Here is a 72,089-nt window from a genome sequence, read left to right on the forward strand (position 1 = left end):
CAAAAGTTTTTTTAAGACCTGTGAAGTGCTCTGGTGCGGCTGTGTGTGTGCCCGGGAGGCTGTCTCAGCCCGGGCTGCCACACACAACGGGGGAGGGCGCTGAAGCCCTTTGAGCCCAATGGGCGTTGCGCGCCTGCATACTGCATTAATGAAATGAAGACATAAGGCAACCCTATGTAATATGAAGGCCGGATATCTGCAGATTTTTTTTCCTTCCGAAGTCGATAAGAAGTACCAAGTATATTACATGACAAAGTAGGTAACTCACAAGCAGGATACATTACGCGGCTTGGGTTTGAGTGGAGGCCTTGCTTCCTGCAGGAAGAGTCGAGATCAAAAGGAGGCCTCGGGGCTCTCAGCCACTCACGAGAGAGGCGCAGCTTCTCTCAATGTTCCTTCGCCATGCATGCAGATCAGGAGCATTGTCATTTCTCGGGAATATCGCGCCATCTGCGTCCTTAGGGGAAAGCAAAGTACTTTACAACTCCTGATAACCACTGAAATGTCTGATAACTGGTGTAATGTTGAACCCAGCGACAAGAAAGGGCAGCTTGAGGGGTCGTCGGGGTTCACATTGGTGGTCTGCAGTTCCTGATCCCTCTGGGCGCGTCCTAGAGGGCTGGAACAGCAAGGGCTTCACCTGGGGAATGAGGTCTGCCCGCCCCTCGTCCTATGCTGGGACTCCAACACTGGCCTGGAAAATACACCAGTCCGTGCACTGACTGACAGCCACTTACACAGCAGAAGTACAGGGACTGACAAACAGCCATGCAGCCCAAAAGAGAAGCGCAAGAACTGACTGGCAGCCATGCAGACGAACAGAAAAGTGCAGAGACGGACTCACAGCCACGCCACCGAATAGAATAGTGCGGGAAGTGACTGAAAGCCACACAGCCGAGTCGAGCTGCGGTGCGAGGCGCAGCGCGGCCTCGTAAGTGTGGAGGGCTTGTGTCAGCCCTGCAGCTCCAGAGAGCTCACTTTGGTATATCTGCTTCTCAAAATGGAGAACCTATAAACACCGGCCCAAAGTGAAGGGCGGCAGGCACGTCCAGTTGGCTTGGGCGTGAGCCCCGGGATCCTGCACTAAGGAGCCCCCACACTCTACCAACAGAGGGCTGTCTGCCTGCAGGGCCCCGTCTCCGCAACAAAAGGTGCCACCGCCACACCCCTGGAGCCGGCCTATGGTAGTATGGCCAGGGACTGCCGGAGGACTCCCACCCTTCCGTTAACCAACATAACATTATTAACAGGACGTGAGAGGGCTTTCTTTGGAAGGTGGGGGATCTTTCAACCCCCCGGCTGTATTCATTAAAATATACAAAAGAAATCAAAAGTTGAAATAAACAATATTTACACAATTAGGCAGAAAATGTTACAATTGATATATACAGGTATTCAGATGGCTAACCGTAACATATTTCTAGTACAAGGTATTTCCTATCCAAAACTAACATATCAATTCATATTATACAGTAGTTAATTTTCTGCATACTATTTGGGCCTACGGCAAGGTCAATAACTGGTGTCAGATCCTTATAACTAAACCACGCCCTCCTGAAGGGGTGCGCATATGCAGGAGGGCCTGTTTACCGTGGGGGCACATCCCCTCCCTGGTTAACCCCGAACGCCTTATTTAACCACACCCTCCTGCCGGAGTGCGCGTGCGCAGGAGGGCCCGTTTACCATGGGGGCACATCCCCTCCCCGGTTAGCCCCGAACGCCCGATTTAACCATACCCTCCTGTCGGAGTGTGCGCGTGAGCAGGAGGACCCGTTTACCATGGGGGCACATCCCCTCCCCGGTTACCCCCGAACACCCTATTTAACCACGCCCTCCATTTGGAGTGTGCATGTGCGCAGGAGGGCCCGTTTACCGTGGGGGCACGTCCCCTCCCCGGATACCCCCATACGCCCTATTAAATCACACCCTTTTATTTTTTTTGCAGAGTTTTATATAGCACGAACTAGACCCGAACCGAATCAGGTATCAGAGCCCTCTACATAGCACCAGTTACGTTACATGAGGACACACTTTCAGTTTTTTAGGCACGGGGAGATTAAGTGATTTGCCCAGAATCACAGGAGGTTTTTGGCGTCGTTACCGAGACTCGAACCCAGATCCCCAGGTCCGAGGTCGAGCGCCTTAGCCGTTAGGCCAACCCCTCTCCCTTCTGTCGAAGTGCGCATGCGCAGAGGGCCCTCTTACCGTGAGGGTACTTTGGTTCCCCGGTTACCTCGTATGCTCCATTAACTCCATTAAAGGGCGCCCTTACATCTCTGCGCCGTTTACTGGCGTCATTGTGCACGTGCGGGGTGGCCAAAGAGCCTAGAGAAAGCGTGACTGTCTCCCCCGCACCCATGTACCCAACAGGCTATACCTGCCCCTGGAGTTATATGAGAGTCCACTTCTCTCTCCCTTTGGGCGACCCCATTCGAGAATGGCGCCTCCCACATAAGGACCTTAAATTAACTGCTCACCAATCATGACCATACCGCCACAGGCCAGCGTAGTTGACCGACTATCTGGCCCCCCCTACCCTCCTACACTGAAAGGTCATGCCCTAACCTTAAATTCTCACACCTAGCCATCATATGTTTAGTTCAACTATCGGGCCCTACTAACTCCTTGCAAGATCCTATCTTGTCCCTATACTCCCTTTCTTAGGCAAGAAAAAATTCTCTGCCATGGTTTCAACCCCAGACGTGTACCAACGGACGCCGTCTTTCAAGAAGCACGACTCCCCCCAGATGCACCCCTAGGCTATGGTCTGCAATTTGCAAGCCTCACTACTGTTGTTACTAGGTATTTGAAGAAATACACCGAGAGGCTCGGAATCAGTGGCGCGCGCATCCGGAAATCCATGTATGGCGTTTACCTCGCAGGAGCCAGTGAGATAATTACTAACAGATGGTGCTGCTGCTGGCTCCCGTGAGGTAAACGCCATACATGCATGAGTACTAATAGGAAACAGTGCAAAACATGCACGAGTTTCATCTAAAGCCTGGAGCGATTCCAAGATGTCCCTCCTAGCAGTGCTTACGCACTGCCTAGGCGAGACCTAAAAATTAATGTGTCCTTGCGCAACATAACCAGTGCTCATGTAATGTGCTCCAATACCTTCGGGTTGAGTGTGTGCTATATAAATCTGCAAAAAACAATGCAAAATATGTATACATTCTCAAAAGAAACCTTCTTAGAATAATCAATTTGGGCAAGTAAATGAAACACCCAAATAATTGTGGGAAGCATGTTAAGGACCATCATAAGGCTGTTAGTGAGACCATTTTAAACGTTTTGATGCCGACATCCCAGTGTATTATATTGCTTTTTTCTTACAATTATTATCAAGCAGTTTAACCATCCTATAGGCATAAGGCAGACAACTGACTCAGCATTGTTCTTCGAAGGTATCACGTTCATTGGGCATCAATGCTGTGGCTTGCTGCAATGCATTCAGGAGCCTAGAAGTGTTACACAATACCTTCAAATGCTTGTTGATTATGCCAATTTGGAAGGATCCACAAACTTCAACCATACTTAGTCTACTCAGTGAGGTTTTGTAAAATGATGTTAGAAGCTGCTTCATTCTAGTGATGTGCCAAAAATCATGATTTCTAAAGATATACATACTTCTACAGTTATGTGCATACATAGACCGAGGGCCTGATTACAAGTGACCCAAGTCAAGTGTGATAATTATACCATCCAATAAAAATCGCACAACGAAATTCCAGCACATTTGACCTGCCACAATTTAATGAAGGGTGAGGTCTTTACTGTGCCAAGTAACTACTCAGCTCAGAATTCCAACCCCTGCACAAACTGGAATTTCCATAGGGGGTGAAAATATCAAAACCACATTGCATGTCACCCAGTTCTGAAGACAAAGTTCAAAGCCTTGAGTTCTCTTTTAAAATCTTGTGAAGCAACCTACAACTGCACAGTTATAAATGGCCAAATCAACACACAAAACATACTGCCGCGGCCCATGCAGGTAAGAAGGGTGGGGCCAGGTGGGGGGAGATTTCGACGGATGATGACAAGGGAAAATTAAATAAATAATTAATGTTCCCTCGTTGTCATCTGTCAAAATCCCCCTCCATCCCCACCAGCCCCATCGCTCTTACCTGCGCAGGTTGCGGATGACAACATGGTAGAAGTTAGGTATCTAAAGGAGCAATGTTTTGAGAAGCAGGACATTTGTTGACACCCCTACTCACAACACTATTTATTTCAGCTTTGTAAATGTAACAGCTTCCCTCCTAAAGTTGGCTACATTCATACCCTTATATTGTATAGAGATGAGTATCTTCTCACACAATTTAAAGAGCATTACACTCAAATTAATTTAAAGGTCAGTTATGTTAACTCTGTTATTCTCTCATTATTAAGAAAGTTAAAAGATAAACAATTTTGTCAGGGTGATACACAGCCATAAGTTATCAGTGAATACTGGTACTTGATCCTATAATGAATATTCACAAGCTCGCACAACATGTGACGGGTACCAAAAATATTCTGTTTAATCCAGCATGATAGATTTAAATAAATGCAAGGGATTTTCCAGCCTTGCGTTAGCAAATCTTAATTCTGGTTGTCAATGCAAATCTTTCCATTTTTAACTTACTGATCTCCATTCAAGTTATCGAGATTTATCAAGACGTTGGTGCGATTGAAGGCTCAATTTGGAAAAATGACCTATGTTTAAGAATTGCCAGTCCAACTCAGAGCATTTGGAGGAAAATATTTGTATCCTGTCTCAGAGACCAGGAATTCAAGAATGATGTTTTTTTTCTTAAAATAAAACATACTGATGCTAATTGGCGCTTAGAGTAATGACTATGCAATTATCAAAGATTTCAGAGAAGTTTCGGTTTCGCTTGATAGGTTGGTTATCCAAAATATCTGTTTTTGTCAATTATTTACTCTCTGCGTTTGTTTTTATGCCCAGTGTTGCCCCAAAAATTAAGAAACAGTCACATAAAGAAGATAATGAATATCCTAAAACATAGTTCCAATCTAATTTAGTACTTTTATTTTGAAAGATCTGCCAAGATTCATCCGTTAAAACTGGATCCCGCATTTAGATGAAAGCATTGAAGGAGTGTATATCCTAGGGGTCATCTTGTGCACAGTTGATGTAGTTTATATTTGGATCTAGAGGATCATGTCTTATTTGCTTGTATACTTTTGTTTCAGGAAAGTGTCAGAATGGTACATCCTTTCATTACATTTTTGCCCAAATATAATCACCCACACTGCAATGCTCTAATGATGAACTGAACTATTTTAAGGTTGATTTAGTTTTTAAGCACATCCTACACAGAATCTTATTGTAAAGTATTATACAGGGGTTATTAATATTTAACTTATCCTAAATTGGTAAGTTTTTTTTAAACCAAAAAATACTGTGCATTAAAAAAAGTTTTTCTTTTCATGCTAGCGATATACCAAAACAAATAATTCTATTGAATCTACCCAGTGCCCTTATGTGTTTAGGAAATTCCCCCAAAAACTGTCCTGTATGCATAAGAGCAGTGGTTCTTAACGTGTGGTCTGGGGACCCTTGGTGGCAACCTTGAAAATAAAATAATAATAACAGAATAATAGACTGCATTTGAATAGAAATGCATATTTTAAAGTCAGTATCCTCAGAGTGATCTGTGGGAGCAGTGAAAATGGTAAGAACGATAAGTGGCCTCAATTATATTTAGATAAAGCTTATAAATTATACATTTGCTTTTTTATATTTCTTTGTGAGATAAATTACATATTTTATGATTTGGGTATTTGTTTGCTGTTTTCTTTCTGCATTTTGTGAGTTATGTTTTGCAGTACTATCATCAAAAATGCTTACAGGCCGAGGTCCCGGGCCTCCAATAAGGTTTCAGTGGGTTTCCCTAGATTATAGTAAGGATTCAGTGTGGGGTCTACAGGGTCCATAATGACTAATCGGAGGTCTAAAGAAGTCAACATTTTAAGACCACTGCAGTACAGGAACCAATCATCACTCTGTCTCCAATTTGGTCCTACTCCTGCTCCTGTATCCAAGTTGTTTCACCAGTATTTTCATTTATTCAGAAATCTTTCCAGACCATTGTATAGCCTATCACAAGAGTTACCTCCATTGCATCGAAGTTTTAACAAGAGGCCATACACTGCATTTACCCACTAAAAGACAAAGGGCCCGATTCACAGATCTAACTTAGGACAAAATCCTAAACTTACTACTTTTGGTATTCATAGAATGCACTTACTACTTTTGGTATTCACAGAATGCACTTACTGCTTTTGGTATTCACAGAATGGATTTACCACTACTAACTTTACGTCCGCACTCGGGCCGGAGATTCCGGCCCATAGGTGGGACTTCCGGCCCGGAGGTGGGACCTCCGGCCCGTAGGTGAGACTTCCAGCCCGGAGGTGGAGATTTCGGCCATTGCTAAATCTCCGCCACCGGCTGGAATACCCACCTCCGGGCCGGAAGTTGCAACTCCGGGCCAGAAGTCCCACCTTCGGGCCGGAATCTCCGGCCTGAGTGCGGACGGAGTGAATACCAAAAGTAGTAAATGCATTCTGTGAATACCAAAACTAGTAAGTGCATTCTGTGAATACCAAAAGTAGTAAGTTTAGGATTTTGTCTTAAGTTAATTCTGTAAATCGGGCCCACTATCAACACCAAGGTCAGAAGATTTGACCTTGTAAATTAGTGTGAACAGGTAGCAACAGTATCAAAGCAAGATTAATCAGCTCTCTCTTTCCAATATATAACATTAGAATAGTAACCTAAGAAAAATATTATTTTGACTGCAAACTCACACTACTTCTGTCTTTGCAGTGTTCTGGAAATGTAAGGATGCTGGAAAATGAAAATGATCACCCTATTTTCTAAACGTTCAATGAGGCTACTGCCGCTAAACTGGCTTGGTGAAATAAGTACTTATTGCTATAAACTGTGTGATAGATGCAAGTCAAAGGCTTGAATTCCATGGCATCAGATGTCATGTGCTTTGTCAAATGACCCCTATCGAAGAAAGCTTCATGCCACAGTTGAGCAAGTGTGAAAGTGTTTACTGAAAACACGATTGGTCTGTGAATCACAGAGATACACAACAAGGGGTTCCCCAATTCATCAGCTATGGAGCTAGGCCCCAAGGCAGCACTCAAACAAACACCCTACTTCACAGAGTCAACCACAGCCCAATATTCCCAGAAATATATCTATCAGGGGGCATATGATGGTTGAGGCGCATTTTCAGCACTATGCTGGCTGCACCTTCCAAAAGGTGCAACCAGCGCAATCCAGGAAAATGCAACGCATAATGGTAAATGCACTGCCCCAACCTGCCTGATCTTTTAGAGGGTTAGAGATCCCCTTGCAGGTGGGTGCAGGTGACTGCACCCACTTGCAAGGGGATATCGGGGTCCATGGTACCACCTTTCCCCCGCCAGAGAACTGCAATCAGGGGGGCGCAATGATAGTGTACCGCCTTTTAGGTGGTGCACTGTCAGTGGCCTCCTGAGAGCTTCTTTGCCTCTGCACCCATGTCTGTAATACAGCCCAGGCACAGAGGGAAAGGGATTCCATCATTTGCATGCGGCGCGCCCCAATGCAAATGAGGGAATGCCCTCTGAAGAGATCACTGGAGCTTTAAGTGTGTGAACATTATTTGTATTACAGAAGGGACTGCACAAGCTTCTGCAGCCCTTTCTGTAATACCAATGTGCCCCGGGGTCACGCAAGGCAGTCCCAAACACCTAATGTGCTCTGGGGCACTTGTATAATACGGCTCCAAGCGTTTACCTGCGCTAACCAGTAAGAATTACAAGATGTCATGAACAAGTGACAAACATGTCAATGGTTACGACTTGTTAAGCTAGTTTTCAACATTTGTGTCTTCGCTGCCCAGACCCAATGCATCCATGGCTCGCAGATAGGCGCTTTCAGAAGGCCAAGTTAGATGAGGAAGAAAACATAGCAGGAGTAGATTACAGTTATGCTAAGATCTGCAATTACAGTGAAATATCTTCCGTACCACAGACCTAAGCAATCATAAGACCTACATCTGCGAATATGTTTATAGTTCCCTTATTTTTTCTTTTACTTTTTTTTCGTCTTGTTTTTCTTTTTTACACATTATTCTATCAAAAATCTGAAGTATTCTTATATTGTTTTTCAGGTATCAGTATGGAGCAGAAAAATCAAACTGTGGCGAAAGAATTCATTTTCCAGGGATATCCAAGTTCCCAAAATGTACAGTTAGCCCTATTCATTGTACTTTTACATGTTTATATATTGACAATTGTATCAAACATCCTGATCATACTTTCAGTAAAGGCTGAGCCATTACTGCACACCCCCATGTACTTCTTCCTTAGCCACTTCTCATTTGTAGAGATCTGTTACACCTCAACTACTGCGCCAAAAATGCTCTTTGATTTGTTGAGAAAGTATAAAACTATCTCTGTTGCTGGGTGCCTTATACAGTTTTATTTTGCAATGTCTTTTGGGGTGACAGAGGATTTTCTGCTCTGCACCATGGCTCTTGATCGCTATCTGGCCATTTGTAGACCACTGCATTACAGTACAATGATGACCCATACTATGTGCAAACAGCTGGCTGCCACATCCTATGCCATCAGCTTCCTCGCTATTTTGATTCCTGTTATCTGGATGTCAATATTGCCCTTCTGTTTCCCTAATGGCATAAACCATTTCTTCTGTGATTTTGCTTCACTTCTGAAACTATCATGCAACGACCCCACTATGATTGGGCAGATGTTTATGATAATTGGTTGTATTGACATCTTCTTCTGTTCTTTCATGATCCTGATATCTTACACCTTCATCATCATAACAATCCTGAAGATCCCATCCACCACAGGGCGTCAGAAGGCCTTCTCCACATGTGGCTCTCACCTCATGGTGGTCATTATCTTCTATGGAACTCTGATGTTCATCTATGTTAGACCAACAAGTACAGAGTCCTTCTCTTTTGACAAAATGGTGTCTGCTTTTTATGTAATACTTGTACCACTCTTAAATCCACTTATCTACAGTTTAAGGAACAAGGAGATGAAGCGGGCAATGCACAGGGCATTGCATCCATTGATAAGGTTATGGAAGAAGTAGTTTATTATGGCAATGATAATATATCATGGCAATGTAGAACTGTAATGAGTTGCCTTTCAATAGGTACGTCTGAATACACTGCTGGAAATGCATGAAAACTTGCTTGACAGAGATAACCTATCAACTTGTCTTACAAAATATGTCATAATAAATATTGAATAAACTGCTACACTCATTCTTATGAGTTGCCCAGTATAATCTGAAGCAAGTCCTCAAATTGATGAAATGATGTAATCTACTTCATTTTCTTACCCATATGAGCCCAGACTAGATTCCGTCGGATTTGTTAATGGTATCATATTTTTCTACGTGTTCTTTAAAAAATAAAAGAAAAACTGCATTGGATCTTTGGGATTCCTGTTCATAATTATATGTTTTAAGCTGCAATTTAAGACAGATTGGGGCAGACTTAGATTTTGATAGACAGGGTACTATATCACAAATGTGATGGAGTACCTTGCACACCAAACCTATTTAGGGACAGGAGGACCCCAGGCCTTCTATCAATAAAGTTCCCATTGGCACAAAAGCATCCTCTTATTGCCTGATGGACATCGGGCAATCGAAGGAATGCACTATCCCCCTTACTTAGGATTGACAGTGGAATGTCCTTTTTAGTTTCACCTGCACAGGACTTGTTCTGTGCTTGTGAAATCTATTCTATTTAATATAAATCTTAAAATAAGCTAACATCCTTTCTTTTTGTGCTTGCCACTTGATTTTCCTCTCTTTCTATTGGCTGTAGCATGCTATTTCCCGTTGTTCCTCTCCTGTGTTTCTCTTATCATTGTCCGGGGGCCCAAGTACTGTTTTGATCCATTTGGTTTTGGAACTTCTTTTCTAATTGATTTTCTCTTTGCACATAGCGTGAACCCCAAAGGTTTCGGAGTGCTTCACAGGCACAGAGAGATTAAGTGGTTTTCACAGAAACACTGGATGTTGTCCCCCCCCCCCCCCGCTTAGACTTGAACCCTGATCACAATGGCACTCACCAGTCCCCCCACCCCCATCCAACTTGCACTAACCAGTCCTCCTGGTACTGAAGTAAGCTCCCACTCTAGTGCTCCCTCTTGTTCCAGAGGCTGGAGCTTGCAGAGACCCCGCTGCAGCCATATCAAAGGTGTTTGTTTGACAAGCACACAGGAAGAGTGAGCTGTGCCCCTCACAGCTGTGTCACTTGTTTTTATTTTGCATCATTGTACAGGCCCTATATTCAACCCTCGCATCCCGTCTGTATTTGCTGCTTTTTGCCCTTCATCTACTGTTTTTTCCGGATATTACTGGAACTTCAGATCTTTTGCTGCTGCCACTACGACCTGTCACAGGCTTGCAGAGCAAGCCTTTGTATTTTGTTCTATTTACATTGTCTGATTTTAACATCCGGTGCTGCAGGTGTGATAGTCATTCAGATGGCTCCGGACTTCACACATTTGTTAATAATGTACAGTCTGCACCCGGCAATGCTCTTTCCAAAGATTTTATTTTAAAGGTAAAGGGCCATGAACGCGTCCTCTCATCCTGACCCTTCCAGGTTTACTTTATCATGAGATGGTCTGACGACCATGTGTTGTGGTAACAACTATCTGTGTCAGGACAAGGCCGGGGAATAACGCAGCCATGTAAAGTTTTTCCACACCAAGTGGGTTATTTTTTAATGGCCACCCTCATGATAACATACGCATACTATTCAGATGGGCTTGCTTTTTAGCAACTAACATTGTGGTAAGAAAATGTTCCCCTTTCAATGTACTGCCAGCTTACTGCTGCAAAAGTGTTACAGTGTCGTGCTGAACGTGGAGATGTAGTACTGCCGTCAAGAATTCTCTACCCTTTTATCTCACCATCGATTATGTTTTTCATTAATGGTGATTTTTCACCACATGTTGTGTTTACTGCCAACACAGTTTCTAAACTAATTTATTCTTTTGACCGTATTTTCATTTGTATTCAAATTGCATAGAAATATATGGCTCTAAGCCTCATGCCTAGTGGAATTAATAGAAATCTGCTTACTGAATTAGTTGTGGGGTGACATCTTTAAAACTCCTGACAAGTGACCTGGGAAGTGATGGAAAAGCAGTAGCAAATAAACAGACAGCCTCTTTTAGCAAATAAACAGACAGCATTTTGTGTATCTTATTTGACTAGGTAGACTATCATGAAACTCACTTTGGCATGCATTTTGCTTTTGGTGTTGATGTGGCAGTGACAGCTGTTGTTCTGAGCGCTGCTCTAGATAAATGCCCAGGCAGGGTTGAATGACCTAAGCCGAAAGATGCGCTGTATGACCTTGAATTTCATACTGTGAATAAAACATCAGATGCAGCTCACCAGCATCACCTGACATACGCTGGCTCATTCCGGGTTTGAAAGATACTCTGAGGCCGTTCTTGCCGGCTTTCTTCTAATTTAGTGCTGCAAAAAACACAGTTGATGGACAGAATGTAGAACAATGTCATACATTCATCCCAGTACAAGGATCTGGGCCTAAATCCATCGTTTTTTTGCACTCCACACCACCCTGGGTTAGACACTGGCTATATGCAAATCAGATCTGACCCTGTGCCTCATGGGAACAGTCCAGTCCGAACTACCAAGCCATGTCTTTCCCAGACCGGAATCAAGCATCCAAGGACCGGTTTCTGGCTATCAGCCTTCATCAGCCTGGATAGCTTGACTCCAGTGGTGTGGAGAGCCTGGGACTCACGTCTGAGCATACCCAGCCCACTCGGGGTGAAAATTCCTCCTTATTAGAATGGGTAAACGTGCTTCGAAAGCTGCATAATGCAGAGCACATTCAGTACTGCCGGCCCTACCTCCCCTACAACTCTTGTACACAGTGTCCATGGCTGCACTGCAGACTCGCACTGCCTTGCAAACCGATGAACTCATCTGTGCTTTGTTTGTATTCACCTCCATGCTTGGATGTATTCATTCACTGCTCCCGCTCATAAACAATACATTTTCCAAGGTGGTTCCTCAGCCCAGCCCCCCACTTTCACAGTTAGACCTTTCGAGTGTTAACCCTCTTAGTCTGCACAGCAACCTCTGCACATTTTCCGTGGTGGTGGAGTGAGGGAAGCTTTCAAAGGATGATGGCAACAACAGCTGCAGAAACACTCTTTACCCACCTCTTCTCCAGGAAAAGCTACCAAACCTCTTTAGTTCACTCTAATCTCATGTTGAGATTGGTAAATTCTGCCTGCCTTGCTGCCTTTCTATCATGCTCAACCAATGTATCCTTCAAGTTAAACAAAATATGGTTTTGTCCTTTCCTTTCTGCATATACATCTCCCCCAGTTTACTCTTTGGCATTTGGCGGATTAAACCATGATTCTTTCTCGGGAACTGATATTGCTTAGCAGAAGGGTGATGAACCTGGTTCTGCTTCTGCCAGGAAAACGTGGGTTATTACTTCTGGTAGTGTCTGGTTCCTAAGAAGCATGAAGGACGAAGACTGTTCCAGACCTCTTGAAGAAGTTACACAATGACATTTGCTCAGGTATTGCATGCGTTGGATCAGAGGATTAGATTATGTCCCTGGACCTACAGGATCCATACTTGCATGTGCTTTCCAGCAGTCACACAGGAGGTATCTCTGCTTTGCGATGAGAATAGACCACTTCCCATTGCTGATATGCTGTTTGGCCTTATCCCTGCCTCTCTGGTCTTTACGAAGGTCGAAGGTAATGTATGTGGTTGTGGTGCATCTTTGCTGGTCAAATATACAAGTATTCCTGTACTACAATATCTAACTTCTGAAGAGGAAACACCTAAAGGCAGTGGTGCCATTACCGGTTTCTATCAGAAAACCCAATCCCATTTCCAGCCGGTAAAGAGGGTTTCCTTTATTGGGATTTTCGGCACATAGCTGCCTAGAAGGCATTGCCTACTCTGCAAAAAGTCTGCGACATTCATGCCATAATCCCAATTTTTCAGAATCAAGATTCCGTTTCAGCCTTCATCGTTTTAAAGCTGCTTGGTCTATTGGCATTATGCATCCTGTTGATGCCTCATGCCCGTATACAGAGCTGGAGAGAGAATGCCTTTTAGACAGGATCTGCATCTGCAATGAGGTGGCTCATGAACATCAGTGCTAGAGGACAGACATCAATGTGATGTGTGGCAGGCTACTCTCTTGCCTCCTTCTGAGCCTCACAGGGTAGGGGATTCCACATCACTGGGCCAGATGAGATGAAAATCAGAAGTCTCTGGTCTCAATTGGAGCAGCATCACTACGTAAATCTTTTCTTGAGGCTTTGGTGGTGGTAGTCACTTCACTAGCTATCCTTGACAATTCCAGGCAATGATCTAGTCGGATCCCTCAATATTATGACAAATTAACTCAACAGGTGTCATCTTGCCGATCAAAAGTGTCATCTGGAACCGGAGGTTGCTTGTGCTGTCTTCTGTCAGGGGGGTAACCTAGATTGGACCTTTTCTCTACCCCTGAATATATTGATTTGTCTGCTTCTTGCACTTTATTGTTTCCCTCACAAGAGTCTCATGGATTGCTTTTCCACTTTAGTGGGATTCTGGCTTTTTATACCTGTTGTCTCATATGCCCATATCGCACAGACTTTAAAATTAAATTTAGATTTTGTTATATTTTATGTGAGTTACAGAACTCTTTATCAACGTTATTTAGAATATTTGGCATGGTCCCACTTCCGTTTTTTGCTCAGTTCCTGTTGCTCTCTTACTGTTGTATGATATTGTGCTCATCCCCATCTACCTTTCAATACTCACACTGTACCTTCATTCTCCCTCCTATGGTCAATTTCATTGTTTCATCTTGAGCACTTCACTAGTTCACACTACCACTTCCCTTTATACCTTGGTTTCCTAATGTGCTACGATTGTGATTGCTGAGAAGATGGCCCTCAGTATTAGGCCACCTTAGTGAAATGTAATTTAAACAAGCCATCATGTCATCACAACATTATAGTGCTGCAGATGACAACGAGGCAGGTTCCCTTCAGCAGCAGAATCTGAGCAGGATGGGCAAGGCTAAATAAAGACAAAAATGATTTCAATCAACATCACTCACAGCTGACACCCTTGTCTAAGATTCACACAGTTAAATTCAATGCATGTATGCACGCATGCGAACACGCACCATGCTTGTGTGCACACACATCCAGCGTATAGCTTAATGCAGTGTTGCTGGTGATGCACAGATTTGTTTCAATTTCTCCATGGCTGTGGCATTTATGTATGGCCCATAACCTGTATCGAGACGTATAATGGGTTAAACTGTAAACTTCAGCATAAGAAGACTTCATTCAAATCCTGCTATTTTATCCGTCTTGATACCTTTAACTCATACAAGAAGGCTGGAACTCCGTTGGAACTCACAATTAAAATGCATTCCCATTATGCATTCCAATAATCTTCCCCTGGCTGCACGTATTTCAAGCATGCTTGTCGACTGCATTTTTTTGTTTGTCCCATGCTTTTAATTTGATCTCCTCATATCAGCACGCATTTCATGTGTGATTGTCACCTTCATGTTTTTTTTCTTTGTCCTCTGCCCTTTACCTAATCTTCCTGCTTTATATTACCACCAGTTACTGAACAATATATTGCCTTTCTCAAAAAACAATTCATAACTCTTTTATTGAGTTTCAGTAACTTATATTGTACCACTGTTCACCAAGCTCAAACTTAAAAAATAACAAAAACGTATTATTAATCACAAAGGCAAAACCTATTGCATTTACCTGTGCTTGTTTCTGTTTGTCATTGCTAGGCAAAAAATAATGTGCCCTCCACTCCCACTCAGGGAGGAAAAAACTCCCTGAATAGTGGATAATTATTTATTTTTTATTCAATAACAAACTCCCACTTTGAGAGTTTGTATTTATACAACAATAACTTTGGTACACTTTGATGAATGGCCATCGAAACTGACTGTGCCTGCTCACCAAACCTGTTGTACGATTACAGGAGTCCCTTTGTAATACAGCAGCACAATTCTCAGATAGCCAGGGTTTGAGTTTCTGCAAGAAATAATGGCTATTTCTTAGAAAACAAAGTTCTTCTCTTATTTTCAGTCCAGACAAACATTATTGACCAATATTTCTTACAATATACATATTTGGACAAATAAGCGTTCAGTTATGCATGATTAGTGGTGGCTGGTGACATTTGAAAGTGGTGAGGCGCACAAGTTCAAGATGAGTGCCCCATAGAGAGCAAGCGTAGCGAACAAGGCTGACTGCCTTAAGGGGAGAATGATGTAGGGAGCTGCTCAGGCTTTGAGATAAGAATCCTGTAGGTACCGCACAGATTTCATTATTTAATTATATACCTTTACAAACTAAATCTACTGAGGAAATGCAAGTTATTGTGATTTGCTGTACTGGACACAATGAGACAACAAGGAATAAACGTTAAGAGGCAGTAAGGCACCCACAACGCACTTCACAGCTCATTCAGGTAATGACAAAATATGATCACATCACCCTATACGGATCCTGCTGGAACTCCATTAGCTCCCTTTGCTGGTCCACTACATCATCAAAACCAGCTACATAATTTACAAACATTGCAAATGGTGCAGCACTTTTTCATGATGTAGTGGGCCAGCAGAGCCAACATGACCTGCAGCATCTCTCTTATCTCAAGGACAAGATTGGGAGTACCACACATTAGAAATACAAGTGTAATAAACAAGCAGAACAAAGTTATCAAAAATGTAATGGGTGCTTTGGTGCAGATAGACATCAATTGCAAAGAAGGCTTTATGAACCAACCCACACAAGTTAATGAGGGAAGTGCTGCTAAAACACATTCAGAAAATGAAAGACTTTGCAAAGTCTCAAATGCTCAATATTGAGTTTCAGAGCAACCTCTGGTTGAAGTCAGGCACCCGTGATTTCAGTGACTTCAATATCTGTAAAGCAGATGAGGAACAACGGAGCAGGTCACAAACTACCAGCATTCAAGAAATGTTAGGATTAACATATATTGTTCACTTTTTGTAGACAAAATCATCATGTCTTTCTTTAATATCTATTAACTTCTCATTGACTTGAACATTTAAGTCTGGGATTCTTTTAACAATCAATCAATCAATCAATCAAATAATTTGTAAAGCACACTACTTACCCGCAAGGGTTTCAAGGTGCTGATGGTGAGGAGAGGGGGGGGGGGTGCTGTTGCTACTGGTCGAACAGCCAGGTCTTGAGTTGTCTCCTGAAGGTTAGAAGGTCTTCGGTTAGCCGTAACTTGAGGGGAAAGGTGTTCCAGGTCTTGGCGGCGCGGTGGGAGAAGGATCTGCTTCCAGCTGTGGTTCTATGGATGCGTGGGACGGTGGCCAGGGAGAGGTCTGCGGAGCGGAGATTCCTGTTGGGTACATGGAAGGAGAGTCGACTGTTGAGATAGGCTGGGCCGGTCTTGTGGAGTGCCTTGTGTGCGTGGATCAGGAGCTTGAAGGAGATTCTTTTGTCAACGGGGAGCCAGTGCAGGTTCCTCAGGTGGGGGTAATGTGGTCGGGGCGCAGGACGTCGAGGATCAGGCCTGCCGAGGCATTCTGGATTCTTTGCAGTCTCTTGATGATCTTGGTCGGGGCTCCAGCATAGAGGGCGTTTCCGTAGTCGAGTCTGCTGCTGACAAGGGCCTGGGTGACTGTTTTACTTGTGTCTGTCGGGCTCCATCTGTACATCTTGCGGAGCATACGGAGGGAGTTGAAGCAGGTGGAGGAGACAGCGTTGACTTGTTGAGTTTCGAGTTGAGGATGACTCCCAAGTTGCGTGCATGGTTGGTAGGTGGTGGGGGTGTCCCCAGAGATGCGGGCCACCAGGATTTGTCCCAAGCTGAGGGGTTGGGCCCGAGGATGAGGATCTCCGTCTTGCCTGTGTTCAGCTTAAGGCGGCTATCCTCCATCCAGTCGGTGACGGCCTTCATTCCCTGGTGGAGGTTGACTTTGGCAGGAAGGGGGTCCTTGGTGAGGGAGAGGATCAGTTGCGTGTCTTCGGCATAGGAGATTATGTTGAGGTCGTGATGTCGGGGGATGCGTGCGAGAGGCGCCATGTAAACGTTGAAGAGCATCGGGCTGAGGGAGGATCACTGCGGGATGCCGCAGATGATCTAAAAAACTTCGGATCGGAATGGGGGAGGCAGACTCTCTCGGTTCTGCCGGAGAGGAAGGAGGAGGTCCAGTCCAGGGCCTTATCTCGGATCCCTGCATCGTGGAGTCGTGTGCGTAGTGTGCAGTGGCAGATGGTGTCGAAGGCGGCGGAGTGGTCCAGAAGGATGAGGGCCACCGTCTTGCCGTTGTCCAGTAGGATCCTGATGTCGTCTGTGGCGGTGATGAGGGCGGTCTCGGTGCTGCGGTTGCTGCAGAATCTTGACTGGAAGGGGTCCAGGATGCTGTTGTCTTCGAGGTATTGGGTGAGCTGGATGTTGACTATCTTCTTGATGACCTTAGCTGGGAACGGAAGCAGGGATATGGGCCGGACGTTTTTGAGTACGCTTGGGTCCGCCTTAGGTTTCTTCAGTAGGGCATTGATCTCGGTGTGTTCCCAGCTCTCAGGGAAGGTCGCCGTCTCGAAGGAGAGGTTGATGATGTTGCGCAGGTGGGGTGCGATGAAACTGCCGGCTTTGTTGAAGATGTGGTGTGGAAGAGGGTCAGATGGCGAGCCGGAATAGATTGTGCCCATGGTCTTGATTGTCTCTTCGATGCTCACGTTGGCCCAGGTTGTCAGGGGGTCGTGGTTGGTGGGGTGTGGTGAGTCCGGCGTTATGGAGTCTGTTAGGGTCATCCAGGGGTTGAAGCTGTCGTGGATGTCGGTGATCTTGCGGTGGAAGTAGGTGGCGAGGGAGTCGTACAGGGCTTGCGAAGGCGGGATGTCGTTGGCATTGGAGCTGGGGTTGGAGAGTTCCTTCATGATGTTGAAGAGCTCCTTGCTATTTTGTCCATAGTTATCAAGGCGGTCTTTGAAGAAGGTCCTCTTGGCGGTCCTGATGAGGTGGTGGTTGTTGCGGATGGCGTCTTTGTGGGCTGCGCAGCTGCCTGGCGACTTCTCGCTGTGCCATATGTTCTCCAACTTCCGGCAGGTGAGCTTTGACGCTAGGAGTTCCGGGGTGAACCAGTTGGCTCTCTTGCTGGTGTCTTTGAGGGTTTGCTTTTTCAGCGGGGATAAGGTGTTGGCGCAGTTGTCCATCCATTGCCTGAGGGTGTGCGCACCATCATCGGGGTTGGAGGGGTTGGTCGGTGAGTTGAGTGCGAGGTTTGTCTGTAGTTGTTCTTCGGTGATTTTTCCCCAGCAGCGATGGGGGGTCTGTATAGTGCGGTGATGTGCGACAGATTTCCGAAAGGTGAAGTGGATGCAGTGGTGGTCAGTCCAGGTGGGTTCGGAGACATAGCTGAAGGAGATGTAGGGGCTTGAGGAGAAGATGGCATAGAGCGTGTGTCCGGCGATGTGGGTCAGTGTCGTGATGAGCTGTTCCAGTCCGAGGTTGGCGAGGTTGTCTATCAGGGTGGAGGAGTTGCTGTTGTTGTTGTTCTACAGATGGAAGTTCAGGTCTCCGAGGAGAATGTAGTCAGTGGAGGCCAGTGCGTGTGTGCTGATTAACCACTTGGATGCTAAGGTACATCTACTTCTTCCCATTGAATTTCCATTGAAATCAATGGAAACTCCATGACGAGTTACCCTTGTCATTAGCACTGAAGGGGTTAAATCGGTGATGGGGTCACAGAATAGTGGTCGGGGTCCGGGTGGTCTGTAGACGAGGGTGCCTCTTAGGGTGGTCTTGGGGTTCGTGTGGATCTACAAGTGCATGTGTTCGGCGGTGCTGAGAGTGTCGTCGGTGTTTGTAGAGACCCTGATGGTCTTCTTGTGGACGATGGCGATTCCTCCTCTGACTCCGTTGGTGCGGTCTCTACGAGAGATCTTGTATCCGTCAGGAATGGCTATAGCAATATCTGGAGAGGAGGCTTCGTTCATCCAGGTCTCGGTCAGGAAGGCGACGTCTGGTGATGCGGTGTCGAGTAAGTCCCAGAGCTCGACTGCGTGTTTGCGTGAGAAGCAGGTGTTGATCAGGATGCATCAGAGCTGGTTGTGTTCTGTCGTGGCGGGTGTCTCGGTGTTTTGATGCAGGAGATAGTGGGTGCGCTTCGGGGCGGCCCTGCAGCAGGTGAGGGTCCGTCCTGGGTTGAGAGCATTGAGGGCGCTGGCGTGGTATCGGAGGCGGTCTTCATGGCTGGTGCGGGGGCCAGGAACTCTGGTGCTGGGCACGGTCCAGGCGAGGACGGGCACAAACAGGCTTGCCGTAGGCGCGCTGCCATTTAAGGGGCGGTGGGAGGGAGGAGCAGCTGGGATGTGGGAGGCGGGTGGCAGGGGGCAGTGAATGGGCACGGAGGGGGGCTGGCCGCAGGAGATGCAGCGGCGGGAGCGGCAAGATGCGCTGGCTGGAGAAGGCAAAATGGCAGCGGGGTACAGAAGAGGCAAAGGGCACACAAGGGCAAAGGCAGGTGGAGCTGCAGCGGGGGGGGGGTGACCTACCTGGCAAGGTCAAGGGTCTCTCTCTACAGAAAGCATTGATAAAGCATTCAGTCTTTGCTCAGTCATGGAGTTCCTCAAGAATGCCTTCATTCTGTACAAAGTTGAAAAACATCATTCCAACTCTGCTGTTGTCATTGGAGTTTTATGACTATTTTCAGTAAAGCCGCTGTTCCTGTGAGTGATTTTTCCACATTATCAGGTACATGCATCATTGTAGGATTTTGCGATTCCTAAATTGCGATAGTTAAGGAATCGCAATTTAGGAATTGCAAAATCCTATGCATCAAGAAATAGCAAAGATTTTAGCGATTTCTTAATATTCTTTATTTGCGATTCCTTAATTGCGAATCGCAATTAAGGAATCGCATTACATTGATTCCTATGGGCCTAAGGGCCCATAGGAATCAATGGGAAGGCATTCTCGTTTTGCGAATTCGCAATTAAGGAATCGCAAAATGAGAATGCAATTTCAAGGGTGCAGGGGGTGGTCCAAAGGACCCCCCCTGCACCCCTGAAATGTCATGTAAGTACATTTTACTCACACACATGTCCCAAGGGCAGGTGTGTGTGTAAAATATCAGTTTAAAAAATGCATTTATTTGCACTTTTGAAACTTTTCGCAAATTACCATGAAGGTTTACTTCATCGTAAGTTTTTTCCTTAGAAATTGCTAATTCGCGAATTTTTTTAAATCATGCTATCGCAATTTAAGAATTCACTAAAATTGCGACTTCTTAAATTACGAAATATTAAAAAAATAATGATGCATCCCAAAAAAGCTTTTTGCATTCGCAAACGGACGATTTTTGCGAATCGCACCGTTTGCGAATGCAAAACAGCTTGATGCATGTGGCTGTTAGTTTCTAAATAAAAGCGAACAAAGTGAATAAAAGCAGTGACCTGCCGATGTATACATGCATTCTTTACAGTACAGTTAACTCAGTCATCAGATCATCTTTGTTGTGCTTGCTCAGGGAATGAAATATCTTAATTTGCAAACTGATCACTTTGCTGTAATGTGTCACCTACCAAATTCTTTTTGAAAGAAAAAAGGTCCTTTGCATGCACAACTATAGTGTCACATATTTCCTTTGCATTTCTGACCAGACTGCTGAGGGTTTTCCTAAGGTTTGAAAAATTATTCTTTTGGCCGTCTGCGGTCTAAATTGTCAATCCTTTCTCTAGCTTTGTTTATGCTGGTAACAAACTGAATGGTAGCTCTTAGCACTATTACATTATCTATTTCGCATTTTTGTAACTGATTATATAATATGTTGACATGAAGCATTATTTCATTAAAAAAAAAAACAGAAAGAACAGAAACTCTCTGCTTTGTAGTGTTCTATCAAAGTCACTGGCCTCCTTTCGACTTTTGCATTCAAAGTCACCACTGACTTCTATGGTGTCAAAACATTTCTCAACATCAACTCTATATTGGTATGTTAGGATTATTGTACATATGCCAAAGTTCCAATGAGTTGGGTATCCTTTTGAAAGCCTTTTGGCCACAATGTCCTGAAGTTTTTCCATTCTTTTGGGTGGATGTGAGAAGAATGCTGCAATGTGTGCTACATCCAAAAAGAAGATTTACGCCTCAGAGATCTTTGCCACTGCTTGTTGCATAGCAAGATAAAGTTGGTGTGCATAACAATGGACATAATGGGCATTATGGTACACATCTGTAGTTTTTTTGTATTCTAACATTCCACTCATTACTCAAGCAACATCGTAGCTTTGTGCAATAAGTTTTTGTTTTTGAGGGTACTCTGAAAAAATAGAGTTCAGTTCATGGAGAATTGCTGAAGCAATGGTTTCTACACTAGTGTCTCTTAAAGATGTGAATCCATAGAACCTCTCCACAATTGTACTGTCATTGTCAAGATAATGAAAGATCAATACTGACGGTGTGCTAGTGGCCACATCAGTGGTGTCATCAGCCTGAATAGCCACAAAGTCTGTGGTTTTCACCTGTTGAACAATATAGCTTCTTAAAATCTTTAGCATACACTCAAGAGGATCATTACTCATCGTTTTCGAGGTGCTCTAAGGAATATAGCACTTGCTAAATGTGCTTCCATTTCACTGTCAATGATTCCTAATAAACCCAGATGCCTCTGAATATACCAGGATTTCAGGAACTTTCAGATTCATCATGCCCTCTTAATGCCAGTTCAAAAGCACCACAGAAAAGAGTAAAATTAATTATTTTTGACATTATGTGTCTATTCCTATCAACTGCTTCATTGTGCTTCTTTATTGGTTTTTAGTACGCATTGCTTACGTGGACTTCAATCGGTGGGCCTCCAAATGTTCCCAGTCTTGTCAGGATTTCCACCTGGATTCTCGAGTGTGCATGCTTCTTTTTTTTATCAAAGAAAAGTTTCAAGTCTAATGTCCCTCTTTTTTGTCCAAGAAAGGTCACCTCCAAACAGCAAGCAGGGGAAGCAGAACAGATAATTTGTTGAAGGACTACCTGTAAGGCACTCAACTTCTGTGCACCAACAGTTTGGGAATGTACGTTTGTACTTCTTCCTCTGTCTTGGGCACTTTGCTGTAGTTTTAGGTATGGCCGGTTAGGTCCTACTTGTTTTACTATTAGTTTACTTTCATGACTCAGTCCAAAGAATGGCTTTACAAGTAGCTGCTCGACTGTATTCATGATGTCTTACTAATATTAAAGTTATCTGTCAGTAATTAAAGTACAATGTATTAGGTTTGGTGCAAAAACATTACTAATTTTTCCTGCACAAAAGCATATCTTGTGCATTATAACTCCAATAGTTCCACTTTGCACAACATGACTGTTCAAAATATAACCTTATAACCTGCTGCCTGAGTGGGCCATACTGGTTGCTGAAGGCCCTGTGCCAGAGATGTATCTCGAGCCACAGGTGAGGTTCAAGCACCACTGCAGCCTTTAGTCACGGCAGACCAGATCATTAGACCTTCACCCAATGCCTGCCCACATACTTCCCACTCTAGTTCTGGGCCCAAGGATGCTAATGGTAAGTGGCATTTTCAGCAACCTCACCTCAGGCCCAGAATGGAAGCTACTGATCTGTATTTTAGTGGGGGATTTTCTTTTTCACTGCACAATTCTTCTCATCTTCCCTGTATTGTTGGAGCCAGCTACTGTGTACTGCACTAGTGGATCTAAAAATAGAATGTTAATTGTTGTAACTAGTGCTGCATAGTAACGAACATCAATGATTGCACCATGTGTTACTGCAAAATTTAAAGCCCAATTTTTAAATATTGTAGAAACTATCATTTAACATACAATGACACACAACACAATCACTCCTGTTGATTCCTATTCTATGAAATGAACATTCCATTTTTTTAATGTATATAATTGTTTCCAAGTAACAATCCACTTCTGCATCTTCCCAAACCTACAGGTGTCTTTTCACAAGAGCACAGTGCATCTAAGGCAAGTGGGGCATCCTGGGATTTCCTTTCTCAAAGATTACCTTACACTAGAACAGCTGTCTTGCTTTGCACTTCCAGAATATACAGAATATCACTCTCATACATGGTGGCTCAAACGCGATGAAGCAATAAACATTACACAACCCTTTATAAAAATGAAGCACATGAAAGACTGTTCTAAGAATAAGGTTTGGGGTTTTATTTATGCAATGCTCTTCCAATGCTTTTCCAGATGTCAAATGAACAACATTTAAATGTATATAGGGATATGTATACACACTTGGCAAATGAAACTGTTAAATGCATAGATAATATTAATAAAATATAACACAAACTAACAACTTGGATGTGCACTCAGTTTGTCACATATCACAAAGTCAATACTCAAAGAAAACACCTCAGATGGTTATAGCCACTGGAAACTGAAAGTGCACACTGACAGTAACGCATCTCAATGATTGTTATAGCCACAAGAAACTGAATATGCACACAAACAGCCACACATCACAATGGCAACAATGAAAAACCAAACACTTCACCTGGTGCAATCTTCATCCTGGCCCACTCCAGACTGGGGGATTAACAGCCGAAGTCAGGAGACACAGCAACCAGATGCCTTCACTGATGATGCGTCCACTGTTCAGGCTCCAACAATCCCGGTCTCTAAGGCAACAAATCACAGCTTTATAATCTCAACACACACACTAGAAGGTTCCAAGAGGCATTCTCTCTGCGCCAAGACAACTTACTGGAATTGGCCTCTTTCCATGTAAGCATTCCCGGGCAAAGGAGATCTCAAGTTCCTTCTTCATTTTCATGTTCCAGCCTTTATCTTAACAAACTTATGAAAGTCTTGTCAGTGCATTCAACAATAACAAAGCAACCTTGAATGTGAATAAAAATAAACAACTTGAGTAATGTTGGTGCCTGCCTGTGCGTGCAAAAAGCTCAAGCAAGACAAAGTCAGAAGTCAAGATGACATGAGCGCATGTCAAAGCCAATAGTAAGAACTTCATAATACTTCCCAATATACAACACAGTGCATATTTGTGCACCACTGCCTATAACATTTCATACTTCATCTTCCAATGTACAACATAATGCACATTTGTGCACCACTGCTCATTACACTGCACTGCCACATTTCTCTCTCTTTCTTTCATGCTTTCAAATGCACATCGCACACGTTCTGTTCTTGGCAAGCTGTTCTAGTCTGTGACAGCTCCACCTTTAAAACTACAAGATTAAGAAATCTTCAAGGAAAAGGAATATGCAGGTCATACATTCAGGCTAGGGTAAAGTAAAACACCAAAAATCAATTAAAATCATGGTAGTCAAAGGTCATCAAGTGGTTTCAAAACATGTGAGTACCTCTAGCACTACAACAGCATACAGCGCAAATAAATGTGTTTGTGCTATCTCGTGGAATCTGCTGCCAGGCCCTGTGTTTTGTTTCTGCCCTGACAAATGACTGGCATTTTATTGCTTGCTTTTGAAAGAGCCAGCTTTTTGCAAACCAGTTTATGTAGGGTGTAAACCATTCGTCAGACCATAAAGACACCACACAGTGCTGAGGGGTTGGGAGTCAGACGGGCTGTAAACTGTTGGCAAAGGAAATCAACGACAGCATGAGTCCATTGTGAAAATTGTATTAACATGCAAGCGAGCGGCAAGCCTGCAAGCATTTTTACGGTTTAACTGATTGAGAGTGCCGCGTGACCTCGTGCTGCAATTGGTACCGGTGACGGGGCAAACTTATAGCATGCACCTGAATAGAAACAGGACCAGAGGGCGGAAAGTGCAAAAAGCCAAATGCACCCATGCAGCTGATAGCACTGCCTAAGGAGCACAAAGGGGTTGGAAACGTGCAGCTCCTTTCGATTACAAGCCACAATACAGAGTCAGAAACACTACAAAATAACACCATGCTTTTCCAGTTCTACTTTTCTCTCTCGCAGCAGCACCCATTTTTCACTCACTTTCCAAACCTCTATTTGAACTTGATTTTAAGGATCAGAGCTATTTTGGCACCTGTACCAGTTATTTCACTATTCCATGAGCGCGTAGACTAGTCCCACAATGCTTCCATCCAATTATGTGAATAGACTAAGTGAACTGTTGGGACAAATAAGAATACTTAACAGCACTGAATCTGATCTGAAAAGTTGTTAGTTACGCTGAATAAATTTGGTGTCCTTAACGATCTCCAGGAAATTACTTTTAAAAGTCAATAACATGATTAAGTAAACTGCATGCGCATTAGCATGAGTAATTGATAAGGATTTATGTATTGCCACAAAGTACAGGTTCAATAATTCATGGCTGCCCACTCAAGTGACTGTAAAGAATGGGCAGCGCTGAAGGGATGAGCTGATAAGAAAGGCTGGAACCCCCTTCTTACACAGAGCAAAGAAGACCCCAGGGCTCAATATCGGCTCGAATTGTCAAAGTAAATTCACGTGTTCAGCACAAACAAAACCTCCCGTACAAGCAGAGCGGCTCAACAATGTTTATTGGTTCCTTTCCTGTGCATACAGATTCAGATGAGAAGAAATAAAGCGAGGTATCCCGTGACCATTACAGTCAAACTAATTCACCATTATCTGTTTGAGAAATGTAATTTCCTTGGTTGTATGATAGAGGCACGACTAGATAAACCACACGGGCCTCTACCACGCAGCCTAAGCCGTGAATGCATAACCAAGCATTCCTTTACCATGCATGCCTTTACCACGTAATTTCGTGGTATAAGCATGAATAGTAAAGGGCTATGCATGGCTATGGTTGCGACCACCCTGGCCTAATCTACAAAATCCCCCCACCCTCCTACCCAACCTGAGGTCCAAATACCCCTACCCTTTCCCAACCCCCATGCTGTCCCTAACCCTTAAACACTACCTTGACCCCTTTGCACTGTCCCTACAACTACCCCAACCGCTTCCACTGCCCTTAGGCAAACCCTATTTTAACAAGCATTTGCAATGCAATAGGTCTCACATTTACGCAAGTTTGAGCTATTGCCATCATAAATGACAATGCATTTTATTTATGTTTTGGTTTTTAAAACATAAATAAAAGGCATTGTGATTTACAATACCAATAGCTTAAACGTGTGTAAATGCGAGACCTATTGCATTGCAAATGCTTGTTTATCAATAGGCGGGGGTTGCAAAGAGCCAGCAGGGACAGGCACCTGTCAGGTTCAATAAATGTGCCATGCATCAGCTCGTCTTCGAGAAGCATTGGTCTGGTAGGATACAGTGCACTGACTCTGCCCCGACCCTGCGTGTGCTTATGAAGCATCGGCCTTTCTCCGGGATGGCTCCTGATGAACGCAGGCCTCTCGTTTTCACACTGCGGGCCTGCAGAGCTCTGGCTGGATGGGTGGGCGGGCCTCGGAGGGAGGCCTGTGAGCCTTGGATTGGCTCTCAATCCCATAGAAGATAGTGTGTATCTAATGAGGAGGAACCAATCCGCTCTCCCTGGAGGGAGTTTTGCTTACATAGCAAATGAGATGTGATATCTTTAGCTAAATGGCAGCAGGATGGTATGCCAATCTGAGAGGAGGAGGGGAAGAGGGGAGATGGGAGGGGGGAATTGAGGAAAAGATAAATGGTGTTAAAAGGCTAAGGAAATACATAAAGGGAAAGACGGAAATGGAGACCAGCTGGCAAGAAAAATGGGAGGAGAGAGATGGGGGAAAATGTTAGAGGTGGTAAGGAATGAGCAAAGTACAGAGGAAAAGAATATATCCAGAGAGAGGCAAGGATTTAGGTAGGTGGAAATATTGATGGCGTGATGGCGAGAGATGTAAGGAAGGCGAATGAGAGAGTGAATGGATATGAAAGGGCGAGATTTTGATCGATACCTTATATCTATTGATCCAAACCTCGATCTGGTCGACTGAACCTTTGTTGCCTGTCTGTGAGGAAAGAAAGTGCACCTATTTCCAAGTTAGTCCACCCAATAAAGGACTCTGCTCCCAAAGATCACAGACAACTTCTAGCTTTCAAAAGTTTATTGTAAAGATATGATAAGCTGCAAATACAAGCATCTCAGAATGAGATTAACGAGATACACAGGTCCAATTACATACATGTGCTCTCGGAAAGCCCTCAGACGAGCAACAGAAATCACTAACACAAGTTCTAAGAATAATAAAGCTATCAGCATAGACGCATATCTCTCCTTCATTTAGGTTGGAGGAAAACGCAAAGGTTAGGCTGTCCCTACCCTGCTCTAGATGGTATCCCTACTTAACCAAATCCCAACCTAACAAAGGTGTCAGCAGTGAATGACCCCCAAGGGAAGTCACCCACTCTAAGTCTCTTGGTGAAAACCTATAGTTCTCCAGTCATGACCCCTCTCTGCCTACCCATCCGCTCTCTAAAGGGTCCTCAGGTATCTGCTCTAACTCCACCCAGGGGTGCTGTCCCTAATACAAAACAGTCAACAACATTTGAGACGCCCCTTGCGAGACGCCCCTCACGTGGTGTAGCTTCTGGCTTTTTCCATGATGCTTTGTATTGGGCCTCGTACGTTAGAGTTGACCTTGCTTCACAGTTTCTTCTCCGGCCCGCTGATACCCCTCAAACATTCCGGAACCCTCCTCCATGTCTAGGCCGTCCACTGAACAGACCTCTATTCATTCATTTATAATTGGATCCCCCCTTATCCTTTGCAGACAGATATCTGCAGCCAAGAACCCAACTCTCATAGACTTCTAAAAAGAAAAAGCTTGCAACATTTCTCAGCCCAGACATGTACGTATAAATCAATGCTAAAACATTTCAGGCCTACAATATTTCTCATTATGATTATAGCATTCAACTTCTTCATTTAATTAAAGCATGTTAATACTCTTATTCTATTATTTAGTAAACATTTCTATAAATCATGGCCTATTTAATGCAAGGACCAAAACATTAATACAATCTGTGTCGTGAAAAGAAACACCTTCCCTTTAGCTCTGGCCCTGAGGCCTACCACATTCTGCGTTTAACCGCATACCATCTTATGTTTTAACAGCTACACGACATGGATTCAGAAATAATCACATCTACTAAAATCATATAATGTCACACATTTCTGTATTAGTTCCACTTCTACTTAAATCTCTATATTAGCTATACATTTAGAATATAATTGCAGATACTATTAGCACTCATGGCATTTCTCCTCATGATTTGTGCTTACTACTGATAAGTGTGATGTACTCATATATTTAAGTCAGTTTGCGCTCTCTCAGTTCCCCCCTTTGATGACCTCTCGGGGTCATCACTAACATTTAGACTGCAGTTATTGCTGGCATTCTCTGCGCTTCCAGAGCCCTCAGGCTCCTGTACTGATTATCTTGTATGGCAGCCAATCTCTGCAGCTGTTCTCTTTGGGCCCTTTCTGACCTTCTTGCTCTGTACCATTTGAATACTCTCACCAATCCCCACAATATAATCCCACAGATCAATATTATGATGATAGGTTTTAGGATATACCAAACAAAGCTTTGGCCTAAGGTGGAAAACCACCCTCCAACTGTACTCATTCCGTGGCCCACCTTTTCCCAGACATTTTCTCTACTCAAGTCTTCGATCTCCTTGTGAATATTAGTTATGTTCTTAATAACTTTCTCAAGGGGCTTCGAATTGTCTGGAATGTAAGTGCAGCATTCCTGGACCTTCAAAGCCTTACAGACTCCGCCCTCCTTTGCTAGTAGGACATCTAATGCAAGACGGTTTTGAAGAACCATAGCCCTTATCGATTGCATCTCTCCTTCTACCAGCATTAGGGACTGAGCTGTGCTGGCAGACAACCTGTCGACAACTGTTGCCAGTCGTCTAATTTTAACATCATTAAGGATTACTCCCAAAAGAGGGAACATAGCTCCAAAGACATCTCCAACCATTTCTGCATCGCCTACATCTCTCCTTCCCCTCGAAGATGTCTTGCCCTCAATGATCACTAAGTCTTGTGCATGATATATTTTGGGGAAGACAATTGCCAAGTAACATGATCCATACCAGTTATCAGGTAGTCTCACGTAGGCATTTCTTCCACATACAAAATACACATTTGGAATCACTTGCATTCCCTTCAGGAAATCCTTAGTGTAGTACTCTAAATTAAAAGCATGCTCACAGTCAACTTCACCCACGTATACATTTTCATAATACGTTTTGGCTCGGTGAAGACATAGCTTTCCTCTCTGCGTTTTATCTAAAGCTATTGGACCACTACTACCCTTTCTCTTGTGTGCCTTCTCTTCCTCGGTCCAATCTGTTTTCCATTGTCCTGATTTTTTCAAAATCTTTTGTCTCCTGTAACGATCATCCACCTGCCCTATGAACTTCTTCTCGACTTCTGACACCTTGCATGTCAGGTTATTTCTACGGGCATGTGAAGTATCTAAGGTAATCCAAGGAATGAAGAACTTGGCCAATCTGTCTTCACTCTTCCAGTAGTCCCATTTGTTCATCTGCTTATAATTTGGGACTTCTGGCAACACTGAATCATAATTAGAGAAATAGTATTCAAAACTATCTCTCTCATAAAATATACTAAGCAATAAGCTACATGTAATGCCATATGTCAGAGGGAGGTGATGGTATCTAATACCCTCATCTACAGATGCCGGCAATTGCATGCAGACATAACAATCCTTAACCTCCATGGCATCCACGTATTCATATAAAAGTTTAGCATAAGCATTTGACCTAAAGTCTCCTTGGGACTCGTCTACGTGTAACCTGCGGGCTTCTGCAGCCAATAACGCTTTCTCTTGAGTGTTTTCCCTTTTCTCACCAGCAACAGTAGGTGTAAGCGTCACTACAGAATTCACATCAGTTACCTTTACCTCTTCTTCATGTCCCTTCACATAAGAAATTGTTACCACTAAAGCTATTAATATTATCACTCCTACTATTAGTGTACCTATTATACATTTAGCTCTGCGGTTCGGGGTGCCGGCCTCCATTTCGTCAGACAATATGGCTCTCTCTTATCTTAGAAAAAAGTTCTTTTCCTCTCGTTCCTTTACAGTCTCTTTTCAATCCTTTTGTCTTTAGAATCCACACAACTGGAGGCTGACAACCTTCTTTGCAAAAGTCCTTTAACAGTTCAATAAAGACAACCCTAGCCCTTCTCCATCAACTCAAGGGAAGTTCCCTATTATTCTCTGCTTCCTGGGCGCTAGGTAATCTTCTTTTTCTGCTTGCTTTATTTACAAAGTTCTTTAACAGTCTACTATCAGGTTTGTGGTTGCAGCTTCAATAGCATAGTTCAGTATTTCCAAACGAAGATTGTGCTCTTCATGTGCTGTTATCGTTGTACCAAAGTCGGGGAATTGTAATTCTGAAAGGAACATGTGTTTTAACTTGCTGAGGCGGGGAGGTCTGGGGAGCATGAATGTTAGTGACCCTTCTTGTTCGACACCGGGTACCAACAGTCTTATTTCCACGGTGATAATGGGCTCAGAACTGGACACCACCACCGCTCGGATCCTCCCTGTCTCCGGTTTCACAGACATTTGTCGCCAGATATGTCCACTCAGGTGTGGAGTATCTTCTGTTAGGCACACGCACTCTTCTTGACCTTCTTCGGTCGGGTGCTTCAGCGCCCTGAGCACCTTCTTCTGGGTCTGAGTCTTCGGATATCGGAGGAAGGGTTAACTCTGGAGTTGACCTCAGGCTAGAGCTCCTTCTTTGCGGCCAATTAGCTTCTCCACGTGCCCTTCTACTCCTTCTCCTTCTGGTCTGTTCTCGCTCTCTCTCAGACCTGTCAGGGTCTGAGTCGTACTCCCAGCTGCTTTCTCCTTCTGTAGCGTCTTCTGTTTCGCTGTTGTACTGACCGTCCTCAGCTTGGTCAGACTCGTTCCCTGCTTCCGCTGGCACCTCTACAGCTTGGCTAGCCCCCTCTATGGCTTCTCGGTCCCCTGCTGGACGTCTATCCGAGAGAGGAGCTGTTTCTTCCAGAGGTGCTGGAACCCTTCGCGTATGTGACGCGTGGATCCAATTGGGCAGGCCTCCCACCTTCACAGCTGTGTTCGTGATCAGGATGACCTGGAAGGGCCCACGCCAACGAATATCCAAGCAGCTTCTTCTCACATGTTTTTTCACCAGGACCCAGTCCCCAGGATACAGGTCATGGCAAGGGCCCTGGCACGCTGGAACCTCGGCAGCCTGCACCTGAAGGGACACAGAACGCATGGCGTCAGACAGCCCCTTACAATAGTCCAGGATCATATCATCTGTGATATTTAACAGTGCAGTAGCTGGGACAGATGGCAGCCTCATTGCTCTCCCCATTAACACCTCATGTGGTGACAACCCTGTCCTTCTGTCTGGGGTACTACGAAGGCTCATGAGAACCAATGGCAGGGCGTCAGGCCAACTCAGGGTCGTTGAGGAACAAACTTTTGCTATTCTGGCCTTGATAGTGCCATTGATCTGCTCCACAATTCCTGAGGCTTCTGGTCGGTAACTGCAATGCAACTTTTGGTCGATATTTAACGCTACACAGACCATCTTCACAAGCTCGCTGTTAAAATGTGTTCCCCTATCTGATTCCAAAAAGGCCGGCACCCCGAAGCGAGGAATGATTTCCCTGAGCAGTAACTTGGCCACTGTGAGGGTGTCGCACCTACGTGTAGGGTATGCCTCAACCCATCTGGAGAACACACAAACAATCACCAGGACATAGCGGAGGCGGTTGCACCTTGGCATTTCAATGAAATCTATCTGCATTCGATTGAATGGACCTCCAGACCTTCCTATGTGACTTAGTGCAACTGGTGTTCTTTTTCCTACGTTCAGCTGCTGGCAGGTCACACAACGCTGGCACACTGCTTCTGCGGCTATTCTAAACTTAGGATTGTACCAAGTTTGTCTAAACACTCTCAGCATAGCATCTCTCCCTAAGTGTACGGGACCATGTATGAGTCTAGCCATTGGACTCACCATCTCATTGGGCAACACTGCTCTGCCGTCTGCTGAGACCCAAAAATGGGTCTCACCCATTACACATCCTGCCTTTTCCCATGTTTCTTTTTCAGAATCAGGAGCATTTTCTTGCATGGTTGACAGTTCATCCCAAGTATCAACAGTTTCCAGTATCATGGCTAATTCAGTTCTTACATTTATTCCACCCACTTCCACCTCTGTGAAAGAGTAACCTTGTTCCGCGCAATACCGCGCAACTTCATCAGCATATCTATTGCCTTTCGAAACAAAGTCCTCATTTCTGGTATGTGCGGTGCACTTTACAACTGCGATACTTGCTGGGCATTGCAATGCTTCTAACAACAAGCGCACAAACTCTCCATTGCGAATGGGAGAGCCTGAAGAGGTCATGAACCCTCTTTGAGACCATAACTGCCCGTAATCATGAACTACCCCATACCCATATTGGCTGTCGGTGTAGATGGTGACTCGAATTTGATTGCTTGCTAAGCAAGCACGTGTCAGGGCAATAATCTCGGCTACCTGAGCGGAGTGTACTCCTTCCAGGCACCCAGCTTCCACAACTCCAGTAATTGTACAAACAGCATAAGCTGCTCTCAACTGCCCAACTTCGTCTCTTACACATGAGCCATCGACAAAGAAAATTTCATCTGGGTCAGTCAGTGGCTCATCTACGATGTCAGGTCTGGGTTTGGTGCATAGTTCAGTCACATCGAGACAGTCATGGTCTGTATATTCATCATCATCCTCAATATCATTAGGAAGTGGCATCAAGGTAGCAGGGTTCAAAACAGAGCATCTCTTGAGGGTCACATTCTCTGCAGCAAGAATAACTTGCTCATAGCGCGTGAGCCTGCTGTTGGTCAGATGCTGTGTTTTGGTCCTGGTCATCAACAGTTCAACAGAATGTGGCACGCACACCTCTAACGGGTGCCCCATGACGATATTTTCACATCTCTCAATGCTGACACCCGTTGCAGCAACGGATTTGAGACATCCGGGCAACGCTGCGGCTACTGGGTCTAAAGTAGCCGAGAAATAAGCAACTGGTCTACGGGCATTCCCATGGATTTGGACCAACACAGACAACGCGCAACCTTCTCTCTCACAACAGTAAAGAAAAAATTGTTTATTGTAATCAGGCATTCCCAATGCCGGAGCACGACACAGGTCCTCTCGCAGCTGTAGGAACGCCATCAAACAGTCTTTGTCCCATGGTACCGGATCACTCACCTCTTTGTGCGTCAGTTTTTGCAAGGGCTTTGCTTTCAGTGAAAAGTTCACGATCCACTGTCGGCAATAACCCACCATCCCTAGGAACATCCTGACCTCTCTCTGTGTCTTAGGCGCATTCATTTTCATGATCGCCTCTATCCTGTCTGGTGACACTTTTCGTTTGCCTTTCTCTATTCTGTGTCCCAAATACTGCACTTCTGTCAGGCAGTACTGCAATTTTCCCGGGGACACCTTGTGCCCATTGGCAGCTAGGTGATTTAACAAAGCAATGGAGTCTTCCCTGCAAGCTTCTTCTGTTTCTGACGCCACAAGGAGGTCGTCTATGTACTGGACCAGAACTGATTTCTGGGGCAGCACTAGACTTTCAAGATTTTTCTTTAAAAGCTGGTTAAAGATCGATGGGCTCTCTGTATACCCCTGAGGGATACGACACCATGTTAGGACGCGATTTTCCAGCTTAAATGCGAAAAGAAAATGGCTTTCTTCGTCCAAAGGGATCGAAAAGAAGGCCTGACAAAGATCGATCACAGTGAACCACTCAGCTTGGAATGGAATCTGAAACAGTATCACGGATGGATTCGGTACCACTGGACAACACGAAACGACTATGTTATTAATCTTTCGAAGGTCCTGCACTATCCGAAATTTCCCATTTGGTTTCTGCAGACCCATAATCGGGGAGTTGCATGGACTACCCACGATTTCTTTCAGTATTCCCTGTTTAATCATGGACTCGATCACGGGTTTTATGCCTGCAATCGTTTCTGGAGTCAATTTATATTGGGGTGTTCTTGGGAACTCAGCATGCGGTTTCACTACAATTTTCACTGGGTCCACCCCTTTGACCAATCCAATCTCTTCCCCAGTGAAATCCCATACTTCTGGTGCCACTGTCTCTCTCAAGTCCCAGGGGAGCTCATCTACTGTTAAAGTAGGGTACAGCTCCACGCATATTCTTGAGTTTGCAACTTTGAAATCTGCATCATCATCATTGGTCAACACCTCCACTCCCTGAGGTGTACAGTATATAGTACAATTCAATTTACATAACAGGTCTCTTCCTAGCAGACACACAGGACTTGAATCGCAAACCACAAACTGGTGCTCATCGCTGTACTTCCCTATTTTCACCTGTACCGGTTCTGTCAATTGGCTGGTTATTCTCCTGTTTGCGACCCCTACCACCTGTATGGTCTCTCCAGACATGGGCAGGTCTGGAACTGCAGCTGATCTGATCGTGGATCTAGTGGCTCCTGTGTCCACCAGAAATGTCGTAGGGCACCCTGCTACTTCTGCTTCCACATAGGGTCCCCTTTGGTCTACCTCCAAGGCTGCCCCGAGGGTGCAGTCTTCTCTTTCCACTCTCTGTCCGGTTAATGGGTCCACATAATAGCACTCTTCCCCTTCCACAAACAGGGGCATTTGTCTATAGGTCTTACCCATACTCCCTACTCGAGGAGGTTGCGGGAACTGGGCTCGGGGAGGAGCCCCCCCCCCTTTGAGCACCTTTCCTTGGTATGGCGTTACCCCTCTTGTAGGCGCGCTCTGGACCTCTTCCTCCTCTTCCTCTTGCTCTCCTATCTCTACATTGTAGGGGCACTCGCGTTTCCAATGCCCCACCTCGTTACACTGGTGGCACCTAGTCGTTTTCTTCAAGGCAGCTATATCTATTCTGGGTCTAAAGGTGGAACTCTCCTCATTGCCCTTGTTCTGGCTGTACTGCTTCTTTCCTCCTGTACCTGTCCCTTGCTGCTGTTGCTGTTGTCCCCCCTTTCCTGCTGCCTGCATCTGTACCACCATCAACTTTTCTTTTAGTTTCTTAGCCTTAGAGTCTATCTCATCACAGCAGTACCTAGCATATCTCAGTATTTCGTCTAGGGGTTTAGTTTGCCAACAAATCGAGTGTTGCTGAATCATTAAACTAATATCCGGTCTCAGTCCCAGGACGAACTTGGACACAAATTGCCCTATGTCTTTTGGATCCATTACATCCAAGCCGCTATACTGTTTAAACGCCTTCAGCAATCTCTCGTAATACTCATGGACTGTCTCTTTGGGTTCCTGTCTTGTTCGGTCTATTCTGACCCAATCTATGTCTTGCATTGGCACTTTCTCTTTCAGCCAATTCATCACTCTCTCGAATTTTGCCATCACAATCTCGGACGGCCCATTAGTCTTGGCATCTCTCTCTGGCTCCGTTGTGGGCCACTCAGCGCTAACCTTGCATGCTGTCCACAGATCGCCTGGTACTACAATGTCAAACAGCGTGTTCAGATCTATCCAAAGGACCTTTGAGATTTTTACAAATCTCTCCACTTGCTTGTACCACTCCACGGGGTTTTCACGTAATTTGGGGAAAGAGGTGGTAAAAGCAGCTAAATCTCCCCTACTCCAAGGGACATGGACATAGTTCCCATTTGCAACTTCACGCAAAGGGTAAGCTTCTATTCCCTGCTGTCCTGGTGTCATACCAATCATGCTTCTCCTGCCGGTCCCTTTCTTGGACCACCTCTCTTCCCACTTATCCAGTGCCCTCCATGTCCTTATTCCAGCAATCAGTTCCCTTATGTGCGTTTTCAACCCAATCGTTCTCCTCTCATCTAGGTCTCGATCTGTATAATGTAGCCTGTGGTTACCCTGTAATGCTTTGGTTCTTGACAAGTCCACCATATATTTGCCTGCTAGTTCGACTAACTTCTCATGGACTGCTCTCGCTTTTCGAGTAATGTCTTTTGCCATATACAGTATTTCATCCTGTTCATACATTTCCATTCTTTCCAAAGGCAGGGTACCATCTACCATGTCATCCAGGTCTGACCTTAAACTGGTGACATCAAGTCTCTTGGCTTTTATCTCAGCTCGCAATATGTCTTTCGAAGGGGGCTCACTGGTCTCCCTACCATCCCAACTTCGAGCTCTACGTTTGGGCTCGGGAGAGTTAATGGGTGGTCTCCCTCGCTCCCATCTCTCCAGGTCCCATGCTCGGCCATCCGATCTAGGAAGGTGATGGAACACGGGCCTGTTACCCCCACTCTTGCTCTGCCCACTCTCTTCTTCTTCTCTCCTCTCCCCGCACACCTCTCTGTTATTCTCCCTCTGCTCTCTACTCTCCCTTTGCCTAGTATCGCTTAGTATCCGATACGATCCTTCCTGGTTCCCCATATTCCCTGGGCTACGCTCATTTCCGTCATCACAGGGACTATGGTGCGACCTCTCACAACTCCCATTCAGTTCTCTGGTGCCGGGCACACAGTGTGGACACTTAAAGCTGTTTCTGTACTCTTGCGCTCTCCTCTCCCCTTCACTGAGTATTGGGCACGCCACCCCTTCACTCCCGGGGCCCCTGTTTTCCAGGTCTGTTCCATCTCCTCTCCGGGCCCAATGGGTGACTCCCCTACTCCCTCTACAGTCCCACTCCGGGCTGCTCTCCCCAGCCCCGCAGTGAGTCCGAGCTCGGCTGTCCTGACTTTCCCTTTCAGCTTCCGCAGCATTGATGCTCTTTTGAGCCTTCACTGCCTCATCCCACTGCTTCATGTACTCATTTAGCTCTTGAAAGGATTTTCGTCCAGATCCCCTCTTGTCCATTGGCCATCTAGGGCCCCCAGGATCTCCTCCTGGGTCCCCTGCTGTGTGCATCGGGGTGCTCCACTCTCTCGGTATCGGCATCTGACTTGGGGAATTAATCGTATCGTTCCTTCTTGCCTTCTCTGCTCTTTCTCTGTCCTTCCGTACCCGTTCTTCCCCTCTTGCTCTCTCTTGGTCATATATCGATATTATAGGACCTATGGTAACAGGTACCTGTAGTGCATCTGGCAATGGGTAGGATGTGGCGCTTTCCGTTTCCGGCGCTCTTTGTACCACAAACCTCCCGACTACCTGTTGCACCTGACTAGGCGGGGACAGCTCTTTCTTTCGCTCAGGATCCCACTCTGAACTGGGAAGCAGTCTGTGCTCTCCTGCATTGCCCCCCTTTTCTCCTTCATTATTCTCGACCTCCCCCCCTGCTCTATTATACGGGGGTGGCCTGTCTGTCAATAATCTGTTTATCAGGCTATCCTCTGTTTCGCTCTCCTCATCTTCTTCTAGGGGGCTTTTATTTACGGGCACCTCTAACACTGGGTACAGTTTATTTATTTCCAGGTTATGCACCCTCCATCTTTTAGCATCCGCATCCCACCTGGCATCCTGTACTGCCCTTACCGATCGTTTCACCCTTTCCTGTCGTCTGTTCATATTCTTTTCATGCGCTGCCCTAATCCATGCATCAAGAGCTTCAAACTGGGTTGGTCTAGGCAAGGGTCTCATTGAGGTCATGACTGATTTTAATCGATGTAACACCTCTAATCTGAACGTCCCGTACTTCGGGAACGTCAGTTCCTCATTTCCTTCAGTAATCTTACTCCACTCTGATATCCAAAGGATCGTATGCAGCCCAACATTCACTGCCATATAACGAGCTGGCGTACCCTCCGGCGGGGCTTCTTCCCCTTCATACGATCCCCGCTTCTCTCTTTTAAACACTGCTTTCAGCCATTTAAAACACTTCATAATTATGCGCACAAAATCCAGCCTCGCTATTCTGTTTACTTCCTGATGACAATCCACCAATCCTGTCGCGGCTTTGCTAGCTTGGCCTATCGCAGCGCGGTCTTTCTCCAGTCGGCCAATCACGTCGCGACCCTGTCTGACGTCTTCGCTAGCTGGCCTATCACAGCGCGGTCTTTCTCCGGTCGGCCAATCACTGCGCGACACCACCTGACGTCACTTTTCTCCGCTTCGCAGCAGCACCCCTCCTTTCTCAACTCGTCTCCCGGTTATGCATGCGTCCCATTCATACACCGAAAAATGACTACTTCCGACCAAGCGGTCACTTCTCTCGACTGTACGTCCACAGTCTATCTGTAATTGTCAACACAACTGACGAGATGTCTATCGTCTCTCTGATAGGTTGCTTACACACACAGTAACTTCCGACCAGCGTCCGTTACTCACGCACTCACTCTTACGTTCCCCCTATCTCGGTCTCTCGGGTGATCAATGGTACCTCATGACCCCCTTCACACTAGTTGACAATTACTCTGGGTGTCCGATACACCCGAACCACTTAAGCTCTCCTTGAACTTAAGATTTCCACCGGTTGCGCGCGCTCACAACCTGTTCCACAGTCACTCTACAGACATTCAACTCCGCCAGACATTACAACATAGATACAATACAAAACACCGCAATCTAACACGCATAACCCTTTATACTCACTCTCGACCGATACTGCTGCTTTTCTGTCTCACGTCATCCGGATCTTCTCCAGCGGCCTGTTCTTCCGATCATCGATCTCTAGGGGCCTTGGGGTAAGCTAACCTGGCCTAGGTCACCGTCCTCAAGAAGGCAACCATCCTCTATAGCTACCAACTGAAAGGGCGAGATTTTGATCGATACCTTATATCTATTGATCCAAACCTCGATCTGGTCGACTGAACCTTTGTTGCCTGTCTGTGAGGAAAGAAAGTGCACCTATTTCCAAGTTAGTCCACCCAATAAAGGACTCTGCTCCCAAAGATCACAGACAACTTCTAGCTTTCAAAAGTTTATTGTAAAGATATGATAAGCTGCAAATACAAGCATCTCAGAATGAGATTAACGAGATACACAGGTCCAATTACATACATGTGCTCTCGGAAAGCCCTCAGACGAGCAACAGAAATCACTAACACAAGTTCTAAGAATAATAAAGCTATCAGCATAGACGCATATCTCTCCTTCATTTAGGTTGGAGGAAAACGCAAAGGTTAGGCTGTCCCTACCCTGCTCTAGATGGTATCCCTACTTAACCAAATCCCAACCTAACAAAGGTGTCAGCAGTGAATGACCCCCAAGGGAAGTCACCCACTCTAAGTCTCTTGGTGAAAACCTATAGTTCTCCAGTCATGACCCCTCTCTGCCTACCCATCCGCTCTCTAAAGGGTCCTCAGGTATCTGCTCTAACTCCACCCAGGGGTGCTGTCCCTAATACAAAACAGTCAACAACATTTGAGACGCCCCTTGCGAGACGCCCCTCACGTGGTGTAGCTTCTGGCTTTTTCCATGATGCTTTGTATTGGGCCTCGTACGTTAGAGTTGACCTTGCTTCACAGTTTCTTCTCCGGCCCGCTGATACCCCTCAAACATTCCGGAACCCTCCTCCATGTCTAGGCCGTCCACTGAACAGACCTCTATTCATTCATTTATAATTGGATCCCCCCTTATCCTTTGCAGACAGATATCTGCAGCCAAGAACCCAACTCTCATAGACTTCTAAAAAGAAAAAGCTTGCAACATTTCTCAGCCCAGACATGTACGTATAAATCAATGCTAAAACATTTCAGGCCTACAATATTTCTCATTATGATTATAGCATTCAACTTCTTCATTTAATTAAAGCATGTTAATACTCTTATTCTATTATTTAGTAAACATTTCTATAAATCATGGCCTATTTAATGCAAGGACCAAAACATTAATACAATCTGTGTCGTGAAAAGAAACACCTTCCCTTTAGCTCTGGCCCTGAGGCCTACCACATTCTGCGTTTAACCGCATACCATCTTATGTTTTAACAGCTACACGACATGGATTCAGAAATAATCACATCTACTAAAATCATATAATGTCACACATTTCTGTATTAGTTCCACTTCTACTTAAATCTCTATATTAGCTATACATTTAGAATATAATTGCAGATACTATTAGCACTCATGGCATTTCTCCTCATGATTTGTGCTTACTACTGATAAGTGTGATGTACTCATATATTTAAGTCAGTTTGCGCTCTCTCAGATAGAAATGGGCAAAAAGACAGATAAAACTTCCCCTCTCGCCAGCACTCTCTCCAGGTGGGGATACACTGGGAGGTGCGTACGGCAGAGATCTAACTGTAGCCTCTTTGGAGAAGAGGTGATCCGGTAAGCCTCAGCGCTCTTTGTCTGACCTGCCATTCTTTTCGGAATGAGCAAAGTACTGTGGCAGAGAGAATATGCAGAAAGAGGCAAGGATGTAGGTAGGTGGAAATATTGATTTGGTGATAGGGAGAGATCTAAGGAAGGCGCATGAGAAAGTGAATGGATACAAATGGGCAAAAAGATAGATAAAACTCCCCCTCTCGCCAGCAGTCTCTCCAGATGGGGATACACTGGAAGGTGCGTCCGGCAGAGATCTGACTAAAGCCTCTGTGGAGAAGAGGTGATCCTGTAGGCTCCAGCACTCTTTGTCTGACCTGCCATTCTTTTCCATCTAAGGCGCCTCATCACCAACGCAAGTGGTTTGAGGTCAACTCGGGTGGCTTCAAGACCTAAAGAAATCACTGAATGCACCACAGTGGATTCCTCAGCACTGCCACCGGGCCCTTCAGCCCATCTGGGAACAGTTCCAAACTCCGACGGGGGGAGGGAGGGAAAGCAAAAGCACGCCGCCATGCACGCGTACGGACAAAAAAATGCACGCGCGTGTGTACATTCCTACACTAATTAAAGTAAACAAAGATGGCGTGGGGCTGTCCACATGCGTGTGCATTTTTTTGTCCGTGCATGTTTAGCTTTGTGAATGGCAAGAGCAGTCATCATTGTCCATCTGTACTGGCGTGCATTCAGCTTCGGCTGAATTGATCGCAAAAGGCCCTCGCACGGCGAGAGCAGCGCATGCGTGCTGCTAACGCCAGGTGAGACTAAAAAACTAGCAACTCTCCCAGCCCTAAAAACTACCCCGCTCTCCCATAAGCCCTAAAAATACCCAACTACCCATTCCCCTCCCCTTGCCCTGAGGCCCAAAACCCTGACCCCTTAACACTGTCCCTTAACCTGACCCAGCCCTAAAACCAACCCTGACTACCCATTCCCCTCCCCCTGCACTGAGGCCTGATACCCTAACCTAATTAAAAAAAAAAACGACGTTCCCAAAGCCCTAAAAACTACTCTGACCCCTGCCCTGAAAATTAACCTTGAGCCCCGAGCCCTGAAAACTACCCTGACCCCCACTAGCCATGAAAACTAGCACCGAAACCCCAGCCTACAAAACTACAACAACCCCCAGCCCTGAAAACAACCCTCAAACTACCCCAGCTCAGAAAACTACCCCACCCACCCCGAGTCCACAAAACTATCTCTGGTCTCCACCAGCCCACAAAACTCCCCCCGACCCACCCCCAGCCTAGAAACCTACCCCTGACACCCAGCCCAGAAATCCACCCCGACCCACCCCACCCCATAAAACTATCCCAAGCCCCCTGCCCTGAAATATACATCTGACTCCCAGCCCAGAAAACTACCTGACCCAACTCCAGCCCTGAGACACCCCCTGTCCACAAATCTACCTCGACCTCCAACCCACCCCCTTGCCCAGAAAGCTACCCCTGATCCACCCCAGGCCAGAAAACTACCCCTGACCAGCACCTCAACTCACAAAACTACTCCAACCACAGCCCAGAAAACTACCCCCAATGCCCGAGCCCAGAATACTAACCCAGATGCTTGTTTAGGCCAGAGGAGGCCCTCTCACTCACCAGCAGTGCTGCTCCTGCTGCTCCCACTTTACTCTTGCAATTCTCTCTGGGGTAGGAGTTGGTCCACCAGCCCCCTGCACTTCACTGCAAAGGTGGGCCAAGCATTTGATGTGCCACAAAGGTGCCGGAACTCTCCCGTAGCACAGGACGCACACAGGTGCACCTGGGCAAAGTCCGGGCCAATGGCAGGCCCATCTACGCCAGTCTGCCCCTGACCGAGGCTGAGCAGGGCTACCCCTCTTGGCTCTTGCACCTGGGACTGTCGCCCGGAAAGGAATTAAACCATGTCATAATGTAAGACTATGGGGAAGAGGAAGGAGAGCGCCTGCTGGCTGCAAACTTAACTGGCTTTTTGACTACTGCAATGAGGGTGATCAACAATGAGATTGAGTGAGTGGAGGAGAGGATGTGGGTCACTAAGAATGCTTTGCACACTAAAGCCCTGGGTGGAGACATCGGAGATGAGGGTGCAGCTCAGCCCCCACAGCCTCTACTCCCCGATAGCAGAAAGAACACAGGAAACCCTTGCATTTTCATTGGGGATCTCTTAATCATGTCTAATGACGATCAGAGCTCACAGCTTGAACCTAGTGGCTTGCCACCAGTTAAAAAGGCAAAAAGCAGTAAGAAGCTGTCAACTAAATGCAAGTTCCCCCTGGTTGGAAATCTATCAACCCCTGTCAGCAGAAATAATGGGTTGCCACCTAGGCCTGGGCCAGTCAATGAAGCCACACAGGGAAGCCTGGCACAAGCCAACCATTTAGAGCTCTTGGATAAAGTTTTAAAAGTTTGCCTTGATCCAGTTTTGGCTGTCCTTGACAGTATTGACACTTCCCTAAAAATCTTGATTGGATCAAGTTTAAGCACTCTCTCGAACACCTTCAAAAGCCTGGTGAAGCACAGGCAAAGCTCATAGGACTCTACTACTACCACGGTAGGCCTCAATCAGGGGGTGCCAGGCAAGGGCCTCATACAAGAGGATGGCAGGAAAAATAGCTCTACCACGCTGCCCAGCTGAACTCAACAGTGTGCCTTCCCAGGGTACAATCAGGCTCTCTAAAGAGGCCCAGCTATGGTCCTGACTTTCCATCCATAAAACATTTAGCTGTTGCAAATCATCAAGTAGTATGTACAAGATCTCAAAGAGAGGCAACACCGCTAGTGATAGTTTTAAAATATGTCCCTCATTCCGCCCTAACCGAAGAGCACTGCCAATTAAAAAATGAGGTTGGTCACTGGCTCAAAAAAACTACACACTGTTTTATTTGTGAAGAACTACATGGGAGTATACATAACGTTCAACGTGTGTCCTGGGTAGGCCATTATCCAAAAGAGACACCTGGTGATTGTATCATGGTCAATTTTAGAATAAGCGCATGGTAGGCTGTCTTCTGGATGGAGCATCCTAACTACTCCCGATGGGAGGAGGGATTGCGGCAGTGCCCCTGGGATTCTTTTATAGGCCCACTAAGCAAACCCTCCCGCAGTTGCTCTCCATTAATGGGGGATTCCGGAGCGACCGGCCATTCCATCTTACAACCGCTTTTCACCTCTTGAGTAAATTGATTGACTACATATACAGGGGACTGCTCCGGTTGAAGATCGTGCTAACAAGGATGGGAGGGCAACAACACAGGCTTTCGAGGCCACTTGCTTGCCCCTGGTGTCCCCTTGCATAGTCAGATATAATATAAAGGAGAATGTCACACATGCTTCACCCAACCGTATCAATAGTCCTGTGGTTAGAGAGATTGGTTTCATTAAGATAGAGGCCAATAAGTTCAGTTTCCTGTTTTGGAATGTAGCTTGGCTTGCGACCAAGTTGAAAAATGATGACTGGTTAGATATTATAAAAAGCTACGACATTATCTTTCTCCAAGAGACGTGTGCCCACGAGAAGAAATATATAGATGGCTTTATATCTATGGACTTACCAGCTGTCCTCTCGGCTTGCTCACTTTAATAACTACAACATTGGGCAACAAAATACGCTTTTCTAACAAAGACACTCCGCACTTTCAATGTATTAATGTCACATATGAACTAAATGTCACACTCATTAATGTACATTTTTATCATAACAATTTTATTCCTTTTAATACAGAATTTGCAGCTAGCTTTGAATCATTATTAAGTAAACACATTATGGAACTGAACACAGATTATATAATATTATGGGGCGGGCATTTTAACTGCAGACTTTGCACATTATCACAGGTTTCCGTTTATACCTACATGGAAGATTCCCCTGAGGGCCAAAGTCGTTTCAAACTCACTTCCTGGCGCAATGTTTTTAATTCTATTTTATCTAAATATACTCTTCTTTTATCTATGGACTTGATCCGGGGGCTGAGCAGGAGTAGCCCACGTATACTAATTGCGGTCGGGGTAGCCTTATTGATTTTAAGGCTCTTTTTGATTATTATAAGCCCAAGTCGGTAGATTTTTCAATTCTAAAAATACTTTTAGCCACCACTTTCCTCTAGTGATTCACTTTGAAACCAAATCAATAATCCGCCCCTAGTAGCGCTCCCCCTTAATCCATCATGGAAATAAGGGTTTCATGTGCAAATGGGCATTCATGAACCCAGAGGTGGTTTTGGGAAAACTTCTCGAAAAAAAACAGGTCGCAATTCTCGACTTGCCTTGAAGATTGACTAAATCCAAAAACCATGCTAGTACCGTTCACAGACATCTCTATAACTTTAAATGACATTTTAAAATGTGTTAGATGGCCCAAAGCCTGCAAACAGTCTAAGTGGTTCAATAATGATCGTACAAGGAGCCATAACAAGCTTATCGAAGATTTATAACAAAAGCCCAGAGATTTAGTACAGGTGAGAGCTTGTAGATGGCAGTATAAAAAGACTCTGGCAGATCGCAGGGAGACTGTTAGGAAGGAGGCATGGCAGAGACTGTATGAAGCCAGCACCACTAAAAATAGTAGTCTATTTTGGGAGACCATCAATGCCCCCTTCTTCAAAGATAACCATAATAACACCACTGATGTCACACTACCCTCACATAAGTGGGTTGATAATTTTTACACAATTTCAGTAGCGGCTCGTGGAGGGAGTGCCTGAAATGAAATAAAACCAAATTTTGTTGCACGCGCTAAAACGCCAAATGCGTTTCAGCGCGAGCAATGACATTTGTTTTATTTATTTATTTGTTTTGATTACTCCGGTTGGCCATGAGCCAGAGTTTACTACCCCCCTACCCTGCCCATCCCCAGTGTTGCCCCACCGCCCATGGCAGTCCTTCCACGGGCTGCTACTGCACAATTTATAATAATGGGGGGACCCGACTGGCATCAAAGAATGCGGCAACTACACAAAAGGGGCTGCAAGAAAATTAGACTCACCCACAAGCCAGGAAGTTACAAAGGCATTAGGTTTGACAAAGAAAAACAAGACTGCCGGTCCCGATGGCATACCAGCCAATCTCTTCCTGGCAAAGCCTGGCCTTTGGCTCCCAATTTTAATGAAAGGTTTATGCTGCATCACTGTCACAGGTCCCCCAGAATCCTGGTCAACAGCAATTATTGTCCCTATTTTTAAAAAGGGAGATAGGTCGAACCCCAACTGTTACCGCCCAATATCACTGATTGACACCACATGAATTGATGGACAGGGTTTTACTTGACCCCTTGAAAGCTGGATAGCAGAAAAGGGGAACTTTTCGGACATCCAATATGGTTTCAGAAGGGGCCTGGGCATGGTGGCAAAATGCCTCAGACTTCATTTGGTAATCAGCAAATACACCATGCCAAAAAACTCTAATCTTTATTTTTGGCTTCATGGACTAGACATCGGCCTTTGATTGTGTGATGAGAAGGAAATTATGGCAAATTAGGGAGCTCATTACGATCGCGGACAGTCTTGCATCCGTCCGCGACCCCTGAGTATGAGGGAACCTCCGCATGGCTTGCGGAGTTCCCTCCTGTGAAATTAGGATGTGACCGCCACCCTGGCGGTCACATCCTCTATTTTAACCATTGCGGCGGGTGCGGCTTCAAGCTGCACCCGCCGCAATGGTAAAAATGCATAAATTGCATTTGTATGCAGAAAGCGGCTGGCACCGTGCGGTGCCTGCCGATTTCTGCATACAAATACAGGGGGTACCATAGGTACCCCCCATGTGCACCCCCCAACCCCCTTCACCCAGGGGGCCCGCAATGGGCCCCCGCAGTGAAGTCCCACATGCTTTTCCACGGCGGAAAACCCGAAGCGGAAAAGCATTTTTTTGGACACATCCTAATATGGCTGGCGGTGTCTGGGAGACACCGCCACCATATTAGAGCTTTTCCGCCGCGGTTGTAAGCCGACCGCGGTGGAAAAGTGGCGGACTTAAACCAGGACCCACCAGCCATCCTAATGTGGCGGTGGGTCTTTGGTGGGTCCGCAGCGGTTTTCCCGCATCCTCCGGGCCGGCGGTGGCTTCCGCCGGCCCGGAGGATGCGGGAAAACCGCGATCGTAATGAGCCCCTATGTTAGGTATGCGTATAGATGCCCCCCTGGTCCACTTTTTAGTGCAAATGCATCAGGATGTTACGAGCAGAGTGAGATATGGGGCAGATGGAGAATGATCAGCCCCAATCAAAATGAATAGTGGTGTCCAACAGGGCTGTGTGTTGACCCCTTTCCTGTTTTGCTTATATGTAAATGATCTAGAAAGTTTCTTGAATGAAGGGGCGATCGATGTGCTACGGGTGCGGCGGAGAAACCTCCCCACTCTATTATATGCAGATGACTGTGTACTGATCTCAAGAACAGGTGTGGGCCTGCAGACCCTCCTCCACAGATTTATTGATTTTATGCATAGGTTGGGTCTGCAGACCAACACCTCCAAGTCACAGGTCATGTGGTGGGGAAAGACTATCGCATAATGAGGCCCTGCTTCATTAATAAGGAAAAAGTAACCCAAGTGTCATCTTTCTGCTACCTAGGCATCCCATTTGATCAAAAAGGCTCATATGCCCACCTCTTAGAAGTCAAGAAGAGGAGTTTCGATGGAACGCTTGAGGCCCTATTTAGTTTGCCAGGAAACTTGGCTGTAGACCGACGGAGTCCCTCATTTTTAATTTTTTTTTTGCAGAGTTTTATATAGCACGAACTAGAGCCGAACCGAATCAGGTATCAGAGCGCTTTACATAGCACCAGTTACGTTACATGAGGACGGACACACATTCATTTTAGGCAGGGGAGATTAACACCTAGATTCATCAATGTCCCGTTTTGCGAGTCCTTAATAGCGATTATTAAGGAATCGCTATTAAGGACTAGCAAAATGGGATTCATGAAGAAATCGCAACTTTATTTGCGATTTCTACAGCTTCCTTATTTCCCCATTCATTCTCCGGTTTTGGCCGGTTTTGGTTCTCAGTCCGGCCCTGGCCCTAGCCGTTAGGCCAACTCCTCTCCCTCATTAATATTTACACCGCCTAATGCTGTACTGTGATTCTGCACAGAGATGGGGTGTGGGGATTCTGTAATTCAGCCATTCTATATAGAACGGAAAATGTATTCCTGAATGGGCCCAAAGGCCCATAGGAATGAATGGGGAGTCATTCCTTATTTGCGATTAGCAATTTGCTAATCGCAAATAAGGATGCAATTTCAAGGGTGTCAGGGGCGTCCAAAGGACACCCTGTAGCACCCCTGAAATGTAAATTTAGCCTGATGTTGCGCACACACATGTCCAAAGGACATGTTTGTGTGTAACATACCACTTAGAAAAATGCACTAAAGTGCATTTTTCTAAGTTTTCGCTATTTACCACGAAGTCAGACTTCGCGGTAAATAGCGGCCAGAAATAGCGATTTCGCAAATAATAAATGGTTAATGATTTGCATTTAAGGAATCTCTAATAGAGATTCCTTAAATGCAATTCCTCGCAAATATGCAATTTCGCAATTAGCGATTTTTTCATTTGGGATGATGAATCCCAAATGCAAAAATTGCGCTCGCAATGGGCCAGATTCTCAGAATCTGGCCCTTTGCGAGACCATTTTTCAATGATGAATCTGGCTGTAAGTGATTTGCCCAGAATCACAGGTTTTGGCGTCGTTGCCGAGACTTGAACCCAGATCCCCAGGTCCGAGGTCGAGCACCCTAGCCAGCGCCGGACTGGCCCTAGCGGGCACCGGGCAATTCCCCGGTGCGCCGCATGGGTGGGGGCCGGTTTTGAGCCCCTGGAGGCCGTTTTTGTTACGGGGACGTTTTTGCAGCACAGCTGAAAAATCGTCCCTGTAATAAAATCGGCAGAAAATCGGCTGTGGCAAAGAGCTCGGCGGCACCCCCAACCCCCCAGGGGGGGGGGAAGGGAGCGGCCAAGAACTTTGATAGGGCCGGTTTTGGTTCTCAGTCCGGCCCTGGCCCTAGCCGTTAGGCCAACTCCTCTCCCTCATTAATATTTACACCGCCTAATGCTGCACTGTGATTCTGCACAGAGATGGGGTGTGGGGATTCTGTAATTCAGCCATTCTATATAGAACGGAAAATGTATTCATCAGAAGATTATTGTCTGCCCCCTTCAGCTTGCCTTCTATTATTTGCCATCGGGAACTTGGGCTAACCCCCCTGGGGGACCGTATACTTAGTGCTCCCATCATGTTATGGCACTCGTTCTGGGTAAAGGAAGAACCGGCCTTCAACTGGGAAATAATTCAAGATGGTCTAAACTGTGACAATGCTCACAAAATACGATGGCTCAGCTATATGAAGACGCAGCTGACTCGCATGGGGAGGCAGGATTTCTTCACAAGCCCTCAGCTTATCACCTCTGTTACGAAACTCTAATTAAAAAGATTTTCTAAACATTTTAAGAAATTATAGAGAATATAAGGAGCACAGTAAAAAGCAGGTAGCTGATTATCTACCCTTGATTACCACTGAACGAATTGAGCCATATCTCTTGTATCCTTTTAGTAATTTTAATTTATCTCACTAGATTCAGATTCGGCATCGCCTACTTATTGGTCTCGTATCCCAGCCAGACATATCACGAGGCCCATCTGGATCCATGTCCCTGTGATTATAACTCAAGTCAGAATTTGTTGCACTTTCTTTTCTTCTGCGAGTTATATAATAAACCCCACAGGGAATATCTTTTACCACTCTTGAGGGGTTTGAACATCAAAAAAAGTACGCCAGTGCTGTTTTATCTTCAACTACTCCAATCAGAATATATTTGCGAAATGATATAATAGGTTATTTTCGCTGCAATCCGGTTAAGGAGGTTAGTTGGAAAATAATGGGTCTCTTTTATTTGTGATTTTGCTTTGCCTTATACCTTGTGAGAATGTTTTACAATGATTACCTGAAACCTGTGGAGGATTTTACATTTCATATTGTAATTTTCCTGGCATATTTTAAAAAACATTATTGGACTTAAAGAATGACAGCCTTCCAAGTAGTATTCATTGGCTGAATCCCAAATTTCACCCGAAAATCAAAGACAATAGGAAAATGAACTACACTTGATTGAAATCTGTCCGATTCAGTGAAAAGCTATTTGGCACTTAAATGTTTACATGCTCTGTTAACACACTGTTGTTAGCTAGGAAAGCTTTGCACTAACAAATGGCACTATGCACTATGAAAAATTACTCGTTTTGATTTTTTTAACTGGGATCTGGTGTTCTAACTTAAAAAGGAAAATTGTTTTGGTGCAGCCAAAAATCGATAATGTTTTATCCATGAATTGTGTGTGAGCTAGCTGCTCTTGGTTAGTTTTATATCTTTCATATTTTCAAATATCTTGGGGCTTATTTACAATCCACTTGCGCCACTATTGCATCATCCTCAACATGGGAAAAGTGACGTAAGGGTAGCGCAAGGGGCTTGTAAATAAGGCCACTTGTACTTTTGTGTGTGTGACATTTATGGTTTACCAAGAAACCAAATAAAGTTTATGAACTGAACTGAACTACCCCAGCCCAAAAAAAACAGCCTCACGGTGGAGCTCTTCCTGGGAAGTTTTCCTGCTTCCGACCCCAGCAGCCAGCAGCAAGACCATGCATTGCCTTAGCCACGCATATATGTGGTTAAGGCAAGCATAGTTTAGCTTGTGCAATCAGAACACTTGTGGTTAATCCCTTCGTTGCGGGCCGATTCCCCCGCTGTGCTGGGGGGAGGGGAGGGCGCGCAAGCTCAGCTCTTCATGAGCCACCTTTCTCGTATGCTCATGACGACTTGAGCTCGTCATGACCACACCCGTTCCTTAGAACGCCCAGCACAGCAGGGGAATTAACCCCATGTGTGAGGGTTCTAACGGTTATGACGAGCTGAGCTCGTCATGAGCACACGAGAACCGTGGCTCATGACGAGCTGAGCTCATCATGAGCGTGAGAGGGGTTAATACCACGGTGTTCAAACTGTTTCCCCATTTCTTCAGCCCTCCTAATCAACCATCACCATTATATTAAGGCTGTATTACTATATTGCCTTTTATGTGCCTTCCACAAAACCAGTGCTGAACTAAACACCAAGTGACTGCCACAAAAGTAAAAGTAAATGTTCCTGTGTCAAAGAGAGGGGGTTGAAGAGGAAAACCTAGCATTAGGGAACCCTTCACAGAATGCTGCTCAACTAACAAGTACAAGCACAGATGTTTATGAGAATATGTCAACATGTACACCTTTACAACCTCAAGAAATGTTCTCCTGCCAACCGAAAATATGCACAATTATGTCAGTCAAAGACTGTACTTGAAATTTGTGCCTAAGAAGTAATGCAAATGATAATAGTGAAAACAACATGTACTACATACACATATAAACTGAAATAAAAGTTGTGGTCACCAACACACTAATTAATAAATATACCTAGAAGCTTTTTTTCTAATGGAGGCTGAGGTTAACCTGAAGTAGAGGTAAGTAGTTAAAGACTGCCTTGCTTGCATGTCGTCTATCCTCTCCACCGCTCCCTATTGTGTGCGCCAATGTGTGCCGTAGCAAACAACACCAGTCTTTCTTTTTTTTAAATATCTTTATTGCATTTTTCAAACTTTTTCCAGAGTCACAAGTAAGTAATTGATGACGAGTACTACAGTGTCTGCCAATATTGTAAAGCCCACCTACTCAGGACTGCATGTGATGAAATGGCTTTTCCAGCACACACCACAACCTGAGGCACTCTGTGCCGCAACCGACCCATGACTGAAGGCTGACTATCAAAGGCAGAATACAAAAACCTTTCAAATGTATAGTATTTACTCACATTTAATTGGGAGCCAAGAGGACCAAAATATGAGTGGGGCAATGCCCCAACACCCTTGGCAGTCGTCTAGCAGTGTGAAATTTGATATGTGTTGGCTCAGTTGGTTTTGTACACATTTCTCGATTAATTTGGCCAGTACTGGAATTTTGGTAACTGGCCGAAAGTTATTAGGGTCTGCTGTAGGTTTTTTGATGATGGGGACCACATGGCCTGTTTTTAAGCAATCAGGGAGTATCCCTTGGGATAGTGAGGCATTTATTATTCTGGTCCATATCGGGATGATGTGGTTGATTTTTTGTAGACATTTGGTGGGTAGAGGGTCATTATAGTGGTTATTTGGTTTGATATCCAATAATGTTTTGGCTATCGTATTCTGATCGTAAAGCTTGAAGTAATCCCAATGCGCTTTGTTTTTTGCCTCGTCTTGTTTAATTGCTGGGAAGGGGTTGATCAGACTGTGCGATTTGTCGGGTATGTTATCCGCCACCAGCTTAAGCTCTATTTCCAATTTGTTGGCTTTGTTGGTGAAGAAGGTTGAAAATTCTTCGCAGTTCAGCTGAGTTTTAGTGGTTTCTTGGGCCGTTTTGGCTAATTTATTGGATTGTTGCTTTAAAATCTCGAAAAGCTTCCTTGGCCGGTTTTTAGCGTTATCTAGTTCGATTCTTATATATTCTTTTTTGGAATTGAGGATCTTTTTGTTGTATTCATTTCTAATTTTTCTGAGTGATTTCAGTTCGGTTATAGTAGGGTGTTGTCTCCACTTTCTTTCAGCTAGTCCTAATTTCCGCCTATCATCATTCAATGCCCCATTGAACCAAGGGTTTTTGTCCTTTTCTGAGATCCTTTTCAGTTTTAGTGGCATGGCAGTCATTTTTATCATCAAGAAAGATAGAATAGACCAAAAAGGCGGAGGTGTGGCAATCATCCACAAAAATAACCTATCGGTGTCCGAAACTGATAACTTCATATACAACTCATTCAAATGCCTTACCGCCAACATCAAAACCACCAACAATAACCTAGTGCACTTCCACCTCCTATACCACCCCCAGGCAACTCCGTCACTTTCACAGAACACCTATCTGACCTAATCGCACATTGCTCACTCCAAGATTCCAACAATATCATTCTAGGCGACCTTAACCTTCACTGAAATGATAAGAACGGTGCTCCTGTACAAAGCTTAAATGACCTTCTCCTTTCCATCAACCTCACCCAGCACTGGTCTCAAGAAACCCACAACAAAGGAGCTATCCTGAATGCCATCATCGCCAATCATGACGCAATCATCGTAGACCACATCCTGCCCGTCGACTGGTCAGACCATCACCTTATCCTATTCCACCTCCCTTATCAGACCTTGCCTCTGCTCTCCATCTCAAACCCCCCCTCAAGGTGGAGAAACTTATCGCAGATCAACACAGATGAGTTAGAAGAGAAAATATCCTCCCGCCTGCCCAACTCCCTGGTAGGCTTCTCCACTGAAGAACTCACAACCCACTACAACGTTATCATGTCCTCTATCCTTGACGAACTAGCCCCCTTGAAACTGAAAAAAATCCAGGAACATTCCCTCCAGATCCTGGTTCAACAAGGACATAAATGGGAAAGAAGGCAACTCAGAGCCTCTGAACGCCTCTGGAGAAAAGACCCATCCTCCAGCCGTTACGACGAACTCAGAGCAGCAAGAAGAAAGTACAAACAACATGTCAACAACAAAAAATCCAACTTTTTCTGCACCGCGCTGGATCAGGCCAAAAACATGCCAAGAGAACTCTTTGAGATCATTAAAAAACAAATGTCCAAGCCAACAACATCCCTCGTCTAGCCCTCAAAAACCTTATGCGCCAACTTCGCCAACTTCTTCAACGAAAAAATCAACTTGATTGAACTCTCTCTGGACCTTAACCTTCTTCCCCAAGACATAGACTGCTCTCCAACAAGCGAAATCTCCACAAAAAAAGTCCAGCAACAACCTGGTCCTCCTTTGACCCCATCTCAGAATCGGAGATCCTCAAACTTATCTCCTCCTCCAAGCCATCCTCGCACAACCTCGATCCCATTCCCGCTCAAATAGTCAAAGAGCTGAAACTCTCACTAGCTCCACTTTGATGCGAAATCATAAACAGTCACTCCTCTTCTGAAAAAACCTGGCCTAGACGCAACCGACCTGAATAATTTCAGACCCATCTCCAATCTCCCTTTCCTTGCCAAAGTCCTCGAAAAATGTGTCCTTCGTCAACTGAACAAACATATTGACAACATAAACTTGCTCGACCAACACCAATCTGGCTTCAGAAAAGGATACAGCACCAAAACTGCAATCCTCAACATCATGGACGACATCTTCAGCTCCCTCCACGCTGGCCACTGCTGTCTCCTCATCCTTCTAGACTTGTCTGCTTCTTTTGACACTTTAGACCACAGTGTTCTCATCAAAGCTCTCAAAGAACGGGCAGTCGCAGAGAAAGTGATCCTTCAGTGGTTCTCCTCCTTCTTCCAAAACCGCTCACAAAGAGTAAAAATCAAATCCTTTGCCTCCGAACTCGTTCCCGTTAACAGAGGCGTTCCTCAAGGCTCCATTCTCTCCCCTCAACTGTTCAACATATATATGGAACCTCTCACCTCCATTCTGAAAAAAGTAAACATCACCTTTCATCTCTATGCAGATAATACACAGATCTACTTGGAAACCTCCTCCTTTAACGACATTCAAAGACTCAACAATACCCTCAATGAAGTCCAAGAATGGCTATCAACTAACCACCTCAAACTCAATCAGGACAAAAACGAGATCCTCCTCATCTCCAACAATGATGAAAACCCGCAAATCGTTGAATAGTTGAAAGCTATTGATGCCCTCAACGGAAATCTCACCCTGGCAACCTCAGTCAAATCACTGGGAATCACCCTTGACCATGAACTCTCCATTTCCACTGACATCAAGAACTCCGCCAACAGCGCCTTCCTCAATCTGAAGCTCCTTACAAAATCAAACCCCACATCCCTTCCTCCGACCTCAAGCAAGCCACCCTAGCCCCGGTGTTGTCCAGACTGGACTATGGGATCGCAGTTCTCTCCGGGACTGCTCGCTCTCACCTAGCCCCGCTTAAAACTACCCTCAATGCTGCTACCAGAATGGTCACCGAAATCAAGAAATTTGACCACATTTCTCCTGCGCTCAGAGATCTAAAATGGCTCCCAGTCGAAATGCGAGCCAGTTACAGAACTGCCTGCCTCAGACACAAAGCCCTGCACACAGGGAAACCGGAATACTTAGCCTCCAAACTCAAGAAAGTCGGACAATCATGAAGCCTCAGGTGTTCCGACTCTCTCCTACTCATTCCCTTAAAAACACGTAAACAAAAGACTGCTGCCCGCTCTTTTGCAGGAAACGCCCCGAAAATCTGGAACGCCATCCCAGTCAACATCAGAACCACCCCCTCCTTTCCAAAATTAAAAATCTTCCTAAAAACTCTCTACCTCAACCTCGTCTTCCCGAACGCAATCACGTGACTCTCTCACCTCCACCAGGCTGCCACCCATCAGTGCTCCCCCAACGGGCAGCCTTCAGTCAGCGCACAACCACTTCCTACCTCTTCCACATCTCCGAACTCTCAACCCCTGGGTCGGCACCACGAAGCAAACTTTTCCAGCACCAGTCGTGCCTCCACTAGGACTTTGAAACTACCTCCTGACCCCTCCTCCTCAATGCCTCGCCTCGTCCCCCTCGACCTCTCTACCTCAACGGCTCACCGCAAACACTCAGCAGAACTGTAAAGCCTCCTTTTTGAACATTTTCTCCTTCAACGGCTTACCTCTGACACTCAGCAGAATCTGTAAAGCTTCCCTTTGAACCTTTTCTGTATTTCTCCTTCCATGCCTTTGCCCTGTAATTTGTCTTCTCTTCATCATGTTGTAAAGCGCTCCGATACCCTCGGGTCTGGCTGGCGCTATAGAAGACTTCCAAATAAACAAATAAATAATCTCATGAGTTTAGAAAACATGTATGTAACATGCATTAAAACCATATTAATTGTTCTTTGCAGCAGAGTACTCACCGACTGTAGCAGAAAATATGTGTATCATATCATGAGGCATCTGAAACAGAAGCTCTATTTTTAAGCATATTATTAAAACTTCATTTTACTGCTTATCTGTAAAAACAAAAAGTACCCTAATTCATGTACTTTGTGCATTTGAGTAGGCATTTACTTTCAAATTCCTCACTTTCCTGCATTCCATTACAAGATGAATGCCACCCTACCATTTCCCAAATTCCTTTTTTTTTTCTTTCATGTCGGCCTAAATAACAACCTTTTATATACTATTTAACAGGATGCTGGTCAATACGTTTCTACTACTTAGCCTGCGGCCGGGTACAGAGCGAAGTTTTAGCCACTGGCTACACAGCAGAGGATATGCATTATTTTTCCGGTCGCTTATATTATGTACTATCTGACTAGTGACAGCAGAAATAATCACTTCCCTGACTGATAAATAGCTTGTGCTTCCATTACAGCAGGCAGGTGTGAGCTTTCCTCACCTCCCCATATTAGCATAGATAAAGACTGAAAATCTTTCACCAAAAACTGTGAGCCACATATAGCATACAACCATCGTTACAGTCAAGTTCAGATTAGAATAGGTTCTTTTTTATGCTGTTTCCAGCATATCATTTGAAACTTGGGGTGCCAAGTCTTCACCATGTTTATATGTGGCATTTCTATGTTTTTTATTTGTCTATCCGTGACATTTTTATGGCTTAGGAGTGAAATCTCAAGCGGCACTGCATTACAATTGTAGTTGCTGACTCAGCAGAAAAACAGTATTAGCATATATTCTTATAATGAATAACATCCAGGCATTGAGTTGCTCCAAGCCACATTAGCAACATACCCACCAGTCCAAATATGCCTCTGAAGCCAGGTGACTTTGAACCAGCTTTGAAGCCAGGTGACTCCTGCAAAGCTCTCACTCAACAACTCCAAGTGTGTTATGTTATGTTATGTTAATTTTATGCTTCTATAGCGCACGGCCACTCCATGGAGTATCCCGGCGCTTTGACGAAGGTACCCACCAAAAAGGGAGCAACATAACAACTAAAGGGACACATAAAAGCTAGAAAACCATACCAGTTTAAGAGAGAAAAGCCATGTTTTAAGGGCCTTTCGGAATGAAAGAAGCCTAGAAGCCTGTCTTAGAGAAATCGGAAGGTCATTCCAAGCGCGAGGAGCTAAATAGCGAAAGGACCGGCCTCCTGCTCTAGCGCGCCTGATAATGGGAACATTCATCATAAAAAGGGACGAAGATCTGAGAGATCTGGAGGGCTGGTACCAAGACAGTCGTTTTGTAATATATTTAGGGCCTATACCATGTAAGGCCTTAAAAGTCGTGGTCAGAGTTTTAAAAAGAATCCTTTTGGCGATGGGTAGCCAGTGTAATGTTGAGAGAAGATCAGTGACTCTGGCTCTTCTCGGAAGACCGAAGATAGCTCGGGCCGCTGAATTCTGGGCGATTTGTAGACGTCTAACCAAATATTTGGGAAGTCCCAGAAATAAAACATTCGCATAATCCAGCCTAGAACCAACCAGTGCCTGGACAATAATTTTCCTGTGCTGGATGGACACTAGGGGGAGAAATTTACGAAGCATCCGAAGGATGCCAAAACATTTCCCAGTAAGGGAAGAGATATGCGGTCCGAAAGATAGGTCGCTGTCGATGATAACTCCCAGATTTTTGGCCTTCAGGGATATACTGGCGGGAGGGGACATGTCCTGCGGCCACCAGGGTTTCCAGATATCATTCACCACAGGAACTGTATTTAACTCTTGTACCTGGAGCCCTGAACTTATATTACAGTAAAAACACTTCAAGTACCAGAATGAAAATTAAAAACCTCGATTGGAAGTGGTACAGGGAATAAAAAAACTTGAGTGCTCTACTCCTCCAGCACTTCCTGCAGCACTTACTCCCTCTGTGTTCCTCTGTGCTCCAGCAGCACACATACCCCATCTTTTCACGCTATTCCACTCCTACCTGCTGTCAGGATACTGCAACAATGAATGTCTTTCAATGAATCAGCGTCCTCTTCCAATGGCTGCTGGCATGACTCGCGGGTGGCGGGGCTGGGGCGGGTGCTGGAGGAAGGAGGGGCGCGGGTGCGAGGTAGTGCAATGGAAAACAAAAGCATTTTTTTTTAAAGATACAGCACTTACCTTGTCACTGGTCTCACTGCGTCTCTGATCCATGCTCCTGCTCTCCTCGTGGGACAGGAAGCCAGGCTCCCCTGACCAATCAAATGCTGCAATGTTCACCATATCCATTTGGGTGAAGACAAATAAACACATCATGGTGGCACAGATTCTCTCCAACTGGATATGGTGAACACACACACGTGTTCAGCCTTAACATTAACCGAGTTCTAACCTATAAGCTGGGAATCAATTATTGTGCATAGAATAAAGGAATTTTGAACTGGATTTTGCTTGTACTCTACTGGCGGTACTGGTCGATTGACTAACCTAATAAAGATTACCACATGATACTCGCTTCTTGCAATTTGATTCCGATTGAGGTCTCCCAGGTTGGAAGTATCACCGGCATTCCGATCACGAAATACTGCTGATACATTTTTCAGACGCCTTACTTCTCATTATCTTGGAATCCCTTATTCTTGACTCGTGCCGAACCGGGTTGGAATTATCACCGGCCTAGGGATATCACAGAGTTGAGGTAACTCCCTTCAGCCCTGAAGAGAGTCATGGGACAACTTTTCCCTGACGAAACACGTGTTGGCTGGTTGTGTTTTTCATCAGAATGAAGAAATTACGGCATCATCCAAGAATTCTGTACAATTTGCTTACAACTAACACTTGTATTTCTTGTTTGATTATGTATGTGTGCACGGGATTTAGCTATACCGACGGTTTCCACACCCAAGGATGTATTTCACAGCATTAAAGGTTCATAAACAATCCTCACTAACTTATTAAGACAGCTACAGTTTGATTATCCTGTGCTTTCCATCTCGAGTCCTTTCTGCAGCTATAATAGCTGGAGTCTGCATGCCTAGTGATTCATAAAGTAGAGTTCAGGCGTGGTCGTCCCGAATCCCAAGACATGGTGCATCATCGCAATATCTGGGTACAGGCAGAGGCATAAGAAGAGAAGGTGGACCTTAATGAAAGTAGAGTTAATAGACCCCTTGTCCATGTAGGGTTATGATGGTCATAACTGTGGTGGAGTGGGCTGCTCATGGGAAGACTACAAAACGAACTGCATTATTTGTTCATATTTGACATGATAAAGCTAAAACAAATATGGAAAGGCATAACAAACAAGTGGGAGCAATTATATACACATATTCAATGTATTGGTAAAATCTAAGCAATACAAAATGTGTTACATACCAATTCACATCCACATTCCAATCATGTCTGCATTCACACTCATTGCAACCACATAATAGAAGCATGGTACACAGAGAAGACATCTTTTTAAGAGGAAGCACTAGAATTTGTGCTTATATCCTGTGATTCAATACTGTTCCATTGATTTAACAAACAGCCTTGTTTAATCAAAAAGAGGTTGGTAGCTTAACAATAAACTTTCTTTTTGAGTTTAGAATGCTTTATTGAGATAATAAACAACAGTACAAAGTCATGTAGTGAAAGGATATGAATAAAACAAAACATAATATGAAAAGCAATATTAAAAAAAATAACATAGTAAAAAACTGTACTAAGAGTAAGTGCATTTTTAAAAGGTTTTAATTAAAAAGAGAAAAGAGCAAAGGAGGAAAGGGAGAAGAAGAAAGAAGAAGAAGAGAGGAGGAAGATATAGAGGAGAAGGAAAAGAAGAGTCCTGGAAGTGATGCAAACAAAGACAATTTTTAAAACAAAATTAGGTACATGGTGAAAACATTTTAAAATGCAACAAGCTGAGTCAGTTTGGTAGTCTGGAAGGAAAGGTAATTAGTGGCAACCATAATAAATCTCTTTTAATCAACAAAGCAGTAGAGGTAGCAGAAGCTCGGTCCAATCTGTGATGATGACACAATAAATTCCATCAGGCTTAATATGAAATTGTTGAGGTATCCTTCCAATTAGTGGTAATGATCTGAAGCGAGATGGCAAAAATTAAGTTAATAAAATTGCCAGCATTACTGTGAGTATCCCAGGCAGGGGAAAAGCTGCCCAGAAAAACATGTGTAATGTGGAAGGGGACATTAAACAATAAAATATTGTTTAATTTCAACCAGATACGTGACCAAAAGGATTTAACAAAAAGACAATGAACAAACATGTGAAGAAAATCCCCCTTTTCATTGGGACAGGACCAACATTCAGGAGAATCCAATAATTTAAATCTATAGAGGTCATTAGGAGTAAAAAATAATCTATTGTAAAAATAGTATAAGGTCTGTGTGTTGCTGGCAGAACGTGAAGTGGTATGAATTTTTGACCAGAGGGAATCCCAGGTATGAAGAGAGAGGTCAAGATTGTAGTCTTTTTCCCATAAGAGTTCCAAATTGGATTTGGTTAAAATTGTGGGGGAATGAGATAGTAACTTATAAATGGTGGCAGCTTTAAATTGGGTGGAAAATCCAATAGAATCAATAGAAAGAATGGACGATTGTTCAAGTGCAACAATAGGATTTTCCTGAACGTAGAAGCGAGTAAGAGTATCCTTAAGTAGAATATAGTGAGGAGCGTGTCTAGAAGAGATATCATATAAAGTTTGGAGTTCGGAAAATGACATAAAAGACCTATTCCTTCATCAAATGTTTAGGGGTGATAATGCCTTTGTCTTTCCATTCCTTCCAAAATAAGGCACGATTGTTGATCTTAAAATGTTTATTATACCAGATCGGGCTGAATAGGGAACGATCAGCCAAGGGAAGATTAAAGCCACACAAGGAGATAGTGAGAGCCCTGGAGTGAATGAAAGTAGAGAGGAAAGGCATTTCGGAGGCAAAGTAATACGGGTAGCAGCAAGAAAGATAAAAGAATACTGGGCCTGTTCTAAGGAACTCAATGCTGTACATGGCGGAACAGTGGAGTCAGACAAAAAAGTCCAAATTTTTTTCAGGGTGAAAGCCGAATGATATCGTCTGAGATTAACAAAACTAACCCCACCCATTCCTTTAGAAAGTTGTAGACGAGCCAATGAAATTCTAGGTTTGCGATTATTCTAAAGGAACTTGGTCAATGAACTATTGATGGTACGGAAAAAAGTATTAGGGAGAGAAACAGGGAGCAAAGAGAGATAAAAATTAATGATTGGGAGAAGCATCATCTTAATTGTAGCCAATCTACCCCAACAAGAAAGGAAAAGTGGAGGTCAACCATCAATGAGGGCAGAGAGTTTCTTAAGAATATCAGTATGATTGATTCTAATAATGTTGTTGATACTGTTGGAGTAAAGGACACCTAAACATTTAATATGCGAAGAATTCCAGTCAAAACCAGAATCAAGGAACATGGAGGGAAGGCAAAATGTATTTAAAGGCAGGATTTCAGATTTGTCAATGTTCAATTTATAACCGGAGACATTAGAATAATCATGTAAAAGGGAAAAGAAAGCCAGCAAGGAAACAGATGGATAAGAAATGAATAACAGAATATCGTCTGCGTATGCAGTAAATTTGATATCAAGGTTATGAAATTGAAACCCTGTGTAATGTGGTGAACGTCTAGTAGTTTCTAGGAAAGGTTTAAGGGCAAGAATGAAAAGAAGGGGGGAAAGAGGATAACCCTGTCTAGTTCCCCTAAAATTTGCGATTGACAGCCATTTACCCACACGGAGATATTAGGTGCAGAATATAAAAGTTGTATAAATGTAATGATAGGGGGACTGAAACCATGCCATCTTAAAGCACCAAATATAATTAACCCTGTCAAATGCTTTTTCCGCATCCAGGGTGCTAGCCGCCACAGGAGAGTCAGACTACTAAGCTAAGTGTATGATGTTAAGAAAAGTACATGAGTTATCTGTGATAGAATGTCCCTTAACAAAGCCGGATTGATATATGTTGACTAAATTGGGAATAACTTTATTGATGCGAAGGGCGAGGAGTTTAGCATACATTTTGCTATCAGTGTTTATTAAGGAAATGGGAATATAATTCTTGCACAGTGAGGGATGTTTATCTTTCTTTGGTATCAAACAAAGCATCACTTGCATTAAGGAATCCTGCAATGCACCAGCGAGCAAAAAAGAGTTAATAAGTGACATAAGGTGGGGAACCAGAAACGCTTTGAAATGCAAAAAGAATCGAACAGTAAAACCGTCCGGTGTTTCATTTTTGGGCAGGAGACCAATGGCCTCTATAAGTTCTCGCTCAGAAATAGGGACATCTAGAGATGAAAGATCAAGGGAACTATCAGGGGATTTGGGAATATTTTGAAAAAAGGTATCAATGAGATCTGGAGAAGGATGGGTTTCGGAAGTGTAAAGAGAGGAATACTACTCAGTGAAGCATTTGAGTATCTTGGCATCTGAAAGAAGAAGATTCCCAGAATCATCCTTTATGGTTACAATTTTAGTTTTTTGTTTCTTAATTTAAAGAAAAATTTCTAGGGATCTTCCTGCTTTGTTACGTCCACCATACATTTTTGCATTCAATTTGAGAAGAATGTTAGGATCAGAATCCCAAGATAACCTAATATATTGCATTTTCCCTTTAATAAGAAGGGCTAGTGTGTCAGGGCAATTAGTAGTAAAGTACTTATTCTCTAAAGTTTTGATTTGTTTTAGAAGCAGTGTTGAGTGTGAGAAGGCTTTTTTTAACAGGATACAAAATCTATAATGAAACCCCTGGCAGATGTTTGATAGCATCCCTAACAAGATAGCATTGAGAGACGGAGGAAAGGTTATGAAGCAAAAACTTTTGACCAAATCTGGTGAACTGTTCAGAGAATTGACAGGCTAAAAGAAGAGAATTATTAAAGCTCCACCATCGAGATGTAGGAGAAGAGGAGGGATAATCCATGTCTGGAATAACAGGGGCATGATTGGAAATGAGGATAGAGCCAATTTCAACCTTATTCATGGATTGTGAGGTAGGCTGTGTGAGGAAGATGTAGTCAATGTGTGAATGGGACTTGTGGACAGGTGAAAAAAAGGAAGATTCTAGAATGTCAGGGTGAGAGGTGCGTCAAGCATCTATCAATCCCCTTGTGGTAATGGCTTTAAGGAATTCTTTTTGCATCTTATTTGGAATGTATCTGGTTTGAGATTTCCGGTCAAGGAGTGGATCCATAAGTTGATTGCAATCCCCACCCATAATCAAATTCTCAGCAGAGTGCGAGGAAAGGACGAAGGAAAAGTCACTTCAAAAAGATAGATCACTACCATTTGGACCATAAACATTACAGAAAGAAAGTTGGTTGTTATTAACTTTGACATCTAAATATAACCATCTACCATTTGTATAAGTAAACTCATTTTGTAAGAGAACATTCAAAGATTTGTGGAATAAAATTATCACAACATTTTAGTTATTAACAGCTGGTGAGAAAAAACTTTCACCCACCCAATGCTTACGTAATGAAGGTAAATCTTGTAACTTAAGGTGTGACTCTTGCAACATCGCTACATGACAATTCAATTTGGCAAGGTGGGATAATACCCATTGTTTCTTGACAGGATTATGCATGCCTTTTACATTCCATGAAATGATACGAAGTCCTTCAATGAATAAAAGGTATAGAAAGATAGGTTGCAGGGGAGTACGCTAATTTGAGAAAGAACAGTAAGGAAAAGTGAAATAAAAATCAGTAGGGAGATAGAAGATGTGTGCAGAGCACAAAAAAGTATACCTAACGAAAAGTAGGAGTGAACCGGTAAATTGCAAAAAGAAAATAAACCAAGGAAGAAGAAGAGTATAACATTTGACTGAAAATAACCAAAGTAAGAGGCAGAGGGAAGAACAGAGAAAAAGCATTAAATAAGAATGCAAAAGTCTAAAGAGGAGAGTAACGTTTGTGGACCCATAAGTGAAAAAGAAGGCAAAGAAAGAAAGTTAAGAAGGAAAGAAAGGAACATAAAGAGGTGAGCAAGACTCCCCCAGAAGAGATATCAAAAAGAAGATGACGAAAAGCCCGCAGGCTTTAGCCATGGAACACTTCAAAGAACAGGACATTAAATGTGAGGGGGGCGGCAAAGAGCAAGACAGCCATTCAAAATAAGAACACCGAGAAGGAATGTAGTGTAGTTCCTATGTTCCCAATAGGCTCTGCGCCATGGAATATTATATCCTATAGATGTGACGTAGGACTTAAGTCGACTAGGTCTCTATCGAATATATTAGACTTAATTGTGAGTGCCAGCTAGATCAGAGGTCACTAGAAACTTTCTCGAATACACAAGAAGAGATTAGTTTCTGACAACCACATAAATATGACAACTTTGTTTCCCCAAGAATAAAACTGATCTTCAGAGTCGTGGAAACAGTCGATAGATATTTTACCCAGTCAATCGTGCATGCTTCGTTTCACCAGAGGTGCAGAGAAATAGAGAGACGGCGTTTTCAAAAAAAATATTTATTGAACAGTCTTTCTCAGGCAGAATAAATGAACTGCTACAAACGTTATACTGGCTGTAAAGTATAATGCATACAGCAAGCCGAGTATTATGAAATAATGCTGTAAAAGCATGGTATGGTTTCTAAGCCATAAAATACATACATAAATAACAAAGACTAAAAGTACTCAACTGGTGTTTCTAAAATACGCCTACCCCGATGTACCTAACCTTAGTCTAGTACGAGGGAAGAAGTAAGTATGTGTTTAGTTTCTTTGCCAAGAATCTATCCAAGATTTATCTTAGGGTCTAGTCCGCTCCGTACCTTGGTTTAGAATGAAGGAGGTCTGGGATCTCTGTCTCCGGACTCGGAGCTTGGAAACACTGGAGCTGGATTCTCAGTGAGAGAAAGGCAGCCTTTCTGTCAGTGCATCAGCTGGAGCGTTGGCTTCCTTCGGTACTTGCTGGAGCAAGATGCGTTGAGTTAGTAGATAGTCGGACTGCTCGAAACCACCGTGTGTTTGCTAGTGCAAGTTTAGGCATATTTATACCTTGAAGGTGCCTGGATTGACGTAAGATCGGACATAATAATGTCACCAAAAAACAGTAGTTCTTTGAAAATGCCATTATTTCTAGGACAAATCAATATTCAAGAAAGGGGATGTCCCTGACTGCTGAATCTGAGTTTCCAAGAAATCGTTGTGGTTTTTTGGAACTAGTGGAAGTAGCCATGCCGTATTTGGACTGGATGGGTTATGTCTAAATATGGGTATGACTTTTATGCATATATAAGGGTAATGTGAATTATACTTATTTAAGGTCATGAATCTGTAAAATTACAACAGCATCCTAAAACGCTATGCAACAGGATGAGATTACTAAACGAGACTAAATAAAGATATGGAGTAAGATCCAGAAAACAAGGAGGTAAACAAAAGAGACAAAATGAAGGGAGCTTACCATACAATAGGGAAAAATTCAGTGATGAATTATACATTACATATACTGGGGCAACATGGGTAGGAAACGTCATCAGCAACACTGGAAAAATAGACCTAGGAAACATGAGAAAGAGTAAACAAGGAAATATTAAACATTGAACAAATTAAAACACCCAACAAAACAATTCAGAGAAGCAGTGACAAGACAATTAGGGTTTGCTCAATTCCATATTCTCCTTTGTGAGTGTGAATAAACTTTCGGAGGTCGGCTGGATCTTCAAAACTCAAAGTTCTTTCTTTGTAAGTAACTTTAAAGAAGCAGGGATGGATTAAACCGTAACGGGCATTCATGGATCTCAAGGCGGGTCTAAGGTCGAGGAATTCCTTTCACTGGTTAGCAGTTGACTTGGAAATATCTTGACTGAAGAAGATTCTGTGACCGGACCATAACATCTGCTTATGTTGCTTTTCAGCTTTAAGAATTGCCATGAAATCTGAATATAAAAGGAAATAGGCAATTATACCTCTTGGTTTTGAAGAGGAAGATGCACTCTGAGGTCCCAATCTGTGAGCTCTTTGAATGTTGAATTCCATGCATTTAGGGAGGCCAGCAATCTGAAGGACTTGGATTTTCAAGAAAGTAATCATATCTGAACCTTCGGAACCTTCTGGAATGCCATAAATGCACAGAGTGTTGCTCCTATTACGAATATTCAAGTCCTCTGTGATTTTTTTGAGTTGGCTAACTTCTTTAGTGAGACCATCAACTCTAGCTACAACATCTTGAGCATCACTGACTTTTTGCTCAGCATCTGAAAGCCTTGAATCAAGACTAGACCAGATGAGGTCCCCTGGGATTTATGTGAATGATTCACAGTGGCGTAGAAGCTGAAGTACTATAGGTGAGGTGCAGCCGTGAGAGAAAAAGAGGCAGGAGCCGAAACAGCGGTGATGTGAAGGGAGGAAATGCTAAAGATTAAGGTCGCAACAGATTATGCACAAAGGAGAATAGTGGGGGACCAGCCAAATACGTTTGTAGAAAGCTTACAAGGATTGTCAATAAAGGCAGACAATGAAAAATGAATATAAAAATAGCAATATAACAGCAGCCATAGAAGCAGGACTGAAGTTAACTTGCTAGTCTCCAATTCTCTACAACGTTTACGTAAGGCAAATTACTCATGGCAAAATACAGGAAAGAGAGACCAAAAACGTCCCTTCCATAACCAGAAAGTACAAAATTCATGCTGCATTGAAGAGAGAAATAAACTTTAAATACAGGCTTTTGAGTAGCAGCATCGTGCCAATTCAATTTGCTGCCCAGAGGGAAAAATGCCCAAAATGGTGGCCACAATGAGGAGAAAGTGTCGGAGCTAATAAACAGTTAAAAGACCGTGGCATGGTCTGAAAACTTGCCAAAACAGTCTCCATGGGTTCCGACGCAGGAATCCGTTGTCGGGGTAAAGAAGGGCTGCTCTGATGGGGTCCCTTCATAACCGAGCACAGCTCGATGTTGCAGAGCTCCTCAGGTGGCGACCATCTTGCGTCGCCCCTGCCAACATCAAACTTTCTTACGTCATCTATGTGTGTTTCGGCACAAGGGTGTCTTCTTCAGTAAAGCCGCTAGGAACACTTGTAAGGCACTTGTGAATATATAGAAAATTATTGCCCCAATGAGGAATATTTCATAAACTAGAAAATTATTTACAATGTTTGTGACTACTGTGAAGAAAAGCTTTGAAAAGAAAATGCAGGAACTGCTGTATAGACCAAGTTGTACCAAGAACTATGGTGAATAGAGGTTAATATGATAAATATGCCATGTTTCAAGAAATGACAGTGCTCAGAAAAAAAAACAATAATATAAAGAAAAAGAGGAATGAAGACAGCCCAACAAAGTATAAACCTGTATTGATTTGTAACCTCCAAAAGACTTTGGAGGGAAGTTCTAGTCGTACGTGTACGGGATATTAAGATGCCTGTAGTGATAAGAGCAGGAGAATAAACATGAAAATGATGCTAGTTGCAATTTCATGTAGGTAGCAAATCAAAAACAAGTATAAATTAATTTATAAAAGGGAAATAAAGGTGCTGCCTAATATGTTGAAGGGTGCTTATGCTCAGAATACACTGGGTTCGAAAAAATCGAGGTGAAATAGACAGACAAAACCTTTTATGTGGACTGGTATAGGCTGGATTATTACCTCTGTGAGCTAAGCCCACTGGTTGGATAAATCTATAGGGCCAGATTTACAAGGAAAGCGACTCAGTGCATGCCACGGGCTATGTTGCTGCACCCCACTGAGTCACTTTCAAAGCTCAGGGATACAACATATTTTCAACTATATGTTGCATCTCTGTGCTCCCCCCTATGCTGGCACACAAACTGCTTCCTTGCGCCGACATCGGCCCCCTTGCACCATGGTGCAAGGATGCCTGAGTTGTGCAGAGATTGTTTATGTGCAGAAGGGTTCCCTTCCTGCATATAAAGCATCGGAAATGGGGTTTTCCAACTACTATGTGTGCTGCGATAATGCACATAAAACTTGTAAAATGTCATTTATTTAAAGGATTGTTTATGTGCAGGAAGGGACATATTCCCCAGCATAAACAATCATTAGACGTTATTTCCTCATTCTATTTGTGCTTCAGAATGCAGCATGCATAGAAAGCGGAAGAAAACAAGTCTTGATGCGCCTCCCTACGCCTCCCCTAGAAAGGCCTAGCATTGAGACTAGGGGTGGGCGGACATTTCCGTTCCGCCCAAGGAATGAGCGGAAATTTGCACTTTCCGCCTTCCGCAAAGAAGGCAGAAAAATGGGGCAAATTTCCGCCCATTCGCGGGTGGAATAGAAGTTGCCCGCCCGCCTGGCAAGGACTGTGCATGCGCAGGCTCCTGCGCATGCGCAGTTTCCAAAGATGAAGCCGCGATGGGGAAGATTGTGGCGCAATAAGGTAAGTTTGATTTAAGTTGTGTATTTAGCCTTTACATTTAAGTTAAGAAGGCGGGCGGGAGGCTGGCGGGAAGCGGGCGGCAGGCGGGTGTCTGGGCGGCCAGGCGGCTCGCGAAAACGGAAATATCACGGAGAGGCACGGAAATTGCTTTAATCTCCGTGCCTCTCCGCGATAGTCCCTTCCGCGTCTTCCGCCCACTCCTAATTGAGACGCATTTCCTAGATTTACGATTTCTTGTAAATCTGAAAATGTGTCAGGTTCCATGGGTGTTGCATGGGAATCTAACAAGAAAAAACTCTGGACTGACCTATATTACTTTTGATATGGCCAATATTGGCTCTAAGCTAACCCAATCCCAATGTCACTGTCATACAACACAGTTGATCACAAAACAGATCTTTTTCTTTGTACAAAATTATTTTGTGCTTTTTTTACATTTAAAATGATTATATCATTTCATAAATGCTTTAAAAAAATCAAATACAAAGTTACCTACACATCTATGTACACAATAGTTATGTGCAACAGTTACCTAGAAAAGTATACAATCACAGAAGTGTAGATGTGCTTTAGTCATATATCATTGCATTACTAAAGTATGCAATTATTATTTGAATTATTTTTTATATTTTTTATACATAAACTAGGTAATCACAAAAACGTTTCTTAAATCAATGTGTAATAGTCTGAGAAGCACATATCAATACATGAATAAGTAAGCCCACAATCACCATCCGCAAGTCTCTCACCATTCAAATGTACTCATTCGCACCTGCACTCATACTAAAAGAGATTCAGACATAAGGGAGATCCCATAACCATCTATTAGAGACAGACTCTGTAATTGTTGGTGATGTGCATTACAATAATCAGATATCTCTGGTGTGTCGGTCTCTAAGAGGACTATCCACATGTGAAACGATGATTCCTGCACGTTTCTGTGGATCTACATTTAGACCACCTTGCGTGGGAATACCCATCGCAACACCTATGGAAAGCCCCTTTCACGCAAAGTGCTGCGTGTAAAGGGCCCGCATTTACAAGGACAGAAAAAGCCACGCAGGGTGGCTTTTCCTGTCCTTGAAAAAACGGGGCAGAAAAACGTGTTGCCGGTGCGTCACAAAACGTGCCGCACTGGCAGTGCAAGGGGCTTGTAAATATGCCACCTAATGTCCAGGGATGTCAGGCGGAAAGTCTGTAATTGGACTGTCAAGAAAAAAAACTGACGGCAACTCAGGTCAGAATCACACACCTGCCAAAGGATTGTCCCCCTGCAAAATTGTATTTTCACCACTGCTCACCTGTTTTTAAGATTGTTCTTGAGCTACTCACCGATTGAGGCATGCTTCCCTGGTCCGCCACTGCAAGTGCCGTTTGAGTGGAGGGAGTCAGCATCGCCATTTTACCCACGCAAACACCGGTGGTCACATACGCTGCAGCGGTCCTGCCCACTTCCTGCCTCACTTAAGGAGGTGCGCCGAGCAGACGCGTGAAGCGGTGCGCCGGTGGCGCGCCAAAGGATAGCCTGTCTGCGCCATACTGCCGCCAGCTGCCAGCCATGCTGCCCGTTTTTGTTAAGTCTCCTTTCCTCATGGCTATCATACAATACTCTAGTCTGGAACTGCATTCTTTAAACACAGCACTCGACTTAAGCAAGATAGCCCCTTTCCTTGCATCAGTTAATGAGGCCTCCCCCGTCCTCAAATATCCCTGTTATAGCAAACTCTCGCCAGCTAGAGAAGTTACCAAACTTAGCCATACTAATCAGGCAGCATCCAAAAATAAACATCTGACAGGCCTCTATTGTAATGCCGTTCTCTCCCAAAGCATGACATAGAAATCTGGGCCTTACTGGACTTTGAAAAACTTGACTTCTTCCTCATTACAGAGACCTGACTACATGAAACCTCTCAACCTGATATAGCCGTTGCTATCCCCCAGGAGTACCAACTATCCAGGCTAGACAGAAAAGATAGAAGAGGGGGTGGAATTGCCATTGTTTTTTGGGCCAACATTAAAATCCACGTCATTGAGACATCTCAGGCAGACTGGGGCGAGATTTGTATTTTCTCCATAGAGAGTACAAATCACAAATCTTGGCGGGGCGCTCTTATCTATCGGCCCCCTGTCAACAGAGCTCATTTTTCCAGCAATCTCATAGAGGCTATAGCCCCCTATGTCCTGGCTGTAGACAATTTCCTCTTAGTAGGAAACTTTAACGCCAATGCCGAACTTCTATCCGACCCTCACACAAGTGATCTTATAAACAGTCTCAATACTTTAGGGCTCTCTCAATGTATCAAGGGCACTACTCACTCAGCAGGACATACCCTGGATCTTCTCCTGACCAACTCCCCCCTATTAGAAACGGACCTACCTTTCCCTATTCTATGGTCGGACCATTATGTGATAAGGCTCCGCCTGCAGGACTCATTAAGCGTGCACCCACCCTTGAATAAAATCAAATTAAGTTGACATTGGAATAAGATCAATTCTGATTCTTTTTCTACCAACTTCTCCCCCATCCCTCTGTCTGAGTCGGCCAATCCCAATCATGGCGCCAGAGGTCTCGACCTCGCCATTACCGCTACTCTTAATCACATTGCCCACAAAAAACAAATGAAATGCCCCATTAAACTCCCCCCCCTGGTTCTCCCCCAAACTTAAGATTGTCAAACTTGCCTTCAAGAAGGCGAACGTAAGTGGAGGCTCTCTAAGGAAAGTAGTGACAAACAGCATTATAAGACTACTCATCGGCTGTATATGAATCACATAGCCGAGGCCAAAAAAGAATACTTAGGCAACAGAATCATCCTGGCAGCAAATTCACAGAAGGAACTGTACACTTTCGTCAAGGAATTCATCAACCCTCCCTCCGGTCGACTACCGCTAATTGCTTCACAAGAGTGGTGAACTCCCTTTCCACATTTTTTGTCGAAAAGATCAATGATATTCACAAACTATTTCCCCAATAATCAGACACCACACCCACTGGGAGTAATCCTGACCCCGTATTTTTCCATACTGTCCCCCTCACTGACTTTCGGACAGTTTCAGAGGACGAATGAATGAATGAATGAATGAATACTCTTTTGTAGAGCGCATGGCTACCCTTAGGCATCCCAGCGCTATAAGACCAAAGTACTGATCCAGACACTAGTTGAATAAAAGTGTCTTCAATTGCTTCCTGAAAGCGAGGTGGTCACCTATATGCCTGATGTTATCTGGCAGTTTGTTCCAAGATTTGGCAGCCAGCAAGGAGAGCTGACGTCCTCCCATACGGGCTCGTTTAACCCTAGGAACTACAAGCAGATTGCGTTGATTAGATCTTAACGATCTGCAGGAGTGATGGCGACAAAACAGGGGGTTCAGAATGGTGGGGCCTTCATTGCAGATGGACTTGTGTGCCATACACATGATCTTAAATGTGATTCTCTCTTGAATCGGTAGCCAGTGGAGTAATCGCAAAGCAGCCTTGGCAGAGCTACGTTTCGGTGCATTCATCAGCAACCGAGCTGCACAGTTCTGCACTGATTGCAGGATTTAAATCGTGCTTGCAGGGGCCCCAAAGTAAACCGCGTTTGCGTAATCCAGCAGTGAGAGGATCAACGACTGAACCAATATGCGTCTTGCCTCAAAGGGAAGGAGGGGCAGAACCTTCCTGAGGATCCTCATCAATCCGTAACAGGTTGCAGCCACCTTCTTTGCCTGAACTTGAAAGCAAAGGGCAGAATCAAGCCATACTCCCAGACTCTTTATTTGGGTCTTGGGGGGGTGGAGGACCAAGGCAGATGGGCCACCGGGATCCAAATTAGAAGGGGCTTTGTGTCCCAACATCATAATGTCTGTTTTTGACCCGTTAAGTTTTAGAAACGAGTAGGTCATCCACTCCATCATCTTGGCAAGGCAAAGGGTTAGATTGCGAGTCCCTTGTTCTATGACTTCATTCCTAGTCAGAGAGACGACCAACTGTGTATCATCGGCGAAGTACTATTAACTCTTAATCGTATAAAATCAGGTTCTCCTACCGACCCCGCCTCTGCACAAGTCCTATCCAAAATTGGCCCTGTCTTCCTCCCCCACCTTACTGCACTACTTAACCATTATCAGGCCCATCTTAAAAAAGCCTTCTGCTGATCTCAAGCAGTTATCCAACTACCGACCTATATCCCTTCTACCATCCTTTGGCAAAATTCTAAGAGTCTCTGGTTAACAGCCAACTTATCCATTACCTGGAAAATAATAAACTACTGGATCCCTCCCAATCAGGATTTAGGGCATTCCACAGCACCGAAACGGCCCTACTTGAAATGGTTGACAATATCAGACTTTCCCTGGATGCCAGGCAATCAGCTATTCTGGTCTTACTTGACCTGTCGGCTGCCTTCGACACCATTTCGCATGGCATCCTTCTTGATCGCCTACGCGTATCTGGTGTCGAAGGCGCAGCCCTGAATTTGCCCAGGAGCTATCTGACGGACCGCTCCTCCAAAGTTCAAATAGGAGACTTCTCCTCGGATAGCCAACAAAGGTGTCCCCCAGGGCTCTATTCTGAGCCCTACGTTATTCAACCTATACGTGTTCCCCTTAGCCAAACGTATCAAATCTTTTGGGTTTCAAACAGTGTCTTATGCAGATGACACTC

The 72,089-nt window shown here is 44.3% G+C and overlaps 1 long non-coding RNA gene across 1 annotated transcript; it reads right to left on the bottom strand.

Moving 5' to 3' along the window:
* Positions 1-15,058: 15,058 nt before the first annotated feature.
* On the bottom strand, positions 15,059-54,971 carry LOC144753793 (uncharacterized). Its single transcript, XR_013594533.1, has 3 exons — positions 54,839-54,971; positions 23,616-23,739; positions 15,059-15,135 (listed from the first exon to the last, which is right to left on the bottom strand). It is a non-coding gene; the product is annotated as an uncharacterized LOC144753793 (long non-coding RNA).
* Between the last annotated feature and the right edge of the window lie 17,118 nt (positions 54,972-72,089).

This window comes from Lissotriton helveticus, chromosome 5_1 (assembly GCF_964261635.1).
Source record: "Lissotriton helveticus chromosome 5_1, aLisHel1.1, whole genome shotgun sequence".
Classification (NCBI taxonomy): Eukaryota; Metazoa; Chordata; class Amphibia; order Caudata; family Salamandridae; genus Lissotriton; species Lissotriton helveticus.